The 72089-nt window shown below is 46.4% G+C and overlaps 1 protein-coding gene across 3 annotated transcripts; it reads right to left on the reverse strand.

Annotated features, from left to right (window-relative positions):
• Positions 1-8490: 8490 nt before the first annotated feature.
• Positions 8491-31389, reverse strand: TLR5 (toll like receptor 5). Of its 3 annotated transcripts, XM_081224377.1 has the most exons (4): positions 31352-31389; positions 30856-31003; positions 22532-22693; positions 8491-11306 (listed from the first exon to the last, which is right to left on the reverse strand). In XM_081224377.1, the coding sequence occupies exon 4, from the start codon at positions 11300-11302 to the stop codon at positions 8726-8728; it is 2577 nt and encodes an 858-aa protein (XP_081080503.1). In that variant the 5' UTR covers positions 11303-11306; positions 22532-22693; positions 30856-31003; positions 31352-31389; the 3' UTR covers positions 8491-8725. The 3 variants fall into 3 exon arrangements, 2 of the variants coding, with proteins under 2 accessions (XP_081080503.1, XP_081080504.1); XR_014015074.1 differs by lacking the exons at positions 8491-11306; positions 22532-22693 and adding an exon at positions 29523-29810; XM_081224378.1 differs by lacking the exons at positions 30856-31003; positions 31352-31389 and having other exon boundaries at positions 22532-22891.
• Between the last annotated feature and the right edge of the window lie 40700 nt (positions 31390-72089).

A 72089-nucleotide genomic window follows, 5' to 3' on the forward strand; every position in this document is an offset into this window, starting at 1 on the left:
GTCTTTTCTGTTGCCATACATGCCAACAGTGAGACTTGGAAAAATAGCCTCAAACAGAATTCCAACTGCTGAGCCTGGTGATGGAAGAGAAGACGAATGAAAAGAATCTAAGAAAGTTTTGGGCCTTTGCCAGGAAAGAGATGTTTTAGAATAAATTAGAGTGGCGTGTTGAATTCTGTGGTGACTGGGATGTATTATGTGAACAGGTCCTGCATCCGCTCTGTATGGAAATGTCCAAAGGTGCTACTTGAATGTGTTTCATTTGTGTTTTTAAATAAGAGGATTAGAAAAGGCTGTGGGCTAGACTCCTTTCCGAAGTCAAGAGTTACTTGTGTTGCAACTTACGGTTCCTATAAATACATGTGCACTTGTCATTTCACACGTCCTAGGTTTGGTTTGGAGAAAAGAGTCAAAGTGAAGGTCACCCAAAGCAAGGGTGATGCTGGATGTAGAGCTACCTGCCTCCGAGCTCCCCCCAGCTCCTTCCTCCGGGGTCCTGTCCTTACAGGAGGTTCTGATGGGGAGATTTCATCAGTGTTTGCACTGCCCACGCTCCTGCAGCTTGGGGGAGAACCATGGCTTTTGAGCAGGACAGGCAGGAAAGATCGCACTGAGACAAAGTGGCCTTGCTGCCCTCTTCTGAGTTTGTGATTGTAACTGTTACTGGCGGCAATGCTTTGTTGTTGGTTTTTGTTTGACTGAATTTCTTAGTATGAGGTTCCTGAGGAACTTCTTCACTCTGTTTTCCTTTCCCACCCCTCCATCTCTCCATCCCTCCATCTCTCCATCCCTCCATCTCTCCATCCCTCCATCTCTCCATCCCTCCATCTCTCCACCCCTCCATCTCTCCACCCCTCCATCTCTCCATCCCTCCATCTCTCCACCCCTCCATCTCTCCACCCCTCCATCTCTCCATCTCTCCATCTCTCCACCCCTCCATCTCTCCATCCCTCCATCTCTCCACCCCTCCATCTCTCCATCCCTCCATCCCTCCATCTCTCCATCCCTCCATCTCTCCACCCCTCCATCTCTCCATCCCTCCATCTCTCCACCCCTCCATCTCTCCACCCCTCCATCTCTCCACCCCTCCATCTCTCCATCCCTCCATCTCTCCACCCCTCCATCTCTCCATCCCTCCATCCTAGCCCAACTCCTGGCTGCTAGTCGAGGAGCTCTACCTATGTCCCATCATTTGAAACGAAGGTCAGTAGGTTTCTTAGAGTCTGTGATCTCCCACCCCTTCAGCACCCATGTGGATGTCTGGCTCTCCTGGCCCCTGCCCTGCATGTCCCAGGAGCATCTAATAGTAGCAGCTTTGACACCAGGGAGACTTTGCAATGTGCTTCATCCATTCACCAGGCATTTATTAAGCATATACTATGGGCCAGACAGCATACTGGGCTCAGGATACAAAGGTGACAAGACGAGGTCCCTGCCATCAGGGGTCACAGTCTAGGTAGACTCTGCATATCTATACACACATTGGTACAACACAATGTTATATATCAGTGACAGAAATCTGTGGGGTCACAAGGAATGAACAGGGGTGCTAGGAAATTCACCAGGCAGACACGGGGCGGGGGGTGGGTATGGAGAAAAGGAATCCCAGGGGGAGGAAGAAGCATGGACAAGTGTAGATGGGAAAGTCTCACGTGGTCTGGAAACCATATGTGATCTGTTATGGCCAGTGAGGGTGGGACACGGAAGAAAGGACCTTTTCTCACAGAGCTTATAGTCCAGAGGGGTGGGTGGCCAGACAGGCTCACAGCTCTCAGAGGAAGCAGGAAGTAGTAAGAGCTTGTTTTAAAAGAATGGATACAGCGCCAAAAGTTTGCACCAAAGGGAGACAGGATTTGGAGGCATCCAAGGAGGCTTGGTGGGCTGGATTTTGAAGAGCATGTAGGATGGACTGCAGTGATGGGAGAAATTCCAGAAGGAAAGGACAAAGTAGGGGTGTGTGTGTGTGTGTGCATAAGAACAAGGCTAATGGGTGCAAGCATTGTTCAAAGAATAAAGAACAATGACAGCAGGACAATCTCAGTCTTATGGGTCAGAGGGGCCCCAAGATGGGGTGACAACGGCTAGTGTGTGTGTGTGTGTGTGTGCTGGAGTTAGGATGGGGGGCAGGCACAGCGAGGGAAGTGAGTGACATGTGAAATACTGAGTCCCAAGCTGGCTTGGATTTGGAGGAAGCTGTTTGGCAAGCCGGGGGTAACTTTGGCACACCTTCCTTGGTTTAAATTTTCTTAATTCTTTTACAGAAAGACATTTCTATATTAAAATAAACATGAAAAAATACAACATATATATAGGTTTCTTTTAAGATAAAAAAATACAACTTCTAAGAAATCACGATTGCCTCCAGAAGCCCACCGGGTGTGGGTTCCCTCTCATGGCCATTAGGGTGACTAAGGATAAGATCGGAAATGTACAGGGAGCGGAGTCAAGATGGCGGACTAGGAGGACTCGGAATTCGCGTCTCTGCACAACTAGGGCACCTACCAGGCACCAGTGGGGGACCACGGACACTTAAGGGGATGGGAGGAACCCCCAGTGACCGGGTAGGATGTGGGGCATGAGGGGAGCAAAGGTGGAGAGAAGTAGTGGAGGCCAGATGGAACTGGTGACCCTGAGGGGCGGCTGGGGGAGGGGAAGGGATTCCACACCCGAAGGGGGAAATTGGGGACCATTGGGAAGGCAGAGGAGCAAAAGGGAGCGTGGCCAGGTTTCCCCTCACCACTTGGACCCCCAGGAACCTGCTGAGATTCTGGGCCTGATCCTCTGCCCACCGAGGCCCCCTCCAGCCGCGCGGGTCCTGAGGGAGTGGGAGGCAGGGAAGGGGGAGCAAAAGTAAAGTCCGGACCTCTGGGACCAGAATGTCTGGGGGAGGGAAGAAGTCCCTACACACAGAGGGACTCACCCACGGTTAGGGGTCCAGCGTAAATGGGGGAGACCCATGGGGAAACCGTGTGGGAGGCATGCAGGAACGGAAGGGAAAGGGGCAGTGCTTTCCCTGTCCACTTGGGCACTGGGGAGCCTGTTGGGCTCCCGGGCCAATCCTCTGCCCTCGGAGCCTCCCTTCTGCAGCACAGAACCCAAGCCCCACCCCTACACTCCCACCCAGGGCCCCACCTCTACACTCGGAGACCCCCTCTGAGACCCCCTCCAACACGCTGGGCCTAAACCCCCCCACACACACCCTCACCCAGGGCCCTACATCCAAACTCCGAAACTCCACACTCCAGAGGCCCTCCTTTCCACGTGCTGCCTCTCCCTTCCCGGGCAGGTCTTAAGCAGAGGCCCTGCCCCACGCTTGAACGTTGCCCCATCTAGGTCCAGCCCCCAAGGCCTTTTCTGGCTGTATAGGTCTTGAGCCTAGACCCCACCCCACACTCAAGCATCACCCCCCCCACCCGCCTAGGTCCCGCCCCACCCTAAACCCTGCCCCTGCCTAAGTTCCACCCCGCCTAAACTCTGCCCGCATAGCCAAGGCTTTTTTTTGTTTGTTTTTCCTCTTTTAGATTGGGCTTCTGTTTTAGCTTGTTGATTCATTGCTGTTGATTCTTTTAGATTTTTATTTTTCCTAATAAATCTTTTATTTTTCCATTTTATTTTATTCTTTTTACTCTGTTATTGTTCTCTCCTTTTGGCTTGTTCCCCCAACCCCACCCCCTCGTTTTATTTTTTCCTTTTTCTGTTGTGGTGTTATTTACCTTGTTTCAATTATAGTTTTATTTTTCCTAATATATTTTTTATCTTTCTAATTTTATTTTGTTTTTTATTCTTTGATATTGTACTGCTTCTATCTTTCTTTGTTTTTTTTTTTTAACTGTGCCATGAAGCTTGCGGGATCTTGGTGCCCAGGCCAGAGGTCAGGCGCCACCTCCTGTGGTAGGAGCTCCAAGTCCAAACCACTGGACTAACAGAGAACCTCAGACCCCAGGGAATATCAATTGGAGTGAGGCTGCCTGGAGGTCCTCATCTCAGCACCAAGACCCAGCGCTATCCAACTGCCTGCAAACTCCAGTGCTGGACGTCTCAGGTCAAACAACCAGTAAGACAGGAATACAGCACCACCCATAAAAACAAACAACCAAACAAACAACTAACTAAATAAAATGAAACAACAAAAAATATGTTACAGATGAAGAAGCAAGGTAAAAACCTACAAGACCAAATAAATGAAGATGAAATAGGCAACCTACCTGAAAAAGAATTCAGAGTAATGATAGTAACGATGATCCAAAATCTTGGAAACAGAATGGAGAAAATACAAGAAACATTTAACAAGGATCTAGAAAAACTAAGGAGCAAGCAAACAGTGATGAACAACACAATTACTGAAATTAAAAATGCTCTGGAAGGAATCAATAGCAGAAACCGAGGCAGAAGAATGGATAAGTGAGCTGGAAGGTAAAATGGTGGAAATAACTGCCAGGGAGCAGAAGAAAGAAAAAAGAAAGAAAAGAATTGAGGACAGTCTCACACACCACTGGGACAATGTTAAATGCACCAACATTCAAATTATAGGGGTCCCAGAAGAAGAAGAGAAAAAGAAAGGGTATGAGAAAATATCTGAAGAGATTATAGTCAAAAACTTACCTAACATGGGAAAGGAAATAGTCAAGCAAGTCCAAGAAGCACAGAGAGTACCATATAGGAAAAACCCAAAGAGAGACACGTCAGACACATATTAATCAAACTATCAAAAATTAAATACAAAGAAAAAATATTAAAAGCAGCAAGGGAAAAATAACAAATAACATACAAGGGAATCCCCATAAGGTTAACAGATGATCTTTCAGCAAAAACTCTGCAAGCCAGAAAGGAGGGGCAGGACATATTTAAGGTGATGAAAAGGAAAAACCTACAACCAAGATTACTCTACCTAGCAAGGAACTCCTTCAGATTCAATAGAAAAACTAAAACCTTTACAGACAAGCAAAAGCTAAGAGAATTCAGCACCACCAAACCAGCTTTACAACAAATGCTAAAGGAACTTCTCTAGGCAGGAGACACAAGAGAAGGAAAAGACCTACAATAACAAACCCAAAACAATTAAGAAAATGGTAATAGGAACATACATATTGATAATTACCTTAAATGTAAATGGATTAAATGCTTCAACCAAAAGACATAGACTAGCTGAATGAATACAAAAACAAGACCCGTATATATGCTGTCTACAAGACACCCACTTCAGACCTAGGGACACATACAGACTGAAAGTAAGGGTATGGAAAAAGATATTCCATGCAAATGGAAATCAAAAGAAAGCTGGAGTAGCAATTCTCATGTCAGACAAAATAGACATTAAAATAAAGACTAGTACAAGAGACAAAGAAGGACACTACATAATGATCAAGGGATCAATCCAAGAAAAGATATAACAAATGTAAACATTTATGGACACAACATAGGAGCACCTCAGTACATAAGGCAAATGCTAACAGCCATAAAAGCAGAAATCAACAGTAACACAATCATAGTAGGGGACTTTAACATCCCACTTTCACCAATGGACAGATCATCCAAAATGAAAATAAATAAGGAAACATAAGCTTTAAATGATACATTAAACAAGATGGACTTAATTGATATTTCTATGACATTCCATCCAAAAACAGCATAATACACTTTCTTCTCAAGTGCTCATGGAACATTCTCCAGGATAGATCATATCTTGGGCCACAAATCAAGCCTTGGTAAATTTAAGAAAATTGAAATCACATCAAGTATCTTTTCTGAACAAATGCTATGAGACTAGATATCAATTACAGGGAAAAATCTGTAAAAAATACAAACACATGGAGGCTAAACAATACACTATTTAATAACCAAGAGATCACTGAAGAAATCAAAGAGGAAATCAAAAAATACCTAGAGACAAATGACAATGAAAACATGATGATCCAAAACCTATGGGATGCAGCAAAAGCAGTTCTAAGAGGGAAGTTTATAGCAATTGAAGCCTACCTTAAGAAATAAGAAACATCTCAAATAAACAACCTAACTTTACACCTAAAGCAATTAGAGAAAGAAGAACAAAAAAAACCCCTAAGTTAGCAGAAGGAAAGAAATCATAAAGATCAGATCAGAAATAAATGAAAAAGAAATGAAGGAAACAATAGCAAAGATCAATAAAACTAAAAGCTGGTTCTTTGAGAAGATAAACAAAATTGATAAACCATTAGCCAGACTCATCAAGCAAAAAAGGGAGAAGACTCAAATCAATAGAATTAGAAATGAAAAAGGAGAAGTAACAACTGACACTGCAGAAATACAGAGGATCATTAAGAGATTACTACAAGCAACTCTATGCTAATAAAATGGACAACCTGGAAGAATTGGACAAATTCTTAGAAAAGTACAAACTTCTGAGACTGAACCAGGAAGAAATAGAAAATATAAACAGACCAAACACAAGCACTGAAATTGAAACTGTGATTAAAAACCTTCTAACAAACAAAAGCCCAGGACCAGATGGCTTCACAGGAGAATTCTATCAAATATTTGGGGAAGAGCTAACACCTATCCTTCTCAAACTCTTCCAAAATATAGCAGAGGGAGGAACTCTCCCAAACTCATTCTACAAGGCCACCATCACCCTGATACCAAAACCAGACAAAGATGTCACAAAGAAAGAAAACTACAGGCCAATATCACTGATGAACATAGATGCAAAAGTCCTCAACAAAATACTAGCAAACAGAATCCAACAGCACATTAAAAGGATCATACACCATGATCAAGTGGGGTTTACACCAGGAATGCAAGGATTCTTCAATGTACGCAAATCAATCAATGTGATACACCATATTAACAAATTGAAGATAAAAACCATGTGATCATCTCAATAGATGCAGAAAAAGGTTTCAACAAAATTCAACACCCATTTATGATAAAAACCCTGCAGAAAGTAGGCATAGAGGGAACTTACCTCAATCTAATAAAGGCCATATATGACAAACCCACAGCCAACGTCATCCTCAATGGTGAAAAACTGAAACCATTCCCACTAAGATCAGGAACGAGACAAGGTTGCTCACTCTCACCACTATTATTCAACATTGTTTTGGAAGTTTTAGCCACTGCAATCAGAGAAGAAAAAGAAATAAAAGGAATCCAAATCAGAAAAGAAGAAGTAAAGCTGTCACTGTGTGCAGATGACATGATACTATACATAGAGAATCCTAAAATGCCACCAGAAAACTACTAGAGCTAATCAATGAATTTAGTAAACTAGCAGGATACAAAATTAATGCACAGAAATCTCTTGCATTCCTATACACTAATGATGAAAATTCTGAAAGTGAAATTAAGGAAACATTCCCATTTACCACTGCAACAAAAAGAATAAAATACCTAGGAATAAACCTGCCTAAGGAGACAAAAGACCTGTTTTCTGTATGTAGAAAACTATAAGACACTGGTGAAAGAAATTAAAGATGATACAAACAGATGGAGAGATATACCATGTTCTTGAATTGGAAGAATCAACATTGTGAAAATGACTCTACTACCCAAAGCAATCTACAGATTCAATGCAATCCCTATCAAACTACCAGTGGCATTTTTCACAGAACTAGAACAAAAAAGTTCACAATTTGTATGGAAACACAAAAGACCCCGAATAGCCAAAGCAATCTTGAGAAAGAAAAACAGAGCTGGAGGAATCAGGCCCCCTGACTTCCGACTATACTACAAAGCTACAGTAATCAAGACAGTATGGTACTGACACAGAAACAGACATATAGATCAATGCAACAGGCTAGAAAGCCCAGAGACAAACCCCCACACATATGGTCACCTTATTTTTGATAAAAGAGGCAAGAATATACAATGGAGAAAAGACAGCCTCTTCAGTAAGTGGTGCTGGGAACACTGGACAGGCCCAGCGAGGGTGTGTAACGTGCTCGAGGTCACACAGCTCATGAGCAGCAGAATCCGAACTCAAACCAGGTTCTTGGTCCAAGTACAATTTCTTTCTGCAACAGACTGAGTGGTTGATAAATGAGATATGGGGGGAAATAAAGCTGAAAGAGGTTGTTGCTAAATCAAGGAGGTTCTTGAAAGCCAGCCCAAAAGAAAGGTTGCAAGCCAGAAAGAATGTTCACGGCCCACAAGGGTTAGACCAAAAAGGTGAGAAGAAGGGGAGCAATATGGCCCCAAGAGATCTAGTTATTCTCATCCCAGCTTCTTTGGAGCCACCTCTTATCCCTGAGACTGAGAGTGACCTGCACTGAGCAGTGGCATTGTTCCCATGGACATAGTAGGAAGCACACCTCTTTCTCTTTGTTTTCTACTTAATGTTGTTCTGCCAGGCACAGAGCCCTCAGAATCACAGAGCAGCCCCTTCTGGAACTGAACACTGGAGAAAGGGTGTCGGCCATCTGTAACTTCTCCCAAGGTGGGAAGGTGCCCTTCCCACGACTAGGATATATCCCGTAGTCAATGCAACAGGAGAGAACAGTGTTACCGGGTCTGAAAGGAAATCAATGGAGAGTGGGAACCGTTGCGGGCAGTTGCAATTTTCTAGGTCTATTACTTTGCATTTGGAGATCAGTGAAACAAAACATCGTGTTGCTATGAAAATCAAGAGATTTATGTGGTTTTCATCGTAGGAAAACAACAACTTCATAAAGGACCCCAAATGGTAACTTAGTGGAAATAAAAAGGGAAGAGTTGCTTGTGGCTTGAGATAAGTGGAAAAGTGCTCCTTTGACTAGGAAATGGTGGTTACACTTTGCAACTGAATGTCATTGACTTTCTTCCTTTCCTTTTCTTTCTTTAGAATGAGCTGAGAGAGTTTGTTGAGAAACCAGCCAACATCCTGGAGATCCTCAGGCCACCTCAAGTACTGCTGTTTCTGGACGAACCCTCTGATGGAGCGATGTTTCATCAGCTGGTACTGGGACAGGGACCCCACCACCACCATGATGAGGGCGCCACTGAGGTCAGCTAAGCACCTGCTCTGGGCGTAACTGAAGGCTTCGAGGCACCACCCATCTCTAAGGAAGTGTCTGCTCACGAGACAGACAACCTTTCTGCTGCTCCACAGGGCATCCTGGATGTTGACGATGTGGTTTTCCCCAGGCAAAAAGTCTCTCTCTTCAAAGCACAGGTTAAATCTGTTTCGGTTGCTGTACTGGGCATCCAGGTGTTTGAGCAAAGCATTCTGCACCCATTCAAAGTCTTTGCTACTGAAGCACACATAGGCATCATATTTGTACGTCTCTGATTCTCTTCCCTTGATGGGGTCCTTGAACACCAGTCTCTGGGCTTTCTTATAACAGATGAAACAAAACCCCCGGAACTTCGTAATGATGAGGATGGCCACGAGGAACAGAGTCAAAGTGACAGTGAAGAAGATGAAAAGGGAAAACTTTAGGGACTTTAAAACTTCCTCTTCATCACAATTTTCCGTGGAAAGAGAGTAGAGGGAAGCCCCAGCCATGGAGCTCGGGTACATGCAGTATATGTCTGCCGGAGAGCCAATTATTGTGACGTTGGTTTGATTGAGCCAACGGATAAAAGTGCTAAGTTCACACTCACAGATGAACTTGTTATGAGTTATGTCCACGGCACTCAGCGATGCAAGTAAATCAGGATCAGGAGAGAGAAGCTGGTTTCTGGATATATCCAGGACCTCTAAATTAGCAGGTAAGTCGCCAGGAAAAAGAGCAGTCAGCCTGTTGTCCTTGAGGCTGAGTCCCCTCAGTGCAGTCAGATGACGAAATACTCCTGGTGGAAGGAAATTCAGGTAGTTTTTATTCAAATACAGGACTCGGAGATGGGAAAGCCCCTTAAAAACATTCCAGCAGAACCCGGCTCCCCAGGCAAGCTGCAACATATTTTCTTCAAGGAAAAGCTCTTCTAAGCTGAGGTTCTCTGAAGGGGCATGGTCTTGGTTACAAAAGGAAAAGCGATTTTTATTTAAAATGAGAATCTGGAGATGAGGTACCTGGAGAAGGAAATACAGATTATCCAGATTTTCCAGCCTATTCTCTGATAAGGTGATGAAGTTAGCTGTAAGTGCGATGTTTGGCAAAGTAGCCAGTTTATTGCCACTCAAGAAGAGATTAGGTATGCTTGGAAGAAAAGAAATAGTTTTAAGCGCATTATCCCGGAGATCCAAGGTGTTTAATTTTTGCAGGAATCTGAATGTTTGGTCCTGAATGATCCCGATGTGATTCTTTTGCAGATCAATATAGGCTACCTTAGGTAGTCCATAGAAATTAGAATTATACAATTCCCCCAGAAGGTTATGTGATATATTGAGAACTTGGAGGTTGTCAAGTCCATAAAATGCTTTGTCTGCAATATTGTTTATCTTGTTGTAGGCTAGGTTCAGAACCTTCAATGCCTTGAGCGTCTCAAAGAGTTGGAAGCTCAGGGAGAAGATAAACCCATGTGAAAGGTCCAGCTGTATCACTGAGCTTCTGGCCAGGCCGGCAAAGGTGTGCTGGTCAGGGTCTCTCATGTTAGTGAAGCCAAACCCAGAACCCATCACATGATGGGTAAGAACCAAAGAGAAAATCTGGCTTCCATTGATGGCATTGCTGAAGTTTCTTGTGATGTCCACTGCCCAGCCATTGCTAGAAACATCTAGGGTTTCCAGGACCATGTTTCTGAAGGGGTTCAGACACTTTCCCCAGTCCACTGAGACCCTGCTGTACAGGTTATTAGCAGCAAGGCTTAGAAAGGAGAGTGTTTTTCCTTGGAGGGGTTTGAGCTCGTGCTCACAAACAGTGGTTATTTGGTTGAGGGAAAGATCAATGGACTTCAAGGAATTCAATTCCCGGAATGAAGGGTGAAGGTAAAGACTCTGGATCTGATTTTTGGAGAGGTCCAAGTGCATCAAAGACCCCAAATTTCTGAAATACCCATCTTTTAATACAGCACTGGAGAGACCACAGTAAAACAGTCGAAGTTCGGAGAGATGGGGCAGTTCCTGAAAAGCATCTGGGTGCAAGAAGTCTATCTGACTTTTGCCCAGGTCCAAGATTCTGAGATTGGGCAGGTTTTTGAAGGCTTCTTTGTCAATGGTCAAGGGGGTAAACTGAGTCCCAAGCTCCAGCAGCTGCAGCTGCTCCAGGAAGGGGAAGGATGCGGTTGTGACTGTCCTGATGTAGTTGAAGCTCAGCAGGAGGCTCTTGGTGGTGTTGGGGACCTGGGGGACTTGGGTGAGGTTGCAGAAATGATATAAGGCTCTCCACCCATCGAAGACGCAGGAAGAAATCCCAAGCGCGGGACTGGCCATGAGCACCATTCTTAAGAGAAGGTCAAGGTGGTCTCCCATGATCCTATGGAGAAGAAGGGAGAGTGAAAACACAGGAATCTAAACTCAAGGCATTGCACACGGGTGCTTAGGGCTTGGGGGATTCCTCTGTGATGTGGCTGTTTCTTAGACCCTTTGTTTCTCTGGATCCAAGGCTGTAGCTGTTGGCAGATACTGTCTGGTGTAGACAGAGCTTTTCTCACTCTCTTATCATTTATGTGGCATTTTTCTACATAGCAAGCACGGTTCTAAGTACTTTAGAAATATTTCATTTAACCTTTATGATAACTGCATTCATTCCTAAGTCTGTGCCTTCATTCATTCAAGATTTGCTGATGGAAGTTGGAGAAAACAGCAGGAGGAGATACGTTTTAACTTCACCTCAGCCAGGGACCCCATTCCTAGCCCAAGGCAGGCCCAGCTGAAGAGTGGAAAATAAATCCACTGATTTTCTTCCCCCTCTAACCTGTCAAGGATACTAGGTCATCTCCATCCATCCATCCTTACTCCCTACACAGTGCATCTCATAATGTAAAAACTGGGTACGTCGTTTTCCACAAAGAGATTTCAAGAGTTTAACAAATATGTATTAAGCACCTCCTGCACGCCTGGCACTTGTGTGACCCCATGAGTGTACAACTAAACAAAAAACAGTCCTCTTGCCTAAGGCCAATAGGTGAATTCACTGTCTGAGGTGAGCATTTGCTTCACACACACAACAGCAAATGGCACTGAATGCGTGTATCTGGTTATGTTCCCAGTGCTGTGCTGGAAGCTGTGAGGGGTACAGAGAAAGTGCACGAGGGCCCACCCCTCAGAGAGCTTCGCCTCTACCCATCTGCACGGCACCTCCCCCTTGGTGCCTGCGAAGTATTCAACTTGCTCTACGTGTAGTATCTGAAGGCCTCTGTTGCAAGGTAAGGAAAGACCTACATGGCTCAGAGGGCAGGAGAAGGAGGGGGAAAGAAAAGACAGAAATAGGAAGAGGGCCCTGGTTTATAAAACCATCACTGGGACAGTTTCAATATCGGGGTAGACAGCATGAAGCAGTCATGGTACTAGAGGGGGCACCGGCCCTGGACCACTTGCCAGCTCTGAAGACGTTTCGCTGTGTTGGGGTAATTTGTGGTGGGGTTTCCATAGCACCTTTGAGGCTGCGACACACAATTTACAGCAAATCAGAAGTAGACATTGACTTCTGAGTTGACCCAAAATATCAAAAGCAGTCATTTACACATTAAGAGTAGGGCAGTGTGGTATACTGATGTATACTGTCAGCTGAGATACAACTATTGCCATTTCATATTTGAAATTAAACAATTTCCTGTTGGTAGAAATTAAATATAACCTACTATTAAAAACAAACCAACAACCAGGCATTTTATAATCATTAGAAAAAACTCACTGAGAATGTTTATCACGGCTCTTAATTTCTCCACCATTTCCACCCAGAGGCTCAGGGTAACAACAGCAGGGTCACCTCTGTTCTCTGAAACGTCACCCACACTTCAGCAAGTCCTGTCAGTTTCACCTTCCAAGTCTACTCTGTTCAAGCCGCCATCTCTTGATGGGGCTAGACTTGAGACTTCTTACTGGTCTCTCTTATATCTGGGCTGACTCTCCATTTTCCAAACAGCAGCCAGGGTGTTCTTTTAGAAACATAACCCAGGTGATACCACGCCTCTCTGCACAGAGCCCTCCCTTCTCCTCCCACTACTCTGGGAATAAAATCCTGCAAAGACTTCCTTCATCCGGCTCTTGCCTGTCTCTTCAGCATCCCCCTCCTGAATAGCTTATTCAATTAATATCTGCTGAGCATCTATGTATCTGGCACTGTTTTAGGAAGAGGAGATACAGTGGTAAACACAATAGACCAAGCCTGCCCTTTTGCTCTCCAAAAATGCACATTTGCATCATAAACCAAAACTTTCACCTGATTTCAGAAGGTTCACTAACCTCCTGAAGGCTACCCCTTTCAACCTCATGATGAGAACCCTTAGTCTACATATAACAACCACCACGTTTTATGTTCTAGAACGGCGCTTGGAAAACTTTTTCTGTAAAGGGCCAGATGGTAAATATTTTAGGCTTTGCAGTCCAAATACTGTAGTTTGCCAACCTCTATTCTAGAAGAAAAGAGAATAGAGACTTTGATTTCATAAATGAGGATTTTAAGTGACTGCAAGATAAATGTGTTCTGATATTGAACTGATATTTGCAGGAAAGAACTAGCTTGGCCCCCAAGCTGCTGACAGTTTTGCAGCTGTTGTTTTATCCAAACATCAGAACGAATTCTCATCTTATGTAATCTGACAGGAAAATCCCTGCAGAGACATGGAAGCGAGAACACCAGCTCAGAATAACAGAGTTAGGATGTCTACTTTCAATTCTGTCTTTTTACAGACCATTCAGGGCTGGCCTCCAAATGCCTACACTGTACTGGGCGGCTTGACCTTGATTTTGTAGAAATAACAGGTGAGAAAGAAAGCCCCAAACAATACATATTCAAGATACTGAATTTTCAAGTCCATAATAGGGAAGCTAAAATTAAACCGTAAGGTAGATAAGGCCAGCTGAACAAACAGATTTTAAAGAAAATTATTTGGGCTTATGTCGTATTACAAAGATTTCGTGCAGACCTATTTTCTTATGAAATACAGCAAGGTGTGAAACAGTTACATCTTCATCTCTGAAGCAGACTTCTGTGGGTCAGGTGCCAGGACAGGTGAGCAGAGGGGCCAGGTGAGCTGAGCTGACAGGAGCCTGGAGGGGTTATTCATGTAGACAGAAGCTGGGAGGAGGGACCACCTACGCAGGGGTGTCCTGGAATGAGAGCCAGGAGCCAAAGCGCGTTGAAATCAATATGAATGAGCACTGATACAGGGCAAATCTAATTCAAAAATGAGAACCAGGCGATGAAGTTGTTTCAGAGCTGACCAGACCTCAGAAAGATAAGTGACCAAGAGTGAAGTGTAGGCGGTGAGATAGACCAGGTGGGCAGCAGCTGTGGACTTTGGGAACCCAAGAGAGAAGATCAAATGACCTAAAACCCCACACCCTGAATGGGTTGAAGCCAGAGGGAGCACGAGGGATGAGAGTGTGTGCAGTAAGGCCCCGAAGAAGAAGCCTGTGTTAGCCGGGGCCACTTGCTTCTTTCTCCCAAAATGCAGGTCGCGGACAGCAGCTTCTGACCCTGCAGAGGAGGGCGCCATCTAGTGGTGGCTGGAGTGAGTTCTCTGAGGCCGCAGGTAGAGGAACCCGACAGCGCGCGCTCCTGAACCATTATTGAAAAGATGGTGAGTGGCGACAGGTACTTACACTGTTAGTTCTGCCATCAGGAGACATAGGCATTCCTTCCTAAAAATCACTCAGTTATGCAGAATCACACAGTAAAACCACAGGGCTTCTGGGAAAAAAGAGGACGGCGTATAGCACTCAAAACCTTCATCAGCGGCCCCAGAAAACCTCATAAAAATGGTAGCACCATCTTATCCGTGTTAGGCGGATACAATAAATATTCCTTTACCTTGTGAAAGACCTGAGGGTTGCTGCCTGGGGAGCTACTGTGAGGTGCTGGATGGAGGGGGTTATTTGGTATCAGGGGAAGTTGTACAACAGTTGGGGATGGGTGTTGGCTCAAATCACAGGCCGAGCAAGGAGGTCACTGGCAGATTTTTGAGGTCTTTTCCTTCCTCGTATGTAGGTCGGTTCAGCTGGGTACAGTTTTCTTCATTTAAACTTAAGATATGGCACATAAGCAAATGCAAATTTCATGTTCACTAATATGTTAATGTCGTTCCCTAATATATCAATAACTTCCCTAATATATCAATATTGTTCCTGAGTATGTCAATCGTGTTGGATCAGATTCATTATTTCAGAACAAGCATTAGAGCGGAACTGACTGAACTCTCATTCAAGGCTAAGAGTTCCAATCAAGAGTAGAAAAAAAGGAGGTTCTATATATGAGTCTACCCCCTGTGCCTGTGTGATAGAGTTTGGAGAACCCATGGGACTGGTTTGGGAATCATCCCTGGGGACCAGTGTGGACTCAGGTCCCAAAGGGCTCAGAGACTCGAGTGGATAGTGTCACCTCCAGCAGCTTCAGCTGGTTCCTGTTTCAACAAGAGACTGAACGGGAGGAGGAAGTTCTCAATCCTGGCGACATATTAACCACTGGGGAGCCTCGAGTCCGCTGAAGCCCAGGCTTCCAATAGACCAGTTAAATGAGACTCTTAGGGGCAGGCCTCAGGGGTCTGTACTCTTAACAAGTATGCGAATTTTGTACACACCCACATTTTAGAATCACTGGTATAAGCCAATGGTTCTCGAACTTGGCCATACATTGGAATCACTGGAGGACTTTAAAAACAATACAGGTACCTGGGTCCCATCTGAGAGGTGATGTTGGTCTGGGGTGTGGCTAAGGCATCCCGAGTTGTTAAATCTCTCCAGGTGATTCCGATTTCTGAAGGTCGGCTCACACGGCTGCAATTCTGACTGTACCTTGGAACCACACAGGGTGCTTTAAAACTGCTGACTCCACAGATCAGACATAGAACTACCACAGGACCCTGCAATTCCACTTTTGGGCATATATATACCCCAAAGAGTTGAAAGCAGGAACTCAAACAGATATTTGCACACCACGTTCATAGCGGCATTCACAATAGCCAACAGGTAAAAACGATCCCAATGCCCACTGACAGATGATGAACGAGATAAAATGTGGTACACATACAATGGAACACTATAAAGTCTTAAAAAGGAAGGAAATCCTGGCACATGCTTCATCATACATGAACCTTAAAGACGTTATGCTAAGTGAAATAAGCCAGTCACAAAAACACATATACTGTGTGATTCCACTGAGATGAGGTCCTTAGAGTAGCCAAATTCGGAGAGACAGAAAGTGGAATAGAGGTTGCCAGGGGCTGGAGGAGGGAGGATGGGGAGCTACGGTTCTGTAGGTTCAGAATTTCTGTTTGGGTTGATGAGAAATTTCTGGAGATGGCTGACCGTGAGGGTAACACAGCAGACTGGACACTTAAAATAGTTAAAATGGTGAATTTTATGCCCTGTATATTTTACCACAATCAGAAAATAAAATTAAAGAGAAAAAACTAACCCCACTGCTACCTGAGCCTAACTCCCGGAAATTTAGTTCGGTAGGTCAGGTGGAGCCGGGGAAGTGCATTTTATGGCCCAGGTACTTTGAAGCGAGTGGTCCTCAGGCCATGCTTTCAGAGACGCCGGTCTATAGGATTCCCTCCAACTCAGAAGCGCTGTGATTCTCTTAGAGGAAGAGGGCTGGTAAGAAATTAAGAGGGGGCTTCCCTGGTGGTGCAGTGGTTGAGAGTCCGCCTGCCGATGCAGGGGACGCGGGTTCGTGCCCCGGTCCGGGAAGATACCACATGCCATGGAGCGGCTGGGCCCGTGAGCCATGGCCGCTGAGCCTGCGCATCCGGAGCCTGTGCTCCGCAACGGGAGAGGCCACAACAGTGAGAGGCCCGCGTACCGCAAAAAAAAAAAAAAGAAATTCAGAGAGCTGTGGAGAACTGGGTTTTGATTATTGAGGCTAACTTGTGTCCAGGGCTCTGAGGGGTAACAGGAAGAGCACAATCAATGCGGGTCTCAATACTCCTGCCAAGCACTGTTAATTAAGATAATGAGACCAGAGGGAGAAGGGTCGGCAGCCTCTCCTTTGAGTAGAATTCATTTAGCTTTAATCCCAGCCGTCAGCAGAGTGGGTTCCCTTTCTTGAGTTAGTTGCCTGCTCAGCAGAGCCGTGGGCCTCACCTTGGGTGAGTTACGGGCCGTGGTGTCTCCCTGGGCAACACCGTTAGCCTGCAAATCCCGCTGGCTGGGGCCAGGGCTTCTCCTGGGCTAAGTTAAATGCTTGATCCTTAACAAATAATACTCATAACGGGCTCTTCGAGAGGATCTGGGATTCTGAGCTTGGCCGCAAGGCTGGAGAGACAATGTCTCTCCTGGCAGGTCGTGGCTCACATCTGGCAGGTGGTCGGAGTGCTGGGCATGGAGGACCGCTGTCTGAGCAAAACAGTTCATTCATTTCCAAATGGGTGATGGGGAGGGTTTCTCCAAGGTTCACGTAGTAATAAAAATCCTGGACTGACACCTTATTTTTGATAAAGGAGGCAAGAATACACAATGGAGAAAAGACAGCCTCTTCAATAAGTGGTGCTGGGAAAACTGGACAGCTACATGTAAAAGAATGAAATTAGAACATTCCCTAACACCATACACAAAAATAAACTCAAATGGATTAAAGACCTAACTGTAAGGTCAGATACTATCAAACTCTTAGAGGAAAACATAGGCACATACATCACAGCAAGATCCTTTTTGACCCACCTCTTAGAGAAATGGAAATAAAAACAAAAATAAACAAATGGGACCTAATCAAACTTAAAAGCTTTTACACAGCAAAGGAAACCATAAACAAGACCAAAAGACAACCCTCAGAATGGGAGAAAATATTTGCAAATGAAGCAACTGACAAAGGATTAATCTCCAAAATTTACAAGCAGCTCATGCAGCTCAATAACAAAAAAACAAGCAACCCAATCCAAAAATGGGCAGAAGACCTAAATAGACATTTCTCCAAAGAAGATATACAGATTGCCAACAAACACAGGAAAGGAGGCTCAACATCGCTAATCATTAGAGAAATGCAAATCAAAACTGCAATGAGGTATCACCTCACACTGGTCAGAATGGCCATCATCAAAAAATCTACAAACAATAAATGCTGGAGAGGGTGTGGAGAAAAGGGAACCCTCTTGCAACCCTCAGTTAGTGGGAATGTAAATTGATACAGCCACTATGGAGAACAGTATGGAGGTTCCTTAAAATCTAAAAATAGAACTGCCGTGCAACCCAGCAATCCCACTACTGGGCATATACCCTGAGAAAACCATAATTCAAAAAGAGTCACGTACCACAATGTTCACTGCAGCTCTATTTACAATAGCCAGGACATGGAAGCAACCTAAGTGTCCATCGACAGAGAATGGATAAAGATGTGGCACACATATACAATGGAATATTACTCAGCCATAAAAAGAAACGAAATTGAGTTATTTGTAGTGAGGTGGGTGGACCTAGAGACTGTCATACAAAGGGAAGTAAGTCAAAAAGAGAAAAATAAATACTGTATGCTAACACATATATATGGAATCTAAATTTTAAAAAAAGGTTCTGAAGAACCTAGGGGCAGGACAGGAATAAAGACGCAGATGTAGAGAATGGACTTGAGGACACGGGGAGGGGGAAGGCTAAGCTGGGACGAAGTGAGAGGGTGGCATGGACATCTATTCACTACCAAATGTAAAACAGATAGCTAGTGGGAAGCAGCTGCATAGCACAGGGAGATAAGCTCGGTGCTTTGTGTCCACCTAGAGGGGTGGGATAGGGAGGGTGGGAGGGAGGGAGACGCAAGAGGGAAGAGATATGGGGACATATGTATATGTATAGCTGATTCACTTTGTCATAATGCAGAAACTAACACACCATTGTAAAGCAATTATACTCCAATAAAGATGGTAAAAAAAAAATCCTGGACTGAGTCCACATGTGAATGCGTTCAAGGTCAGCCTCGGAAAAAGGCTCAAGGCCAGTGGACACGGTGACCCTCCCAGGGCAAACGTGTTCTCCAGATGCAGAATACAGCATCCCATAGGGACAAGCCAGCAAACGAGCACTCTGAAGGCTGCAGTGTCGCCGGGGCCATGGTCCTTCCAGCCCAGCGTTCTACCTCTGACAACAGTTCCAATAAAACCCATGGGTGACTGCAGTGCCTTGAACCTCAGAGTTTGTTCCCCAGATACAAGTCCAGCTTCCTCCCCAAACCACCATGACTTTGAGGCTCTTCTGGGTGTCCTCTTTTTCATTCAACACCACCTCTTTTCGTGGTGACCAGCTGCTGTACTGAGAATTTGTGCTTGTCCTAGAGTAACTCTTCCCAGGCCGAGCCTCCCACTCTGTGCTGGTCACTGCTGGACGCTGGGATGTCCCTGCCTGCAAGGGTCTCAAGGTTTCTAGAAAGATTCTAGAGCAGGGATGCCCCACGTGATGTCCCCAGACAAGGAGCATCAGCACCACTTGGGGCCCCACCCCAGTCCTCCTGAATCAGAAGCTCTGGGGCTGGGGCCTGGCAGGCTGTTTTATCAAGCGCTCTGGGTGATTCTGATGCACACTCACATCTGAGAACCACTGGGCTCAATTCTGGAGGGAGGAAAGAAATATATCCTAATAACTACAATACCACAGGGCGGGCATCTTCGCCTACAAGCTCGTCCCCACAGAGCTCTGAGCTTCCTCCCATCCCTCATCCTCCCAGTCTTTGAGGGGTATCATTGTTTCCCCATTTATACACATGAGAAAACTAAGGCCCAGAGCAGTTAAGTAACTTACTTAAGACCACACAGCTCTGTCTACCCTCTAAGCCTAGCGTCTCTGGTGTGGCTGCACAAGTGGGTCAGTACAGGGGTACTGCTGTAGCCCACCTCTTGGTCAGCATCTGCTGATCTTGTGGTCACTTCCCCTGGGTCACAAAGGGTATGAGCCCTGGCTCCCAGGGGAAGGTGAGCCTCTCAGCCCCTCACCCCTTTCAGCTCCGCGTGAAGGCCCACCTTACCCCGAGATGGTCCCTTTGGAATGCTGAGCTCTCTCCCACTCTCTCAGCATGACCTTCCTCCTTCCGGGTCTCTTGGGCCTTTCCTTGCACTACACTGACTCTCTTACAGGCTCGTAACTCCCCTTGAACCTTCCGTGACCTTTAAATGCATCCGTCTCTTTACACCTCCCATGGTCTAGACTCCACAGACCTTCTTTTCAAACCCTCTTTCAACACCTCCCACTCGGATGCCTCCTTGCTCTGCTATCCCATGTCTCTACCAGCCACCTGCCCTCTGCGTGCCTACACCTGGTGGCTGCAGCTGTGTCAGGAAAAACCGCCTTGGCGCCCACACTAATGTGCAGAGTCCAATGGTGCTGTCACCCTCTCTCCTACCCCTAAGGAGTGATTTCAGACCTTCACAGGCTTTCCCTCACCCATCCCGCCTGGCCTTGGCCCTCTCAGAAGATGTTGACCTTGCTTCCTACTTCTAGGAGAGAAGGAAAGTCTGGCTCTTTACGTGGCACATGCCGCAGCCATCCAGTGACTCTCTGTGTCCACCAGCAAGGCCCCCAGGAGGGCTTATGGCCCGTCCTGGGGGCAGTGCCCTGCAGAGCCACTGGGAGGTGACTCCGGGGTGTGGTGGGACTGAGGCAGCTCAGGCTGGTCTGGCCAGAGAGGGCAGCTTCTTCGTGCACACCTGGGTGCAAAAGGTGCTCCATGGCCAGACGTGGCAGTCCGTTCATGCAAAAAAAAAAAAAAAAGAGAGAGAGTGTGCTCCCCACCCACCCTTCTCCTCAGACCCATCACACGCCCGAGGGGAGACAGTCCTCAGCAGCTTCCATGAGCATCGCAGATTCACACAGCAGGGCAAAGCCTGACGACTGACAATGGTTCTCCAAAGAGGAAGCAGACAATTAGCGCACTGGGTCTCCGTGCACTGGTGTGACCTCAGGAGAACGGTTTACTGATTTGCTGGTGCCCGGGGGTCTCGTTAGGGTTTGTTTGCATCTCTCCGTGTGCATGATGTTTCGATACAAAGCTTGTCTAGCAAGTCTAGCCCCGCGAGAAATTTCCCTCTCATGTGTCGGGGTGGAAGGGGATATAACAAGAAACTCAGTCAAATGCCTTGCTGAGTTCCCAGGGCTGCTGGAAGCTGGTAACCCTGTCAGGATGGAAATGAGCTGAGTCTGATACGACTTGCTGTTCCAGAACCTATGCTGACCTGCCGGGGTTCCCGCCCCCTTTCCTCAGAGCTGCAGACCCGGGGCCAGATCTCTTCTAGGAATTTGTCCACAACTGCTGTCAAGCTCCCTGGTTTGTAGTTATTTTGTAAATACCTGTTCAATGAATGAAATTGCCACATACTGCCTCTGGGTCCTCCTCCCTTTTCACGGCCCGCAGGGCCAGCTGCCAGGGTGCTGAGGGCTCATCTGCGCTCTGGATCCCTCGGTGGGCTGCTCTTGAGTCGGGGGGGAAAGCCTGGAGCTCTTCAGAGCAGCCGCAGCTCGCCGGCTCTCTCCCCTCCTACCTGGGGGTGGTCATCTGTGCTTATGATCCCATCAGCTTCTGAGAGGGAGCTTGCCCCTTCCTTCTTCTTCCTCATCTGGAAATACCTTGAACTATCCTCTTGGGCATCTGTAGCATTTCCTCCAAATTCAGAGAACTTGGGGCTATAGCCTTTCTGATCAAACACTGCACTATATTCATCTTTGGTGGTGGACCCTTATTTCCATCTTCAGTACATATGAAACTCTAACAAGGTGGGTGAAGTCAGACCAGCTTCCTTAACCCCCCACTGGAAGAAGCCTCAGGTACATCAATGCAGATGGTGGCTAATTCTGTGAAGCTCATCTCAGGACACCACCACCAGCATCGATTCCCCTCACTTCCAATTGTTTGTGCTGCTCAGCCCCACAGCCCCTTCCTCCTGTGTGGGCTGCTGCAGTGCCCACCCCTCCAGCTGATCACCCGCAGCCTGACCCCCACACCTGCATCTCTCGCTCAGCTAAATGAGGGGGTTGTAGAGCATGGCTCTGACCAGAAACCTTCACTAGCTCCCCCTGCCCACAATGGCCCAACTCTTCAGGGCATAAAACTCCACTGTGGACTATAATCTATTCCTGGAATGGCTGATTAGAGAGGTCCCTTAGCGCCTGAACCCTCCCATTGGACAGAGGGAAAACTCCATCCAATCTACCTTCTGGCTTATCTAGTCTTGCCTGGTCTCCAGGGATAACTCACCTTCTCCCAGAGTGAAACTGGATCCCAATTTCTCTGCCTATGCTGCTCCCGGGCTTGGAATGCTTGTTCCCATCTCATCTGCTTACCCAACTCCAGCTCACCCCTCACAGGCTACCCCAGAAGCCAACTCTTTCGTAAAACGGTTCTTATATTCCTACAGGCATTTTACCTCCCTCCCTTGTTCTGTGTACATTTTCAGAATGGCATTTTCATCACATCTTGTCTCCTCCAGATTGTCCATCTCCTGAGGGCAAGGACCCAGTTTTGCTCATGTGGTACCCCTGAGGCACACAGCACAACTGAAGTGCCCGGTGGTATGTTCCCCATTAACATTTTGAAGGAGAGTGATTTTCATCAGGAGTACTTACCTCCAGTCCTAACAGAAGGGGCTTCTAGTATGTTCTTATTCTAGAGGCACGGGGTCCCTGATCGTTTAAAGGCTTCAGTTTCTGAGACAACGGGGACCTCCTCGCAGCAATGACAGTCGTCAGTGTTTTTCTGGTGAATCGAGAGAAAGGGCTTTTGTTTTCCTAAGGGAGAACAGGAAAGCTAATTAGAAGGGAGAAACAGAAAATAGTATGTAGATGTTTTTCTATGCCACACAGTGATTTTCTCTGTAGGCGTATTTAAAACTTTAGGTGTGTCTCTGATTAAGTGGAATTTTAATTGAAAAAGATCAAGACCCTTTTGTGAATCGAGGCATATGGAACATCAGAGCTGAAGAGACCTGGAGAAATCTCATGCCCAGCCTCTGGGCCAATTAGTCATGGGGGCTTTCTTCCTTGTCCCTCCAGGGAGAGAACTCCATACTTTCATAATCCACTCCATCTTTATTGTCACAGAGGTGGTGAGGAAGCACCTCCCTTGGAACCAGATGTCCCTTTCATGACATTTCTGTGGTCATTTAGTTACTGGGGACCCACACACAGGATGAGGACAACCCACCGTCTCCTCCACAGAGAGCAGAGAGCTTGTGGTTTTCTAGGGAAAAAGCTAGGTTTGCCATCAGAGTTTGACATTTCTAAGCAGTATGATTAAGTAAACTATGGTTGAGCTAGGAGACACTGGATAATTATCAGGTCTCAGATTTAGGATGAGATGGGCCCTGAAAGTTAAGAATGACATATAGTGCTTTTCACCATTTTATTGAACTGTGGCTCAGAGGGTAAGTATGTGCCTGTCACATATCCATCACGTTGTGGGGCTAGGAGTTGAATCCAGCCGTGAACTTAGTTGTCATTTTGATCTTCAAAAGAAAGAAAAAATCAAAATTGTGGACACTGCAGAATAGATACAGAGCCTCCAAGGATGATTTGCATATGAGTCACCCAGACATCTTGCTGAAATGCAGATTCTGATTCAGCGGGTCTGGGGAAAGACCAGAGATTCTGCATTTCTAACAAGCCTCCAGGTAATACTGATGCCCATACATTCACCCCCAATTCTTCTTAGTCCTGAAGACTGACGCATTGGATGGTGCTCGAGGAGGGTTATTTGAGGCTTCTGAGGCAGGGGAGCTGGGCAGGTCACATCGTTTTACTTGGAGCTAAGGAAAAAGGAGAGCTTGGGTACCACTTCTCAGGCTCCAGGACAGGCGCCTCTCCTGGAGACCAGCAGGGGGCGCACAAAGGGCAGAGACCAAGGCAAGAGCCCTCCGAGGGCCTCCAGAAAGTCTGGGCTGAGGGGTGTGGAAGCCACCAGGGGCTCTGAACTGAGCCCCGCTGAGAAGTTCCTATTGCTTGCTTACGTTTAGAGAGCACGCAAGTGCTCCTGGCAGGCTGGCACAGGGAGAGGAGATCACGACCGAATTTCAAAACAGGACTGTGATGTCTTTTCCTCCTTGGCATGCACCTTAGAAGGAATTACCCACCCCCTCCACCAACCCCTTTGAGGCTCTGAATCTGTTGGGCAGTGTACCCAATTTTGATTTTTAGGAAAGGTCAAAATGACAACGAAGTTTGTAGCTGGATTCAAACCCTAGCCCCACAATTTAATAGATGTGTGACCTTGAGGAAGTGCTTAACCTCTCTGAGCGCCAGCTTAATCACTTATACGATCGCAACAATAATAGTTTCTACTTCGCTGGGGAAGCATCCACAGAGGCTTTTGAGGACCCTCCAGTTTCCGAATGAAGAGCCCAGTTATTGATGTGTAATCCTCTAATATTTCTTGCTTGCTTAAGTAGGCAGACATCATTTATCCAACTGCACCTCACCAGAAATGTATTCCTTTTGGAAACCACTGAAGGGGAACAGTGAGAGAAGGAAACAGAATTATTTCTCAATGCGCTGGGGAGATTTGGTGTTTCTTTTTTCTGCACTCTTGGGAAATTATGTAAACATTTCCCCTATTGGGCTTCCCTGGTGGCGCAGTGGTTGAGAGTCCGCCTGCTGATGTGGGGGACGTGGGTTCGTGCCCTGGTCTGGGAAGATCCCACATGCCGCGGAGCGGCTGAGCCCGTGAGCTATGGCCGCTGAGCCTGAGCATCCGGAGCCTGTGCTCCGCAACGGGAGAGGCCACAGCAGTGAGAGTCCCTCGTACCGCAAAAAAAAAAAAGTTTCCCCTATTGTCTTTAATATCTTCAGGTGGCAGTCCCCCCAAACCAAAACAAAAACAGCACCATCAAACAGAGGCATGACAGTCTGAAGGCAGGATGCTAAATACCCAAATGGTTTAGGTACAAAAATGGCTTCTCTTCTGTCTGCTCATTATAAACTCTTTAGCACACAGTTTTAAAGCATCTGATAGAAAGAAATAATTCCATCCGAGTAGTTATTAAAAACTAACAACTAGCGTGATGCATCTAAAGATCCTTGGGAAAAGATAGCTCACCAAGGAACTGAACATCTCTGTCTTCAGCTTCAGGCAGCACCAATAGCCTCGATTAGGAAATTAACATCTGAGACTCTGACAGCCCCCCCGAATGCAACTCAGCTAAACCCCGCGTGTTCAGGGGTAAAGTAAATTGCCAGGAAAGATGGGCACCTGCGAGGTCAGAGGCCTGAGCAGACGGAGAGCTGGGAAGTCTGATATTGCATCCCCTGAAAGTAATGACACAAACCATCCACGAAGAGCGGCAAAAATCATTTGGATTGTGATGTAAATTGGGAGCAGCTGCGGGGAGGCATGGGCAAGAGAAACTTTATTAAACTATGATCCGTTAGACACGGAGAATGGAAATGTGAAGAGAACTGTCCTGGGAAGGATCTGCAGTCTGTGCTAACAAGAGCATTGAGAGAAACCTCCCTAGGTTGGTAAAGTCAAGTCCGCTCTTCGGATGAGGGAGACACCCCCTGGTGAGAGGTGAGGGGAGGGAGAGGGAGGGAGTCAGGCCAGGAGGAGGGGGTCCTGCATCTCCAGGCCTGCCCAGTGCAGACGAGGTAAGATGATTTCACTGGCGGTGCCCCAGGGACTGTAAGCAGGGCAGGCAGGGCTGGGAAACACGCCCCTGCTGGAAACACACATTCCTGCTACGTGCCCAGCGTCCAGGGCCCCCAGGGAGGTGTGTGGAATGTGGAATTTGCCCTGGGCAGGCTGCCCGGGGTGGCTGTGCTCCATTCTGAATGGGGGAGGGGTCAGCAAGAAACTTGGCTCCTTGGTGCCATGGGTGGTCCCTTCCAAGATGCATGAGATATGGCAAAAGCTCTGGGCTGGGAGAGGGGAAACCTGGGTTCTAGCTCTCCTTTGGCCATCACCTGGGCATCCTTGACAAGTTTAACTTCCCTTGTCCTGTTTCTGTACGTGTATGATGGCAAGTTTGAACTGGAAGCATTTTCACAGCCTATAAACCCTAAAGTTATCTAATGAGACTTGCTGAGTATCATGACAGCAATCACAGACCAGGACACAATCACAACCCGCCCCCCCCACTTTCAGCAAACTTGCAAATCTGTTACAGATATTCTTGAAAATATCTATGGAAAATAATGGTATTGATGTACCAATAAAATGGTTAAATAAAATGGATCCACATATATCCTAGCCTCGAAGAGCAACTTTTTCCCGCCTAGGAATTTACTCTCAGAGGGAACTGCTTCTTTGGCTAGATAATCTTTTGAGAGTAGAAAACTTTTCCCCCTTTGTAGTTCCACCTGCCCACCTCCACCCTCTAGAAGTCTCCTGATGTCATTGCCCCAGGCCAGGTATGTAACAGGACTGATTCCAGTTTGCAGGATCTTCTGGCTTTCATTTCCCAAACAGGGACTTACGTCCAGGACACAGAGGCTCTTCCAAGGGGTCCTGAGAGGAGTGAAGTTGGTGGGGCAAAACAGTGAGGTTTGGAAGAAACAGGAAAGGAAGAGAGGTCTGGGGGTCCCAGGGGGACAGGACTTTGGCAAGTCCCCAGAGTTTGGCCGTGTGGTCCAGAAGCAGCAGAGACTGCCAGGGAGGCAGGGTCAGGAGCGTGCTCACCCTCAGCCTTGCCCTGAGGTCTCACTGCGTAAGATCCAGAAATTATGACACCGCCCTGGGGTAGTTTCTATCCTTGTCAGCCTGGTGAGACAAAGGGTGCAAATGGATATTAAGTTGCTCTCTAGAAAATAAAAGGAGAGGCAGTATTTCTTACACACCTCAGCATCTTATTGATTCATACTTGCAATCCTTTTGTGTGTTGAGAAAGAAAGTAAAGTTAGCCTTGGGGCCTTCCTAGAACCAGTTAAGTCTCGGACCATGATGAGGCGGAACCTCAGAACACAGAACTCAGGGCTGAAAGTGGTTTTCAATCTTGCCTTCATTATGGCCAAGTTCAAATGCTGGCTCAGTTGTCCTGTCTACAAAATGGAGTGGTTATGAGGTTTAAATGAGATGATACATGTAGCTCGTATTTCTGGGTCCCTTGCAGTGTCTTGCATGTGGTAGATTATTTGTTGACTATTAAATTATTTACTGACTAGTAAATCATTTATTGATTATTAAAGCTAGTCTAACCTACAATGAATAGACAGATAGATGGATTAGTAACTGGTTTGGTGACCTTGGATAAGTCATGCTGTCAGCAGTGCAAGGACTAAGAATCCTGCAGTAGTGTCGGGACCATGAACATTCATCTAGAGTAAAGCGTGAGCTGCTCATCTTGAATTAGTATGGTGGTTTAAGTGCATGGACCCTGAAGCCAGACACATCCAGTTGGAACCCTGGCTCTCCATTCACTGCTGTGTCATTGGGTGGGCTCCCTGGGCCTCATTCTTTTTTTTTTTTTTTTTTTTTTTTTGCGGTACGTGGGCCTCTCACTGTTGTGGCCTCTCCCGTTGTGGAGCACAGGCTCCGGACGCGCAGGCTCAGCGGTCATGGCTCACGGGCCCAGCCGCTCCGCGGCATGTGGGATCTTCCCGGACCGGGGCACGAACCCATGTCCCCTGCATCGGCAGGCGGACTCTCAACCACTGCGCCACCAGGGAAGCCCGGTGGTTATATCTCTTAACAAAACATACAAAACTATCTTCTCTTGACATGACCACTCCTCCCTCCCTGCTGAGAGAAAATTATCCTTTTGTGGTCAGATTCCTCAGACGTGAGGTCTGAAGACTCACCCAATGATCCTACTGCCCATAACCTAGACTCTTCTGACCCCATGAGACCTGGCTTTCCTGTGGGAGCACCCCTCTCAAAGATGGCCTCCTTCTCATCTATTCTTGCCTGAATCTCTCTGTTTTTCTTTTTGGCACACACAGCTTTGGCCACCCATGTCTTCTTGAACTATCTCCTTCCTTAGCTTCCTTGATTTTCTTCTCTCTTTCTATCATTCTCTTTTCCACCAGTTCCTCTCTCCCACACCCTGCCCCTAGAATGTAGGTTTTCCCCTAGACCTTGTTCTCGGCTTAGCTTCTTCTGGCAATGATCCCATTTGCTTTCACATGCTGGGCAATCCTCACGACACTCCCACCATCTCCCCCCTAAGCCTGACCTGAATTGTATTCAAAGTGCTGATTAAAGGACATCCCCACTTGGGTGTCCTGCAAAATCTTCAGATGCAATAATGCCCCAAAGTGACTTAACACTATTTTGGTCTTTGAAAATCCTCCAGAAAACAGAAACATGTTTGCACGGCGCTGCTCAGAAGGATGTGAGTGGACCTCTCCCTGGGCCAGGGACCCAACTCTCATGTGAATCAATTTCCCCCTGCCTCACAGGTTATGAGCCAAGCTTCTCCTTTACTCTATATTACTCATCACCAAATCTTACTTGTTTTCCTTTCAGATGTCCCTAGTGTTGTCCTTCCTTTTACATTTTCATCACCCAGGTTCAGACTTCCATCCAATGTATGTTTATGGGGCACCCTCTCCCAGGAAGGCTGTAAGCTGATAGGGCTCCATCAAGGATAAACCCAGTCCCAGAGATACCCTGGGGCTGGATCAAGAAGGAGCTCGAAGTCTGTTCTGAGGCTGAGGGGGCTGCTAAGTGTTTTGAGTACTGCCACTCCATTAAACGCCAATTTCTCCACCGAACTTATCCAATCTTTAAATGCCCAATAATAGCGCTTAACCCACAAGTAGCTGAGGTGCTTCCCAGTGCCCAAATCTGGCTGAATTTCAATCAAGAATCATTTACCAAAGGCTGCCTGCTATGTGCCGGACACCAACGCTGGCTCAGAGGACCGCGAGATGAGTGAGACACAGCCCTGCCTCTGTAGGTGGGGCAAAGACCCCTCAACCCAACTGGGCAGCACAGGGTGTACGCGCTTCAGTAGAGGTGCAGGCAAGGAGCAGCGGAGGGCAAAGGAGGAATGCCCCCAACTCTGCCTGAAGACAGGGGGAGGGGCCAGCCAGGGAAGTCTTCCTTGGAGAAGGTGCTATTTGAGGTACTTCCTAAAAAACAGAGGATTCCCGGGACTTCCCTGGTGGCCCAGTGGTTAAGACTCCGCGCTTCTAACGCAGAGGACGCGGGTTTGATCCCTGGTCGGGGAGCTAAGATCTCACATGCCACATGGCCAAAAAACCCCAAAAAACAAGAACAAAAAAAACCAAACCCAGAGGATTCCCCAACAGAGAGAATTCTGGGCACAGAAGAGCAAGTGTAGGGAGAGAGAGGCACGCAAAAGAGGCCTAATCAGAGTGCCCTGGGCAGTCAGTGTGGTGTGGGCAAGGGGTGGACTGACAGTGGCAGGAGGCGGGGCTGGGAAGGAAGGCAGGGAATTTGGACTGCATGAGGGAGGGGCAGCGAGTGCCTTTGCTTAGTCTGAGCTTCATATTATCCTTGGGCTTTCCGCCCTCTGCCTTGCCTGGTGTCTGACTGTTGTTTCTACAACAAATGCAGCTGAAGACCAAGTAGCTCCCGAAGCCCTCGCTGCCTTTTCCAGCCCACACGGGCTGTCTTCTTTGAACCAGCAGAGGACGCCACCTAATTTCACTTACTTGCTCTCTAATTGTTAACGCAGGTGCTGGTTTTCTCTCCTCCCCTGAGCCTGGAAGCTTCTGAGGGGCAGGAACAATGCCTCAAACCTGAGTTGGTCCCATACAGCTAAGCACACTGTGGGTCGTGGCCCCCAAATGGGGGAGGGCGCTGCAAAACCAGTGCTGGGAATTCATGAAGCTTGAGACCTGACTGAAGATTGGAATCTGCTTTCTGCATTCTTCTCCACGAAACAAAAAGGGAAGCAAACGCATGTGGATTCAGTAACTGTACATTCCAGTGTTTTCTTACTCTCCGAGTCTATGAGCATGAATAAACAGGCATATTTTGATTTCAACACTCAGCAACGCCAAACTTCCGGATGCAGAGAAATCAACAAAGGAAGCTCTGGGACATAACTTCCTCAGAAGTCTTGCCTCCCCAGAAAGAAACCCAAAAAGCTGGCAGGGACAGCTCTGCATTCAGACAACAGAATCTAAAGGCTTCTTGCTCTGCTCAGAGCTATAATACCCAAGGGGATGATCCTGAGATGTCATTTAGGATGGAAGTACCGGTCGGATTGATATGCATGGTGTGGGCATAAGGATTGTTAAAATACGCTGGGCAGTTAGCTTTGGCCTGGGTCCCTCCTCTGGGAACCCCCTGGAATGTCTCCACAATCCGGCAACTCAGGGATCAGCACTGAGCACCACAGACCTTCTCCCAGGGCCCCGTCCCAGGGTTTCCTTTCAGACTGGCTGTGCCCGGCACAACCGGAAGTTGCTGTCTTCTGTCCACAATAACAAGGGTGAAGTGAGTCAGAGGGTCCAGGAGATCTTGGACAGATTTGTCAATGCTCAGCCTGGCTGAGTAAATGCAGGGAAAAGTGATCGAACAACAGACATGTGGCAAAGGCCTGGATGCTCCCCAGGGCAGTTCTCCAGCATCAGCGTGTAATCACTATCGCCCTCTTCCAGGCACTGAGCAAGAGGACACATCCCAGATGCACCTGACAGCCAAACAGGGCATGGTATTGACTGGGTCACTGCTCAACAAGTGTCTATCTCAAGGACACTGGGGTTAGTTGCTTGTTTGTGGGTCCCGGTGCTGGATAGGTGTTCCAAACACGAAGTGACTACATAGCTAACCCACTGCAAGGGAAAGCCTCCGCCACCAATTCCCACCCAACACGGCCTCAGCAGACTTCCTGGGATAGCACCCCTCACCCCCAAGACAATCAACTAACCCCCCCTCCCTTACCCGTTAAAAAATGTCCTTCCAACTGTGGTTTTCCAGGAGCATTGCCCCTATGCTCTTATTTTCATAGGCAGATTTTTTTTTAAACATAAAAGTCAACAATATTTACCTTGGAGTCTCTACCTGGTGTTACGGGGGCGGAGAGGCGGGGGTTCAAGGCCTTTTGTTGAGCTGCTCAGTAACTTTCTGGGATTTCCATGGCTCTGCTGAGGGTGGCTGTCTCCCTCTTCCAGGGAAGATAGTGAAGCCGCCTGCCCCTTCCCAGGGTGGGAACGAAAGTGAAGATGAGAAAGTCTGAGAGCGCTGTTCCATGGTGGAGCTGCAAGTGACTTCTTCACAGCCAAGGTTTCCCGAGTCCCGCCGGCAAGGTATCTACGTGCTCCCCCTCTGCCCCCGCCCCCCGGGGCCCCGAGGAGCGAAGAGCGCGGTCCTGGGAATGGGTCCAGGGAATGGGCGCCCGGGGCGCAGGAGGAGAGCTGGAAACAGCCCAGGACGCCCCTGGAGGGGAACAGGCGCCCGATGGCCACCAGTGGCCCGGTCCCCGCCCCCCTGGGGACTCTGGGTCCCCACCCCGTCCCTCCTCTCCTGCGTGGCAGGGCGCTCACCTCCGGGGAAGTCTCCCGGCGCCGCGCGCCACGTCCCGTTCCTCCCAGTCGCAGAAGCGGCGCCCCAGGCAGGGCTCCAGAACACCCCGCCGGCCCCGCCCCTGGACAGGCCCCGCCCTCGTCCCAGCCCCGCCCCGCAGCCCAGGTAACATCTGCGTTCTCTCTGGCAAGTGGACCTCCTGCTCCTGCCCTGAGGCTCCGCGGATGCGCCCCGGAGACCCTGCGGCGGCGGGGACCGTCGCAAGTGTCCGCTTGACGAGGAAGAACACTGGGGACCCATGGATTTGGGAGTCGGGAGGGAGGACGCGGGTGCGGGGTGCGTGGGGCGCCCTGGATCCCAGGGGGAGGGGCCGCCTATAAGGGCTGCGGGCGTCCGGGTCCGGGAGAGGGGCACCGAGCTGCAACCTTTGTAGACTCCCGAAATGTCCCTCGAGATCATCCAGGCCAGCATTCCCTTCCCTTCCTCTTCCCATTGTACAGAGGAGGAAGCCCAGGCCCGAGGACCTGGAGTAGTGGTCCAAAGGCACAGCCAGAAGCTGGCGAAAGAGGAACTCGACCCCATGCCCTCTGACTCCCAGCGCGGTGCTCCTTCCACTAGGCCAAACCGCAAGCTAAAAGCGGAACATTCTGATACGTTCCAGTCAGCGAGGGCCAGCTGGGAGCTGGCACGATTTGAGGAAGAAAGACCCGGGTTTGTCTGGAGAACCCAGGAGAAGGCAGACCCTTTCTGTCCTGCTTTCTCTTTTCTTTATTTCCCAACTCCTCCACTGCTAGAGTTTGCAGGTAAAGGGACCTGTCAAAAGAAAAAACCAAAGGGTTAAAGAGAGGTGACCATCAGAAAGTGGCGGAGTGGCTCGCTGGGGTGAAACCCAGTTCGGGGACAGATACCGCACTGTCTTGAGTAGGACTGAGGTGGGGGGAGCATGAGGGTGGGCGCACAGACTGCTCGGGTGGGCGAGACCCTCAACCCCACTAACGGTGGAAGCTCGGGTGTAATCACAGGACGGCTGACTCTCCCACCCGCTGGCCTGTGGAACTGGGTGATAGGATGGACAGGCCGGGAAAGATCCGTGTAAAACATGGGACTTAATTACAGCACAAGGATTTCATCACAGAGTCTTTCCGGCTTCTGTCCTTGGCTGGCAGCCTGAAGTGTGAGCAACAAATTGCCTTAAGTAGGTCTGAAGGGCCGCATGCAGAGGGATAGAGCCGCCTTCCCGCTCAACCCTAACCCCACTGTCGGGGGGCTGCGGAGATGGAGGGGTGCTCACACTCTGGCTGCCAGGAGTGGAGGGGGGCGGTCTGCAAGGGCACCCAGGGAGTGCTGAGAGCTGGGAGCCCCAGCGGCCAAAACCTGACCGGAAACAGCGCCTTGCTGCGGCAGGCCCAGGCTTCCCTTTTTTGTCTTGTGGTATCAGGGGCACCACGTGGGAGAGCTTGGGTTCATGGCACGTTTACCCTGCTTTGTCCTGCTGGAACTGAAAGGCCAGCAGGGGCCTTGCAACCCGCAGTAGCAAGAGTGCTGGGAATAGGTAGGAGAGGGAGGAACATCCCAGGCTGGAAGGCCTCCCCAGGGACAACCAAAGCCCTCTCCCCAGGCCAGGCACCTGGCTTGGATACCATTTCCATTCACCTGGCTGCAGGGACTCATGTGAGGCCTGGAATGACTCTTAGATCCTGAGGTCATAGAGATGACAACTTACGCCTGAATCGCCAGGACAGCTTAGGGTGTTCTCACCTGTGGCCCTTGAAGTGAGCTTCCATCATCTTTCTCCAGTGTGGCAGGGAAGGGGCTGGTGATCAAAGCTTTTGCTGATTAGGGCCGAGGCCTGTTGCTTGGTTTTCGTGCATTAAAATCCAGAATGGTACACAACCTCAGGGTTACCACAAGGTGCTCACAGGCAAAGCTCTCTTAGAGGTTCATATCACTCCCCTGTTTAAACTTTCAGTTGCTTCCCTATTCACTGAGATTAACATCCAGATTGCAGACCAAGGCCCTGGCAACTTCTCCGGGCTTGTCTCCCTAACCCTCACCTCTCAGGCTCCAGCCTCACCAGCTGCCTTTCACTTGCTTAGGGTCCTTACACTGCTCCTTCTGCCTGGGATAACCCTTCCCCACAACTCTGCATGGCTCCCTGCCATCCATCCTTCAGTCTTCCCTAAAAATGGCACGTCTTTTTTTTTGTGTGTGTGGCCAGGCTGTGCAGTTCGTGGTATCTTAGTTCCCTGAACAGGGATTGAGCCCAGCCCAGCAGTGAAAGCGCCGAGCCCTAACCACTGAATGGCCACAGAATTCCCTCAAATGGCACCTCTTCAAGAAGTTCCCTATCCCCTCTAGCTAAATGATGCTCCTCCTGTAATTCTTTCTCCTAGTATCCTGTTCTTTTTCTTCACAACTCTCACCTCAATTTGTAATTGTGTACCTTGTGTTTATTTTGTTTACTGGTTCAAGGTCAGTCCCCCTTCATACTTAATAGACTGTAAGTCTCATGAAGGGAAGAGCCGAGTCTGATCTGTGTCACTTTGAATCCAGTATCTGAGAAGTGTCTCCCAATAAATATTTGTCGGTAAAAGAATGAATGATATTAGCACTCTTCATTTTAAAGGACAAAATTAGAACTCAATAAACTTGTAAACATAGGCATTAGTGACTATTTCTATTAAAAAGGTAATAACCAAAACAAGATTCAGGGAAATACAAATTCCAAGGTTGATTAGGTACTTTTTAAAACTAACGGTCCCTTCAACAACCATATATTAAGCTTCTACTATAGACCCTGTGCTTCTGGCCAGGAATACAAATCTGAATAAGATCTGGCTCTCTGCATCAAGGAGCTCACTGCCCAGTGGAGAGGGTGGGCATATAAACAAATGGTTACAGTATAATTTGATAAATGCTACAGTAACATGTGTACCTAACTCTGCCTGGAAGTCCCTGCATCCAGGAGCTGAGGTCATTGCTGCAACTAAAAAGATAATGACAATTTTGTCACCCAGACAGAGCAGAGAGAGGGCATTCCAGGCTGGGGGAACAGCTTGAAGAGGAACTGAGGGGAGAAGGGAGGTGGCTCCCTTGGGGAACTGTCACTGGTTTGGTGTAAATGGAGTGAGGGGGTGGAGGCCAGATCACAGGAGTCCATCACGTAGGCTCTGCTAAGGAGTTTGGATTTTTCTCTGGCTGCCTGTGGGGACTGGGGATCCACTGGATGGTGTTAAGCAATGGAGTGACACCACACCTTCATATTTGTCTACTAAACTTATAACCCTGACATCAGTGTGTACAGTGAATGGGGTAAGGGATGTGGAGGGGGGCGGGTCTATCGGCAATAAACCCAGCTAGGAGGCTACTGCTATTGTCCAAGCAGAGATAATAAGAGCATACATTGGAGCAGTGGCATTCATTCATTTCAACCAATAAATTTTTTATGCACTTATGAACCAAGCACCATGCTGGTGGTAGGATAGGATATGAATAGCCAATGTTTACTGGGTGCCTACTAGGTGCCCTACTCTGTTCTGAGCAATATACAGGCATTAACTGCTTTCATCCTCACCACAGCCCTATGAATCAGGACAATTATCATCCCCATTTTACAAATGGGGAAACTGAAGGAGGAGAAGTTGTATAATTTACTCTTGCTTACACAGCTAACAAATGACAGAACCAGGATCTGAACTCAGGTAGTTGGGCTTCAGAATCCACGCTCTTAACCGTTATCCTAACTGATAACATGGTAATGAAGAAGCTAGACAAGGTCCCTGGTCTTATAGAACTGACATTCTGGCCCTGGAGATGTAGAGAACACATTAGAACAAGGTTTAGATTACGGAATCGGCAAAACATGGTCCCTGCAAAAGAAAGTGATGTCAGGATAATTTCATAGGATCCTGACTTTGTGATTGGTTACAGTTGTACCAGTCACAGAGCTAGGAAATACAGGTTTGGGGTGGTAGTATGGTAGAAGGTGGACTTGGAGGGACAGGTTGAGTTCAATTTGGGGTAAATTGGTGTTGGGTTGTCTATGGGATCTGTAGGTGGAGCATCCAGCAGGCAGTTGAAGTCTTATATCTGAAGAACAGGACAAACTTTTATATGGAGACAGAGTTGGGAGGCATCAAGATAGAGGTAACAGCTGAAGTACATAGGTGAAAAACTGTCTAGAAGATAGGCAAAGTCAAGGCAAAAGAAGGAGAATAAGTTCATTAAAGAAAAGATTGATAAATTTAACTACATTAAAACAAGACCTCTGTTCATCAAAAGACATTATTAACAGAGTGAGTGAAAAAAACCAGAAATAAAACTGGAGGAGATGTTTGCAACACATGTAATTGCCAAAGAACAAGTATTCAGATCATATAAAGAAGTCCTACAAATCAGTCAGGAAAGACAAAAGAAAAACGGACAAAAGATACGGGCAGATACCTCACAAAAGAGGAAATCCAAGATAACCAGTAAATCAACAAATGAAAAAGTGCCAAATTGCATTAGTAGTATGCTAAATGCAAATGGAAACTATAATGTGTCACATATTACACATACATCATATGGACCCCAAGTAAAAAGTCTGATAATAACAGGTGTTGGTGATGATATGAAACAACAAAAATTCTCAAACATTGCTAGTGGGAATGAGAATTGGTACAACCATTTGGGAAAATTTGGTATTAACTTGGAAAGCTGAAGATTCACATGCACTAAGACCCAGAAATTCCATGCCTACAAAGTATATAACCTGGTATTCTCCATACCAGAATATATACATGAAAATGTTTAAGGCATCATTGCTGTAATATCCCTGCAGTAGACAGTTTCTATAATCGCTCCCAATGATTCCTGCCTCCTGGCATTCTTGCCTTTTTGTAATCCCCTCCTCTTGAGTGTGGGCTGTATCTAGTAACTTGCTTCTAACAAAGAGCATATGGCAAAGGTGATGGGAAGCCATTTTTGAGACTAGGTTATAAAATAATGCGATTTCTACCTTGATTATACCATCTCATTGGCCCTCTACTATGTTGCTACCATGTTGCCAGCTGCCCTATAAAGAAGTCCACATGGCAAGGAATTGAGGGAGACCTCTTGCCAACAGCCAGTGAGGATCTGAAACCATTAGTCCAACAGCCTGTGAGACATAACTCTTGTCAACCACCACTTGAGTGAATTTAGAAGTGAATCCACCCCCAGTCGAGCCTTAAGATGAGACCAGAGCCCCAGTCAGCCTCTTGACTGCAGGCTTGTGAGAGACCAGAGCCTCTTAGGCCATGTCTAATGTCCTGGCTTCCAGAAACTGTGACATAATACATGTTGTTGTTTTAAAACACTAAGTTTTGGGGCTGATCTGTTATACAGAAATAGATAACTAATACAATCACCAAACTGGAAATCACCCGAACATCCATCAAAAGTAGAATGGATAAACAAACTGCAGAACAATTCTGGTCATACAATGGAACATTAAACATCATTGAAAACAAGTGAACTATAACTATAGCCACCAATACGGACAAAACATAAAAACACATGTTGAGCAAAAGAATCAAGACCTAAGAGAAAAGATAAATGTTATTCCATTTATGTAAAATTCAAAACAGGCAAAGCTAAACTATCCTGTTTAGATATACATAAATAGGTGATAAATTATTTTAAAAGATCAAGAAAATGATGATTGTGGAAGTCAAGGTGGCCATAGGGAGGAAGCACCATTGGGAAGGAGCCCTAGTGTTCTTCTAGGGTGGGGACAATGTTCTGTTTCTTGACCTGGGTGCTGGTCACAAAGGGTTTGCTTTATGATTGTTCATTTCAGTGTGCTGCTATGCTTTATCCACTTTTATTTATGTGTGTTATCTTTCACATTAAACAACTGTAGAAGAGATAAAGGAAGAAACAAAGAAAATGGAAAGGAAAATAGGAGGAAAATCAAGAAAGAGAGGAACCAAGGAGGTTGTTGTATGAATTTCAAGCAGGCGGAAATGGTCAACTGTTCTAGAAATCAAAAACCAAAAAGAGTAATGTCTTCCCATTGGATATGACAAATTGGGAAGGTGTGTGGCAGAATTCTGAGATGGTCTCCAAGGTTTCCACACCCTGGTGCACCCACCCTATGTACTCCTCTCCCCTTGAGTGTGGGTGAGACCCGTGACTATGATGGGGTGTTTCCGTCTTTGATTAGGTTATGTAAGCCTCCATCTTAGCAGACTGTTGAGAGATTCACCTGTTGGTCTTGAAGAAGCAAACAGCCTGTTGTGAACAGCCTTATGGAGGGGACCATATGTTTAGGGCCTGAGGGCAGCCTCTAGCAGCTGAGAGTTGTCGCTGGCCACCAGTCAGCAAGAAAACAGGGGTTTCCATCCTATAGCCACAACCCCAAGCTCCAGAAAAGAACATAGCCCAGCTAACGCCTTAATTTCAGCCTTCTTAGATCCTGAGTAGAGAATCCAGCTACATCACTGGACTACTGACCCATGAGACTGGACTACACCATGCTTGGACTTCTGACCCACAGAAACTGTGAGATAATACATGTGTGTTATTTTAAGCCAGTGAGTTATGCGACAATAGAAAACAAACACAGCAGATCATTGAGGACCTCAGCATCAAGTTGGTCATTGAGAGAAGTCTGTGCAGGTCTTTAAAATAGGATGATGCCATGACTCCCATGCCCTTGTGGTCCCTTTGCTTGAATTCAACAAACTCTCCCTCACTCTGCTACCTGACAAATTTGGCTGGAATAGATCATTCCTTCTACTGTGTGCTACCATCATATGCCATCCCTGTTATCGGTGCCACCGTTCTCCCCTTGAGTCCAATTTACTCTGCCAGGCTGTGAGCTTCAAGAAAGCAGGTCTCTTTGTAGAGTCTCCTTATCTTCACCTTTATGTCCCTGGCTCCTTGATCTATTTATGACACATGGTGAATGCTCAATAAATGCTGGCCAAAGGGGTGAAGCAATGAATGGTGAAAACCCATGCTTGCTTCATTATGCTTGTCAGGAGCCAGGCTTTGGGAATATACAAAGTTGACTTTCTGTGGCAGCTTTGGGCTCTGGAGTTCTATGGGAGCACCACCATGTCAGGTAATTTGCAAGACCTGGAAAGGCCCTTATGGGTGACCATGGTTGTCCCCTCTCTAGGGCCAGTTGCCCATGTGCCGCTGAAAAGGAGCTCACAGAGAGGGCAGCTGGGATGGCCCTGTCTACCGATCGTCTCAGAGATCTGAGCTGTAAACTGTTTCTAAAAGCCCCTTGGCGAGGTCATTGAATAGCTCTTCAGGTCGGCCAATTATTTGGGGGCCTGAAACAGTTGCAGGGCTCAGGAATACGACAAAGGCTGTGTAATCCCAGTTTTATAACTGAACTTCCTAAGAGTCCAAAATGGCCAATGCTCTAGGTTAGGAAAGGAAATAGCTGCTAGTCACACTCTGCTAATGTGAGTTGACATTATCCACCTGGTCTAGTGCTGGATTTTAGCTTTCTGTCCTTTTGGAAATGTCCCTCACTGGATCTTAACTGCTTCCTTCTTCCCCTCCTTTTCCCCCCTTTCTTCACCTCTTTCCTCCTTTTGCCAAAACAAAGTTTTTTATTTTCAGGATGCTTATGCATGTACACCTCTCTCCTTTAGACTATAAGCAATCAAACTCCCTTTGATTCTAGGTAGAATCTGGCTACTTCTTCCTGGATCCTCCTGTTTCTACTCTCCCTACCCCTCCCTCCTCCCACATCCCAGTCAAGGTGGAATTCCGTTTACGTTGTTAGTTAGTGAATGCAGTTAGAGTGAGCAGTTCACCCTCCTGGGATCCACACTTGCATGTCTGAGATCACAGGTTCAAGCATAGCTGCAGGGCTGCTAAGATGGCTTTGCTGGGTTGTGCCTTCTGAAGATTTCCCAGTTGGTCGGCAAAAGGTGGTGGGTCAGAGGGAGGTGTGTGTTGGCAGGGGTGCAGGCACTTTTCTTCTAGTAATGTTTCATTCTGCTGCCTGGAAACACCAATCATAAGAAAGGGATTTATTCCCCTCCTTTCTATCCTCTTCTGTTTATGCCAAGAGCATGATTTATTTTCTTTCTCTCTATCTTTATTGTCTGTGACCTCCTTGCTGCATTTCTATCAAAGAACATGTCTCTGAGAATCTCGAGGAGGGCCTGGTGAGACCCTACACACTTCTACCAACTTCACACACTTCTACCAACTCCCAAGGAGCAGTCATAAGGTTAAAATGTGACTCCCTGCAGGGCAAAGGCAAAAGTATAATCAGAGTGTTATGTCCCCACTGTGGGTTGGAGGGAGCCTCTCCTTTTGGGTGAGTTGCCATCAGACTCAGGAGTCTTCCATTATCTGGATCTGGGGGGAAATCTGCCCACCGTGACCAGAAGCGTCAGGGTTGTGTCCTGTCTTCCTTCCTCATGGCTGTTGAGCATCTGGGGCGGGGGATGGGTGTTGGTGGAAATGAACTTCATGACCTCACTTCACCCAAACTTGATTCTCCATAATCCGGTTGCAAAATATTCTTAGGTGGTATTGCAATTTTGCTTCCTTAAAAAAACTTTGTGGGGACTTGCCTGGTGGCCGAGTGGTTAAGAATCCGCCTGCCAGTTCTGGGGACGTGGGTTCGAGCCATGGTCTGGGAAGATCCCACGTGCCGCGGAGCAACTAAGCCCATGCGCCACAAGTACCGAGGCTGCTCTCTAGAGCCCGTGAGCCACAACTACTGAGCCCGTGCTCCGCAACAAGAGAAGCCACCATGATGAGAAACCCACACACCACAACAAAGAGTAGCCCCCGCTCGCCGCAACTAGAGAAAGCCCGCATGCAGCAATGAAGACCCAACGCAGCCAACAAATAAATTAATTAATTTAAAAAAAACAAAACAAAACACTCTGTGGTAAAAAGTTTTGGTTTTAATCCATTTGACCTTGAAGAAACAGTTTGATCTTGTTGATAGCCATCTCCTCCAAGCTGCCTTCTCCCTTTGTTTCTGTGACACATCAGCGTCACCCCGATCTTTTTTATCACAGCTCCTCATGTTAGACGAGAAATGTCATCTCTCTTAGCTCTGCTCTCCACTCCTGGCCACTTCCATGACCTAGCCGTCCCTGTGTGCTTCCAGTCACCTAGCTGGGCCATGATGAGGCTGTCTTGCATGACTGCTTCCTCCCACACTTAATAGGCACAAATATACATCCAGATTTTCCTTTTGAGATTTCTCTTGCAACCAGTTCTTTACCTCTAGTCTCATCAGCACTGCCCTAGTCCAGGACCTCATCTCTTTGTTCATTCAGTCAACACGTATTTATTAAACCTCTACTCAATAGTGACACGGGCTGGAGAGCCTCCTAACCCACGATTCAAAGCCCAGCTACCCTATTTCCCAGCTCTATGACCTCGGATGCATTTTTCAATCTCTCTAAACCTCAGTTTCTAATCTGTAAAATGGAAAGAGTAATACCTCCCTTATCAGGCTATTGTCAGGATTAAAATAATACACATCCTGTACATCGTTTAGCAGAAGGCTGGTGGGTTATAGGTGTTCAGTACTTTAGTCATTCATATTGCTACATGCCAGCTGCTGTGGGAACCCCAGTTAGGAGGGAAGGAGTCTGACCATTTACAAGAATGAGATGGACATGCACACAGCTAGTCAATCAATGGCTAAAGTTGCAGCAAGAGACATCTGTAGGGAATATGTGGGGTCATGAGCCCACCTGGGAAGGATCAGGAAAAGTCTCAGATGGGAGAAACAGGTGGCCTGATTCTTTTTTTTTTTTTAATTTAATTTAATTTTATTTTTTATGTAGCAGGTTCTTATTAGTTATCTATTTTATACATATTAGTGTATATATGTCAATCCCAATCTCCCAATTCATCCCACCAGCACACCCTGCTTTCCCCCCTTGGTGTCCATACGTTTGTTCTCTACACCTGTGTCTCTATTTCTACCTTTCAAACTGGTTCATCTGTACCATTTTTCTAGATTCCACATGTATGGGTTAATATACAATATTTGTTTTGCTCTTTCTGACTTACTTCATTCTGTATGACAGTCTCTAGGTCCATCCACGTCTCTATAAATGACCCAATTTCGTTCCTTTTTATGGCTGAGTAATATTCGATTGTGTATATGTACCACATCTTCTTTATCCATTCATCTGTCGATGGACACTTAGGTCGCTTCCATGACCTGGCTATTGTGAATAGTGCTGCAGTGAACATTGGGGTGTATGTGTCTTTTTGAATTATGGTTTTCTCTTGGTATATGCCCAGTAGTAGGATTGCTGGGTCATATGGTAGTTCTATTTGTAGTTTTTTAAGGAACCTCCATACTGTTCTCCATAGTGGCTGTACCAATTTACATTACAGGTGGATTGATTCTTGAAAGACCACCAGCTGAGTCATGTTTGCCAGACTCCACCATGTCAAGCCCAGCATCTTCCACCAGCGGTGGCCCTGACCTCCTGACTGCTCTCAGCGATATATCTCCTGCTCCCCTTCAAGTCACCCTCCGTGAGCAGTCAGAGTGACTATTTGAAACATAATTCATGGGTCATTCCATTACTTAAAACCTTCCAATGGCTTCTCCTTGCACTTGGAGTCCAATTAAAACTCCTTTGCATGGCCGGCGAGGCCCAGTGTGACTGGTCGTGCCTCCTTCAAGCTCAGTTGCTGTCCCTCTGCCTCTCGCATTGCTGTCCTTTGTGTTCTTCTTCCAGCCTTTGTCCCTGCAGTACCCCCTGCCTGGAATGCCTTCCCCAGGGCCAGCCCCTTCTCAGCCTTCAGGCCTCAGCCCAACCTTGAGACCCTGAGTCCTTCCCTGCCCAGCTTGTCTAACACAGAAATCCTTCCTCATCGGCTCCCCCATAGGAGAGTAGCAGTATCTTGTTTATTTCCTTCACATCCTTCGTCACTGTCTGCAATTAGCTGTGTATTCATTGGTTTGCTTGTTTAGTGTATGAGTCCCCCAGTCACCTAAACTTCTAGTCTGTCGTGGCTCTCATCTGCAGCTTTTTCCGATCTTTCCCAGGTCCATGATTGGCCCATGGGTGGCGTTCAGTAAGCATTTGTTGGTACATCAATAAGCTGAGAGAATCTCTTCATGGCTGGAGAGCTGACAAGGCTGGATGGGCGTGACCCTCTGTATCTCGTGGCCTTGCTCCAGTCAACTCCAGATACAGTCAGACAAGCTTTCCTAAAACCTGCTGTCTTCACGTCCCTTTTCTTTGATAACACCCCACTGCTTGTTGCATCTAAAAGTATCATTCCTGGGACTTCCCTGGTGGCACAGTGGTTAAAACTCCACACTTACACCGCAGGGGGCCCGGGTTCAATCCCTGGTCAGGGAACTAAGATCCCACATGCCACACAGTGAGGCCAAAAGATAAAGTAAATAAAAGTATCATTCTTGATTTTATTTAAAACAAGTTTTTTCCATTGTAAAATTGACATCTGGATATTGTAGAAAGCATGGAAGATTCAGTAAAGGAAGGGAGGAAAAGAGATTACTCATAGTCCTTCCATCTAGTTATAACCGTTACTAACATTCGAATGAGTTTCCTTCCAAGCTATTTGCTATGAATATTTTAAATGCAATCATCATGTGACAAATACAAAATTGTATACGTTGATTTTTAAGAAATAATCTCTTTTTCCTGACTATAAATGTGTACACATTTATGGTGGAATATTACAGAAGATGAAAATATAAAGAAGAAAAGAATTACATTCTTCTATATTCTTATATTCTTTTCGTACACACGCACATACACACACTCACACATGCACACACAAACCATACTTGGCATTTCATTATATTTCAAAACACAAATTCAACTTTACCATACATTAAGGAAGACTATTTTAGAAAACACTCGTTGGAAGACAGAAAAGAGAATTCACATGCTATCCGCAGAAACTTACTTAAATTCCTCTCTTTCCCATTGGTCTCTTTCCTGGGCAGTGGAGAATAGCGGACAGTACAGTGAAAGCAACGAACACAGGTTCTGCTGCCAGAACTGCTTGGTTTGAGCCCCAAGTTCTGGTACTTACTAGATCTAGGACCTTGGATGAGTTACTTGATCTCTCTGTGGCTCAGTTTCCTCATCTGTAAAGGGAGGATAATAATAGCACCTACTTTACAGAGTTGTTAGTACATTAAAAAATGTACCCGGCAAATAATGAGTGTTAGCTATTATTAGTCTCCTATTTAGCCACCCCCAGATCTTTGTGTTTGGGAACAATTCAGTTAACACCTCATTCTGCATGCCACACTCAGCAAAACAAAAGTCTTGTGGTTGGAAAATTTAACCAGTTGTAATGTGCCTGTCTGTATGCATGTGTGTATATGAATGTACACATCACCATCCACCCTAAGGCTCACTAAAGTAAACTTCTAACATAAGCAAATATTTCCCTAGAGAGGATTTCTGCAGTTTGGGAAATAGGATTCATTTTTGTCTCGCTTTCTCATTCATGCTCTTCCAAGCTCTCTTTATATATATGCATTTGTATGTGTACGTATAAATGACACAGTCGAGATCACACTACATATATTTCTCTAAAGAGTAATTAACATAAGAACATTCACATACCTTAGATAGAAGATGATATGAATAGAGGTTAAGGACATAATATTTGCTTCTTGGTGTTGTACTACTTTTTTTTAAACATCTTTATTGGAGTATAATTGGTTTACAATGTGTACTACCTTTTAAACATCAAAAATAAAACCAAAAATTTTGTACCACTCAAGATGTAGAAAAATCACTATTAAAGTTTCTTATTATTAGGTGGCCATATTAAAAAAATTTTAAATGGAAGGCAAAAAGAGATTCTTCATTTAGTAATTCTCCTGGCACAGCCTTCTACCATGTTAATTATTTACTATTGTTCATAACTGCTGGAACAGAACAGCAACAGTTATTGTTTTGTTGCCTGTCAAGCCTGGCAGGAAATACCTTCTCAAGTATGGAGGGATGCATATGGCTCAAACCACACCTCCTGGTGCTAGAAAAGATACAGAAGGAGAAGGGAAAGGAAATGAGGGGATTCTGAATGGTCAAGCTTTGCTCTAGGTAGACACATAATCGGATTGGATTACTAAGATTGGGATTCAAATCCAGTAAGAAAGGACCCACAAATACTCTTATACGTGATTTAACCAGTCTTGTTCTAAATTTAGCTCTCGGTCAAGTGGAACATATGTTCATGTAATTTTTTTTCATAAAAGTTATGTTTTCCATGCCTCTGTATAAGAATATTTTTCTGTTGCTTCCATGTATTACAAACAATTTGGTTGGGAGCAAAATTCTTGAATCCTTACTTTCTTCATTCAAAACACTCTGGATATAACTTAAAAAATATTTAGCACTGTTGAGAAGTCTATAACATAAAATCCATTCCTTTGCTTATAATGCAAATAAAAAATTTCCCTTTTCTGTTTTTCTCTTTCTGACTTAGAGAGTGGCATGGACATATATACACTACCAAATGCACAATAGATAGCTAGCGGGAAGCAGCTGCATAGCACAGGGAGATCAGCTCGGTGCTTTGTGACCACCTAGAGGGGTGGGATAGGGAGGGTGGGAGGGAGGGAGATGCAAGAGGGAGGAGATATGGGAACATATATATATGTATAGCTGATTCACTTTGTTATACAGCAGAAACTAACACACCATTGTAAAGCAATTATACTCCAATAAAGATGTTAAAAAATTTTTTTCCCTTTTCTGGATGGTGATAGTGATTTCTAGAAATGGGTCAAGTAATTAATTGTGCCTGGAATCCAGACTATGCTTTTGTACTTTCAGGCAACTTGTCAATTCTGTAACATGTTTTTAAATTATGTCTTTGATTATGTCTTCTATTTGTTTTGATGTCTTTGTAGGAATATTTATTATTCCTATGTCGAATCCCCATTCTCTTTCATTTCTGCTGCTCGGAAAATAAGATTCATTTCTGTCTTATTTTCTCACTCACACCCCCTCAGGTCCTCTCTCTCTCTGTCTACATACCTGTTATCTTCTTTCTCATAGTTTTCATGGCTTTGTCTTTTCTTCTGCTTTCTGGGAGTGCTTCTCAAGGCTGTCTTCACATGACAGATTTAGCGGATCATAGTGAGTTCTGCTCTTTACTGACACATTGCAACTTTCCGTCAACTTCTTATTTTGAAAAATTACCAGACAAAAAAGTTGAAAGAATAACTCATAATGATCATCACATAGGTTCATTGTTAATATTTTGTTTGTTTGTAATATATGCATACTTAAAATGCTGACCCATCTGAAAATAAATTGCAGATATTATAACATGTATCCTTTAAGTACTTCAGCATGGAACTCTTAAAAATAAGGGCATTCTAGGGACTTTCCTGGTGGTCCAGTGGGTAAAACTCCATGATCCCAGTGCAGGGGGCCCAGGTTCGATCCCTGCTCGGGGAACTAAATCCCGCATGCTTGATGCAACTAAGAGTCCTCATGCCACAACTAAGACCTGGTGCAGCCAAAAATAAAATAAATAATAAATAAATAAATATTTTTACAAAATAAGGACATTCTAGCAACATGGATGGACCTAGAGATTATCATACTAAGTGAAGTAAGTTAGAAAGACGAATACCGCATGATATCACTTATACGTTGAATCTAAAATATGACACAAATGTACTTATCTGCAAAACAGAAACAGACTCACAGACGTAGAGAACAGACTTGTGGTTGTCAAGGGGGACGTGGGGGAGGGAAGGATTGGGAATATGGGATTAGCAGAGGCAAGCTATTATATATAGGATGGATAAACAACAAGGTCCTACTGTATAGCACACGGAACTGTATCCAATCTCCTGTGATAAAGCATGGTGGAATGGAATATGAAAAAGAATGTATATGTATGTATAACTGAATCACTTTGCTGTATAGCAGAAATGAACACAAACATGTAAATCAACTATACTTCAATAAATTGAATTTTTTTTAAAGTAAGGACATTCTCCTCTATAATCTCAATATTGTATCACATTTTAAAAACTTAGCAATAATTCCCTCATATCTAATATCCAGTCCATACTCAGATTTCCTCAATTGTCCCCCAAGTGTCCTTTTTCCAAGTCAGTACATAATCAAAATTAATACATTGCTTTTTGTTGTTTTACCTCTTTAGCCTCTTAATTTAGAACAGTTCCCCGTCCCCTTAGCACACTTTTTCCTGATCTTAACTTGTACACTCTCCCATATTCTGGATTGTCTGATTGTTTCCTTTTGGTGTATTGAGCATGTTTTCCATCTCTGTATTTGTTATAAAGTGGAAACGGTTTAAATGTGTGATTGATTCTGCCTAAATATTTTTGGCAAGAAAATTCATGGTGACACTTTACTCTATATATTGCCCGATGTTCCATTCTACATGATTCTAAGTTTGATCACGTTGTTAAGAACAGTCTATTGCAAAGACGTATTTCCCCTTTGAGATTAGCAAGTGGTACGTGGGGTGATACTTGGCAGAAATATGAATTTTAATTCCTCCACCGCATGTTTAATTTCCCTGTAATATTTTCTTATCTTCCTTTCTGTATAATAATATCTGCCGTCTTTTCATCTCAGATCGTTTTCTCTTTGCTCTGCTTTATGAAGACCATATCTTTTCCTATCCTTTAGAGAATGCCAAGTACTATTTCTCAATTTGCCTTTTGGTGTCTGCAGAAAAACACTTCCAGAGATCTGGGCATTCTCTCAGTCTTCAGGATGACGGATGCTTTCCCATGGTCCACGGTACATTTTCATAGGTCCTGTCTTGGGTTTTGGTTTACTTCTCAAAGCAGCAGGGACCCACCCAGACCTGGTGTATGTCCACAGAGGCATGTGTGGCTCATTGTAGCATCTACTTGTTCACTTATCTTTCTGTCAGATTTCCTTTCCGGCTTCATCTCTGGGCAACAGGTCAAGGGGCAGAGCTCTCGACCCAATTCCTATGTCTATGGGGCTGCCGTCACCTCCATTTCACTGGATGGAAATGCCTCCTCTCAGCCCCTCCTGCCTGTGGACGGTGCAAAATGGAAGTACAGTCTCCAGAGGTCACTGGTACGGGGGCTCTTCTTGACATGCGTCCCCCTTTCCCCCCTCACTTCTCACTGCCTGCATCATTGGCTTTGGAAGTAGAAGTCTATAAACAGATACATAAAGAGAGAGGGGCTAATGAGGGGCTGGGGGGAGTAGGAACACAGTTCTTTGCCTACTTCTAAAAGGAGCTGCTCTGTGGTCTGACTGCCCAGTGTCCTGGTTTGTGCAGATTTTGTGTTTTGGACTCAAGGTTAGGCAGTGGGGGAAGAGATGAGGGGCCCTCTCTCTATGTTGAGACCGACAGCCTCATATCTGCCTTTGATTAGGCTTCTCAATCCAGTTTTATAAACTTTATAGTTACTAACCGGGGATAGATTGACTGTTAGACCTAATTTTAGTGAGTACTCATGCCACATCTTCAATATTTTAATGGGAAGTTGGGAAAGTTATGTTGGTGGCTGACATCCAGGTGACCATGGAAACTCTCTGTCTGACTGTCACGACCCTTCGGAGTCCAGCTCTATTTCTTACCCAATTTATTTCCACTCCACCCAGGCCCTTTCCATACCAGATGGGATAACATCTCTGTTGTATTTGGGACACCAGGCTCATCCTTGCCTTCATCGAGTTGGTCCCTCTCACCTGGGACCGCTTTGCTCCACCATCTAACCCTTAAGGTACCCTTTACCTCCTCCAAGAATGTTTTCTTGAGGGGTCAGCCCCTCACGGGTCCATCTCTCTCTGAATTCATGGAGCATGCTGTGTCTGAATCGACTCTTTCAGCCCCAATTCTCTTTTCTGTCTACTTTGTCTTTTTTTTTTTTAAATTTATTTTTTGCTGCGTTGGGTCTTCATTGCTGCGCACGGGCTTTCTCTAGTTGCGGCGAGCGGGGGCTACTCCTCATTGCGGTGCACGGACTTCTCATTTCAGTGGCTTCTCTTGTTGCGAAGCATGGGTTCTAGGCGCACAGGCTTCAGTAGTTGTGGCACGCAGGCTCAGTAGTTGTGGCTCGCGGGCTTAGCTGCTCCACGGCACATAGGATCTTCCCAGGCCAGGACTCGAACCCATGTCCCCTACATTGACAGGCGGATACTTAACCACTGCACCACCAGGGAAGCCCTACTCTGTCTTTTTGCTTCATGGCTGTCAGCTTTGTCTGCTGAACTAGCCTGAAGCTCCCTGAGGGCGGGGACTAGGAGCTTCTCTTTATGCCCCTGCCCCCACCCCCAGCATCTCTGGAGGCACTGAAACCCACCCTCTTCAGCCACAGGACTGTGAGACCAGGCGAGTCTCAGTTTTTTACAGCTCTGATTTCATTATCTGTAAGGTGAAAAAATAGTGCCTCCTCCCAGGGCTGGTGTGAGTATTCAATGAATTCACGTGCGGACGTGTTTTTTGCTCAGTGCCTGGAATGTACTGGGCACTCAGAAATATTTGAATCTAAGTCTACATTACTACCTATTCATGTACAGCCTGTCCTAGAAATCGCTATATAAACTACTCACTTCTTTCCTTCTTTCTTTATCCTGTCCTCTCTTTTTCACCTTTGTGCTTCCCACATTCTTTTACTTTCTTCCTTTTTGTTTGTTATTTCATGCACTCTCTACTGCCACACTGAAATGGTATATTTTTCTGGCTTCCATGGCCTGTTTCCTTGATGTTCTGGACAGCTGGGGTATATAAAAATAATCCAGCCTCTAATAGTCACTGCTACTGATTGTCTTCTGTCAACAGCCCTCTCCTCTGTCCTCATTCATTCACTCACTCATTCATTCATTTGGTCATTCACTCATCCATCCAAACACACATTTATTTACTTGTGGCAACTTTGTAGATGAAAATGAAGAGCTTGGAGCACGTGTGCATGCGTGCGTGCATGCATATGAGTGTACATGTGCACGCATGTGCCTGTGTGCATAACTGCAGCCACCTACTGGTTACCATGACAGATTACAGGATAAAGATAGGAGAAAGAGGATGAGGAAGAGAAGGCAGAGCTCAGCCAGGCACTGCTATGTGCAAGTAACAGACACGATAACACACTACAAACATATGTTTTTGTTACGGTAAAATGTGTTCAGAATTCCTTTTCATCTCGTTAGGGAAATTCCCATTCAACTCTATAACCTTTGGGAAACTCCCCATAATTCACAGCACATTAATATCCCCTGTGTGTCTCAGTTCAGTTGGGTTCACTGAACGGGAACCAGGGCTCTGGGGAAGATGGGCCACAGCCAGGTGAGAGCTGGGAGCAAATGAGAAGTAAGCTTGCTGTTTCCCTGAAAAGTAATTATGCCAACGATCTGCTAACTGCAGTAAAAAACCATTGGGCTGTGATGTAAATTAGAGAGGGTTTGGTGAGGGAGAGAAGCTGGGAAGAGAAAAACTATTAAGCTGTGATGGTTTAAGCACAGAGGATGAGGCTATTAGGAGAGATTATAAAACACTGGAGAACTGTGAGGGATGGCTAGTCCATGCTGGATGAAGAGGACCATCAAGGGACACCTCTTGGAGCCCGAAGTTTCGAGTCAGCTAGGCCAATGGTTAGGCTGACCTGGCCGTGGAAAGGGGAGAGGTGGTGACACAGCCCAGCAGGTGCTGGTGCCAGGCGACTTCAGGACACAGGAACTGCAGAGGAGAGAGGAAATATTTCACTAGAGGCACCTCAGGGAGTATGTGAGCAGAGGTGACAATGTGGAGAAAATAGCCCTCCAGATGTAAACTCAGCACCGTGCTCCTTACTGCCTCTCAATCCAGGAGCTGGCTTATTCTTGCAGCCATCCCAGCTCATCAGCTCTGGATTCACTAGCCCACTCAGGTTCCCTGGGGCCTCTGCTTACCTGGATGGACACAAGGCCTGTCAAGGCTCAGCTGCCCCCTTCCCCAGACCTCTCCAAGGCAGACCATGGGAAGACAATCCCCAATGTGGGTGGGAGAAGCTCTATCCGCAAAAGAAAAATCCATCCTGAACAAAGATTCAGAGATGCCTTCATCATGTCCAGACCTGTGGGTGGTCCTCACTGTGCTCCACCTGAGCCTTGGGTTTTCTGTCTTGGGAGGCTTCCCATTGCCCAGGGACAGAAGTCTTTCTTGGCATGTTAGTTGCTGTGGCCAGAGGAGCTCCATTACCCTGGGCACTGGAGCCTGGTGGAAATCTAGAAAATTGTGCTGTTCAGGACTAGCTCAGTGCAGGGAAGCTGACAATCTTCCCGCTCACTCTCTTCCTCCCCTCCATGCCTTTCCTCTTCATCAGGTTGGCCCTTAGGACTACGCACTTTCACCTCCCATCCTTGAGATGTGGCCAAAACAGCTTAGCACATACATATCCTGAAACTCTTGCTACTCCTAACCAGTAAAAGGAAGCAAGGGATTTCTTAAACAAGATACAAAGCCCAAAAAGCTTAAAAGGAGGAATTGATAAAGGATTTGAGCACATGAAAACAAAAAACTTCAGTTTTCATGTACTCCTACTTCATTATGAATAAGTGAAAACACAACTCAAAGACTGAGATAATATATTAGCAACGTGCATGGCTGACAAAGTTTAGAATTCAAAATATATAAATAAATGCCTACAAACCTATAAGATAAAGACAGACAGCACCATGGAAAATGCACAAAGGATAGCAAGATGCAATTCCTAGGAGAGAAACCTTCAATGGCCAATAAATTCATGAAAATTTGCTCAACCTCAGTCATAATAAGAAATGCAGCTAAAAACGAGATGCCATTTTATACTGGCTGGAAGAAAAAAGGTTTCTTCTCCAATCCTGATGTTTCCTTTAAGAAGGAAGATCCCCCGTCTATATATCCATCACCTCTAGTCCTACCCTTTCCCCTCCCCATGGAGATGGAATGAGTTACCTGGTTGGAGGGGGTGTCCTTTGACCCACATTTTCCTCCTGAATGCAACTTATCTAAAAAAGATCTTCAATGCACGGAGTTTTGTTTCTTTCTCCTTCCCTCTTCACCTGGCCCAGAATGATCCAGCAGTCTGGGTAAGCATGATTACCCTGCCATGAGTGGGCTGTTCCAGGCTCAGCAAGTTCTTTTCTGCTCTCATGCTGACCCCAATTTATTGCTGTTTGATTCTCCATCTGCTGGGTCCTTTGTCTTATTTCTCAGTTGGCCAAGAGCTTGGGCAAGAAAGAGTAGTCTTACTGGTTGGGCTGCCCCAAAGCCTGTCCATCAATTGGCAGAAATGAAAAACAAAACAAAAACAAAAGCAAAATAACAATACCAAGTGCTCTCAAGAAAGCAGAGCAGCAGGGCCTCTTAGTGCTGCTGATGAGAGAATAAACGGGTGCATTTTTTTTTAGAGAAAAATTGAGCACTACTAAACTTGAAAATATTGATTCCCTAAGGCCCAGCAGTTCTTCTTTTAGGTAGAGACCCTCACCCACATGAACATGAGTATCCATTCAGCAACGCTGGTAGAAATGAAAAGTTGGGACTGACCTAGATGGTCATCAATTGGCAAAATGAAGAAACAGGTCACAGTATATTTATACAACAGAGAGCCACACAGCTACATTTATCAATAAGCATAAAAAATGTTGAATGAATAACAGGAAAGTTGCCAGTGGAGACATAGAGTGTGATACCATTTAAACAAAAGTTGGAAATTGTACAGAATAATGCTGTATACATATGTGTGGTGATGGCGGTGGGATGTAAGTGCAGTGGGTGTTGTACCAGGCACTGTATGTACATTATTACGTGTCATCGGCCCAATGATCCTGTGAAGTAGGTGTGATTAGGGGTGAGAAACTAGGGGACGAATGGCTATAAAGGGGAGCAAGTACAGAACTTGGGTTTGTGTCATCCCAGGGCTCACTGCCTTCTACTGACTTCAGAAGGGCAGTTGCAGGAGGTAAGAAGATGAGTCAAGGGAAGTCATATGGGCTTCACCCATGCTCCTGGGCAGGGGGCCCTGGGTCTTTGTCCTCAGCTCCAACTGGATGGGCTCCTTCTCCTGCCCAGGCATCTGATGCCTTCAGCTTTTACTCCAACTTCCAGCATCCTGATCCAGGGAGTCCCTAGGGAGCACGATCACATGAGACTAAAAGACTCAAGATTTGACAATGACTATTTTGGAAAAGGTGAAATGTAGAAAGTAGAGGTTCATAAAGTACAGAGAAATATTGAAAACTTTCCCAGCATTGGTTATGGTGTCGTAAACAAGCCGCAATCAAGTGTAATAAAAACTTCAAAAACTGGTTTAATGAATTAGGAGTTTTATTTTTCTCTTGATACAAGAAGTTCACAGGTAGGCAGGGAGTGATTCAAAGGCTCAAGGTAATCAGAGTCAAAGTCTCAGCCACTTCTTGGCATTTTCTCCATGGTTGCCCTGTGGTCACCTCCAGGCAGTAACAAGGAGAAAAGTCAAGGTCAAAAGGAGACTCACTCACTGAATCTACCTGCCCTTAGAAAGATGGGAGCCCTCTGTAAAGTCCCACCCGGTGATTTCTACTTACATCTCATTGGCCAGAACTGGTACTTGTCCACCCTATCTTCAAGGAAATGTAAGGGGTTTTTTTTTGTTTTTTATTTGTTGTTTTTTTTTTTTTGTGGTACGCGGGCCTCTCACTGTTGTGGCCTCTCCCGTTGCGGAGTACAGGCTCCGGACGCGCAGGCTCAGCGGCCATGGCTCACGGGCCCAGCCGCTCCGCGGCATATGGGATCTTCCCGGACCGGGGCACGAACCCGTGTCCCCTGCATCGGCAGGCGGACTCTCAACCACTGCCACTAGGGAAGCCCTGTTTTTTTTTTTTAAATTGAGTCCACCAACAAAATCGGAGTTGTGTTAGTAAAGGAGACAGGGAGTACCAATATTAGATAACTCAAAAGTACTGAAATCCCCCTGATAGGAAAGGAGAAAGAACTTTTACCCTTGAATATCTGGTACATAAAAAGGTCCATAAAAGTTGGATTTTTAATTTTAAAAATCCATTTGAATTTTACATTCAGTTCTATATCTGCTTGATTACAAAAAGTCAGTGTATAAATTACTTATTGGTTAAAGTACTTAATTGTTTACCCCAGAAAGTTTTAAGTAAATTCATACTCCAGGAAGATGTCTCCTATTGATCCCATTGTTTCTTGCACTCCCAACACACCCTCACACATCTCTGGAGTTGGAGGAAGGGGAACAACCCATTTAAAAGGCACTAGAGTGATAAGGTGGATGCGAGGTGGGACATGAGGTAAGGATTTCAATTTATTCCCTTCTTGGGAACAAATGTCGATGCATCTCTAGAACTTCTTGTGCAATCCTGGTTGCCTTCCAACCAGCACACGCTGCTCTGAGCTGTTTCTCTCCCCTGACCACACTCCATCGTCCTGTGGCCACCCTTTTAAGTCTTGTGAAGCTCTTTAGGCACCTTTTCTAGTTCACTTTTCACAACCACAGTGCCTTAAGTCAGGTTCTCCAGAAGCTGACTCTGAGACAAGGACTTGTGTGTAAGTGATTTATTAAGAAAGGGCTCCCTGGAGGGACTTCCCTGGTCATCCAGTGGTTAAGAACCTGCTTTCCAATGCAGGGGATGTGGGTTCGATCCCTGGTTGGGGAACAAAGATCTCACATGCCATGGGGCAACTAAGCCCATGTGCTGCAACTACTGAGCCCACACACCACAACTAGACAGCCTGTGAGCCGCAACTACTGAGCCCACACACTCTGGAGCCTGTGCACCACAACTAGAGAGAAACCTGAATGCCACAACGAAGAGCCTGCACTGCACAACCAAGAGACTGCATGCCTCAACTAAGACCTGGCACAGCCAAAAATAAATAAATAAATATTTTAAAAAAAAAGAAAGAAAGAAAGTGCTCCCTGGAGAAATGAGTAAGTGGTGGGGGAAGAATGGCCAGAAAGGAGAAAATGCCCAGCAGGAGCACTGCTATATATTAATTGTGTCTTCCAACCTCCCTCAAAATTCATATGGTGAGGCCCTAATCCCCAACGTGATGGTATTTGGTGGTGGGGCCTTTGGGAGGTAACTTGGATTAGATGAGGTCATGAGGGTGGAGCCATCATGATGGTATTAGTGCACTTATAGGAAGGGACCAGAGAGTTTGTTTCTCTCTCCCTCCATCATATGAGGGCACAGCAAGAAAGTGGCCATCTATAATCCCAGAAGCAGGTTCTCACCAGAAACCTACTATGCTGACACCTTGATCCTGGGCTTCCAGCCTCCAGAGCTGGGAGGAATAATTGTTCTTTGAGCCACCCAGTCTGTGCTATTTTGTTACGTCAGCCCAAGCTAAGACAAGCACCTTGAGGCAAAATCGCAACCAGATGGTGCCGAAGAGCTCTTGAGGGTAAATGATGTCTCAGAAACTGTCCTGATGGAAGGGTCCCAGGAGCGAGCTGTTAGAAGCACAGGCACACCTACGTCAGGGAACCAGAGGGAATCCAGACTGAGCACTCACAGTGCCTGCTACACACGGGTGGCCTGGCAGTCCTGTGCTCCCACCTGTGGGCTGCCCCGTCACCCACGGGCTCTGAGGGTGGCCAGGACCCCTTTGTACAGTTTACCCTTGTGGTCTGGGTTAAACTCAGATCCTTGCTCTCCAACGTCTGATCCCAAAGAGAATTTGGAAGTCACCCATTTATTCCATTTATTGTCACACAGACAATATTGCAAACTGTTGCCTGAAGGAAAATGAAAACAGAACTGTGAAATTTGATGCAACTCTGTGATCTGTTTGTAGCTGCAGATTTTCCATCTTTCTCAGGCCAACAGCATCATGGTGAGACCCCCATCTGCCTGTGGGACTATAAGGTGCAAAATACCAACTTGGACCTCAGCTTAGTGCGGAAACACCACTGAACTTTTAAATTCTTAGTCTTTTTCTGACAAATTTCACACTAATTTTGGTTAGTGCTGGCGCAGCTACATCCTGGGACACATGCAGCCTTAAAGATGTGCTTTGGGATATTTAAGTTGTTGATGATGACGATAGAAAGAAAGAAAGGGAGGGAGGGAGTGAAGAGGAAGGAAGGAAGAAAGAAAGAAATTAGTGTGTATTGTACATAAAATTAGTGTGAAACACTTCATATTTTACCCTTTAGAGTTGTCCTTAAGAAAATATAACTACTCTGAAAACAGAGCTGAATGTTCTTGATGAAAGGATCTTTTTCTGTAAGTTATTGACCTTCCTTAGTGTCTGCATGTAGAGGATGCAACCATCTAAATTGCAATAGGAAAGCCTTGTGTCTGCAGCATTGTCATCTATAGTAAACAGCATGTCATTGACACTTCAGAAAACTAAAACTTTCTCTCTCTCCTTGCTCTGAAAGAACCAAACATGAACACAATCTAAACGTTGAGGAAATACTAACTCATTAAACACTATTAAATGGAAAAACATCATGATCCAGTTTGTATAGAAGATCCCAATTTGTTTTGTTTTGTTTTGTTTTTATTTTGCGGTATGCGGGCCTCTCACTGTTGTGGCCTCTCCCATTGCGGAGCACAGGCTCCGGACGCGCAGGCTCAGCGGCCATGGCTCACGGGCCCAGCCGCTCCGCGGCACGTGGGCTCTTCCTGGACCGGGGCACGAACCCGTGTCCCCTGCATCGGCAGGCGGACTCTCAACCACTGCGCCACTAGGGAAGCCCGAACATCCCAATCTTATAAGAATAACAGAACACTGTACACCTGGGTCTGAAGATATATGCACATTAAGAAACTCTGAAAAGTGGCTTCCCTGGTGGCACAGTGGTTGAGAGTCCGCCTGTCGATGCAGGGGACACGGGTTCGTGCCCCGGTCCGGCAAGATCCCACATGCCGCGGAGCGGCTGGGCCCGTGAGCCATGGCCGCTGGGCCTGTGCGTCTGGAGCCTGTGCTCTACAACGGGAGAGGCCACAACAGTGAGATGCCCCACGTACCGCAAAAAAAAAAAAGTCTGAAAAGGAATGCACAAGTGTACCCCACAATGTACCCCTCCTTTCATTGTTGGTGCCATCTCCATTCTTGGGGACTTACAGAGGACAGGAAGACCAGAAACACACAAATGCAAAGCCAAACACGGCCTAGGGAAGTGCTGAGCAGAGAACAGTGGTGCTGGTTGGCAGTGGTTCATGGTACTGCTTTTGGTGCCTGACAGGCCTGGGTTCAAATTCAGATTCTGTCACTTACCAGATGAGACCTTGGGCAAGTGATTTTAATGCTCTAAGTCTCATTTTCTTCATCTTTAAAGTAGGGTTCATATTCCCACCTTACACTGTTATCTGACCATAAAAGTGGTAATATCAGAAAGTGCTTAACGAAATGACTGGCATATAGCAAGGGCAAAGAAAATGGGAGTGGATTTTTTTTTAATATCAACTTTGTTGAGGTATAATGTGCACACAATAAAATGCACTGAGCCCCACAGATTATGTAGCTGTAGCTTATCCTACCGTCACCATAAATTAAACTTGCCCTTTGTATAGTTTCATATAAATGAACTCATAAGTACGTGCTTCCTTCGCTTAGCCTAATATTTTTTAAAATTTTTATTTATTTATTTATTATCATTTGGTGGGGGGGCGCGTCGGGTCTTAGTTGCAGCATGTGGGATCTTCGTTGCGGTGCGTGGGCTTCTCTCTAGTTATGACGTGTGGGTTTTCTCTCTCTAGTTGCAGCGCGCGGGCTCCAGGGCTCGTGGGCTCTGTCGTTTGAGAAACACAGGCTCTCTAGTTGAGGTGCGCGAGCTCAGTAGTTGTGGCGCGCAGGCTTATTGCCCTGCAGCGTGTAGGGATCTTAGTTCCCCGACCAGGGATTGAACCTGCATCCCCTGCACTGGAAGGCAGATTCTTTACCACTGGGCCACCAGGGAAGTCCCTGGCCTAATATTTTTGAGATTCAGTTGTGTTGTTACATGTATCATTAGTTTAATTCCTAACAGCCCCAAACTGACAACACTCCAAATGTCCATCAGCAGGTGAATGATATGCAGTGAAGAATTATCCAAAGAAAGTTCTGGCTTTTGCCTTTGGCTACTGGGAGGTGATTTTTAGGCCCCTGGAATATCCTGCTTCATAGGACTGTCTGGGGATTTGGTCACCCATCAACCTAACAAAGTGATTTATGATGGATGGGTCTTTGGAACACACTATAACAGTTCTGACCTCTGGGAGAGTCTGCAGACTAAAGGTCAGCCGTGTGGCAATATGTGATCAGGCTCCAAAAAAAACTCTGGACACCAAAACATGGATGACCTTACTGAATTGGCAATACTCTGTGCAGTTTGCCACACATCGGTGCCGGGACGTGTGTGTGTGTGTAATACATCCTTGAAGACGTGGAAACCTCTTGTTTGAAACCCTCCCAGATTTGGGCCTATGTGGTGGAACATTTCATTGGTTCTAATTTGTAACCCTTTACTATAATAAAAATGTAATTCTAATATGGCACTTTCCTGAGTTCTGTGGGTTGTTCTAGCAAGTTAGTGAAACTGTGTGTGGTCATGGAGACTCCCAAATTTGTAGCCAGCTTATCTGAAGTGAGGGTAGCCCTAGGGACCCTCAAACTTGTGGTTGGTGCCTGAACTGAGGGCATCTTATGGGGATGCTTCCCTCAGACTTTGCAGTTTGGCAAACTCATTGCAAATGGATAAAAAACTGTGGTAGGTACCATGGAAGAGTACTCAGTGGTTAAAAAAAAAGAACAAGCTATTGATACATGGGACAGAGAGATAATCTCAAAAGCATTGCACTGAGGGAGTGTGAATTTTAATGCAACAATTCAGCAACTGACTCAGACAACACATGACCAGGCACCAGTCCCCCGGGCTCATTGCACAAGAAATGCCGTGCTTTCACAGGAAGGCTAAATGCCATGGCCTGTGGGTGCGGAGAGCTTCAGTGGGAAGTGAAACGTGGGCAGGGCTGGAGGATAGAGAGGTGTGGAAGCCGAGAGGGCACTTCCGTCCTACCCAGATGAAAGGTACCCTTGAGGACAAGCCTGGCAGGAACACAGACACTGAGGACTTGGAGGAGATGTGACAGGAAAGGTGGCAGGCTAGGGGCCAGTGGGAATTGGGATTCACCTTGTAAGGTGTGGCATTTCTGCAGAGCCCCAGGGATGGGCTGCAGCATGGGTATGGGGTACGGCGGTGAGCCTGGGCTTGTGCGGTGGCCGAGCAGGTATGAGGACTGGCTCTGCCTGTCACATGATGTGGCCTCAGGCACATCTCATTGGCTCTGACCCGCCCGTGCCCACTCCTCAGAGGGACTGACACCCCTGCCCTGCCTCGGAGTGGTTTTGGGGGGTGAGATCACCTACTTGAAAGCACCTTGGAGCTGCCATGAGCTATTTGAGGGAAAGAGATCGTGTCCTTGTTTTTGCAACTCTCCCCCAACCCCTTCCCACAGATATTGGGCCACCACTGCAAGTGATACTTATCACAAGGTAAGCACATGGGTGTGACAACATAGGTAATTTTAAAAGACTCAGCATTCACTCCAAGCCAGTTGGGGGCTACACATTTTAGATGCATGATCTGTAAACCTCTCCAAAATATTCTTAGCTGGAAATTAGTATCCTCATCTTATGGGTGAGGAAACAGAGGCTCAGAGAGAGGAGGAAGTGGCCTGAGACAGATTTCAAAGCCCAGATTGTCTGCTCATCAGCCCTGCTCCCCCTGCCCACCCTGAACCCACAGCACAGCCCTTGGACTCCAAAGGCCAGGCCCAGGACATTTAGGGATGTGTTGGCTGCAGACATCCCTGCAGTGCACATTGCAGGTCTGAGTTGTCCCACAGTGCTCCAGAGAGCTCTCGTGTATACAGACGTCCCTCTGCCTTCAGAATCTGGTTTTCCAAAATTATGATAATGGCAACTGCTAACACTCAGGGCATGCGGCTCAGCTTTATCTGTTCAGTGCCTCGATCCCCACTGTCACTGCCTGTTTTACAAAAGGTGGGAGGGGTGACGTCCCTTGCCCAAGGTCATACAGCTAGCAAGTAGCAGAGCTGGGACTTGAACACAACTTGACCCCCAAACCTCCAATGTTGTCAACCACTCTCTTTTGCGGATTTAAGGAAGAAGAAACTGGGAAGGAAGAGAGAAGGCTGGTGCTCAATTCTGAGGATATCCTGAATGCTCTCAAGGAAGGCCAAGAATAAAGGAAGAGAACCATAGACTAATAGAGCCGGGCACCGACCAAGCCAGAATGTACAACGCAACCAAGATTCCGGTTCCCCCCGCAAAAGTGTTCTATTTTCAAAATGACCACACATTAAAAATGGCTCCTGCAGACAAGGAACAGAAAGGCCAACCCTTGCTGCTCCCTCGGAATTGCAATTCCTCAGAGCCCTTGCCCAGCACGACCACCAGAACCAGGCCTTGCTGTGGACTCTCACCCAGGCAGGTGGATTTTTCATAAAGACTTTGTTTTTGATCTAGAGGAGAATAAAATTATTCTCAGGGGCTCTGACAGCTTAGTGGACCAAGAAAGACTCTCCAGCCCCCTTGTCTCAGGTGCATGGCGGGGTCGCTGGGAACCTGCAAGCCAGGGGAGGGGATCGGAGAAGAGGGTGAGCGGCTGGAGAGAAGGGAGAGGCTTTATAAACAACTCCGTCCTCCCTCCGCCTTGAAATCACAGCACCGTGACAGGTTGTGAAATTAAATAAAGAGCAGGCAGGGCCCTGGAGAAGCTAAAGCATCAGTGAGGAGACAGGGTGCAGGAGGGTGATAAGCTAGAGAGGCAGGTTAACGATAACACAGGTAAACAGGTGGCCCGTGAGAGGAGTCAAAAAGCCCTGGGTTGTGCACGCACCTGTGTGTGTGTACTTGTGTGTGAGAAAGATACATACACACACACAGGGAGGGAGGGGGAGAGAGAGAGAGAAAGAGAGAAAGAGAGAGAGAGAGAAGCCCATGAAATCCATTTGTATCTCAGCCTTCCCTCCCTTTTAACCTAATTAAAAGTGTCCTCCTCCCCAACATGGAGGTCTGTGTGGACCCCCACATTGTCCCTGCCAGTCCATCTCTCCCCTCATCCCCAAAGGTCACTATAAACTACTTTGCAGTGAAGGTATCTTTAAAATTTAACACCCTGTACCTCACTGACCAGGAGTGGAGGGATGATTAGGCAACCTGGTCCCAAAGAAGGGGTACCAGAAATGACTAAACTAGGTCTTCCAGAAAGAGGGACATCTCCCTTCCACAGACCCCAGTCGCCTCTCACTGATCTGCATCAGGAAGTTGGGAAGATGTGCGTCAAATCTGCTCCCTGAGTTGTACCCCCGAGGCAGGGAGCCCACTTCCCAAAGGCCTGGAGTACAGAACATTGTTCTAGGGATGGGTGCCCTTTCTCTCAATGAGGTTAAGCATTTCCTTCCCCAGCTTTACTCAGTGGCTGTTTCTTATATTCCCACTTCCTTGAAAGTCCACTTCTTTGCTGAAGCATCTCAGGCCTTCATGGTCCCTCTCCCCTGGCCCCTCTTACCCCCGGGAGCCTCTCTGGTCTGAGGCTGACCCTAGGGACTACTATGCTATAGACTGCATTATGTCCCCCGAAATTCACATGCTGAAGCCCTAACCTCCAATTTGATGGAATTTGGTAGTAAGAGCTTTAGGAGATAACTGGGATTAGGTAAGGTCATGAGGGTGGGGTCCTCATAATAAGGTTAGTGGCTCTATAAGAAAAGGAAGAGAGAGAGTTTGTTGTTCCTCTACCATGTTAGGACACAATGAGAAGGTGGCCATCTGAAAGCCAAGAAGAGAGCCCTCACCAAGAACTGAATGGGCCGGCACCTTGATCTTGGACTTCCCAGCCTCGAGAACTGTGAGAAATAGTGTCTGATGTTTAAACTACTTAGTCTCTCATATTTTGTTATAGCAGAACAAGCAGACTAATGCATACTACAAATAATTCTCAAGCCCTTTCAAGTTTATATAGCATATATTGACCCTGGTACTAGAAAAAGTTGAAGTCTGAGAGGCTGTCCAGTTTGCAGGGACTTGTGGTCAGTTTGATAATACAAGACTGACCATGAGGCAGACAGACATATATAATAAGGTCTCTCAGCAGGAGCAGCTCAGTGTCGATCAGCATAGTCTGAGCACATCTGGCTCAAGGACAACCATTACCAAATATACATAATCTCACCCATACAAACACACCTTTTCCCCTCAAATCCTTGGTAGCTAAGCTGTGTGACCACATGGGACGAAGTCAAGAGAAGTCTTCAGCCTGAGTAGGTTTCTCCAAGAGCTCTCAATGTGACCTTGACAAATGGCATCCTGTGAGTTAAGCTCACAAACTAAACCAATGGCTCCTGCCCCACTGGCCACCATAGCTGCATGGGAAAGACATGCCTGGCCATGGACCTTTCTATCAATTTGGTTCAGATTGAGCCCAGCCTCTTTCTTTGGATGGTTTTGTCTTCTTGCTCACGGCCTTTTTTGGTTTGTTCAAATATTTGCCGTATATTTTTTCCTACTCTGACTGGGGGCAGAGTCTTGTTAGCTTAAGGATAACCCTTGAACGACATTGTCCTCCACAGTCCCTTCTAGAGATGGGAATGTCCTCCAAAGCCCTGGGGTTGAGGTTTTCGCCATCTCATCTAGGATTCTCTGACAGAGAGAGGCATCATGTTAAGTTCAGCTTTTCCTTCATATGAGGGGATAGTTGTTGAAGACTTATGGAAAGCTATTCCAGAACACATGCTACCCACTCCCAGAAATCTGCCTGAGCTACCCAGATTCAGTCAGAGTCCATTTACACAACGCTGAGAGTTCTCCACACATAGAGAACTTTCACATACCCAGGTAAATAGCTCTGCAAGGAGAACATGCAAATTATGGCTTAAAGCCTGCCTCTATTTTTGCACAGTGCCTACCAACGTGGCTTTACCTTTTAGCTAGGGAAAAGTAGCTACTACTTTTTTTATGCAGGATCTATGCCCTGCATGAATTTGTTTCCTGAGACTGTTAGAAAAATAAAGACCATGAGCCACTTGGTTTCCCCTTCATAAACCCAGCAGGCATGATAGCGTTAGATGTGGAGTGTTTAAACATCAGGTTACTTAGAGCATCGCTTTGATCAGGAATGAATAGGTTAAAGCAAGCCAGAGAAAGGGTGCAGTCAATCAGGTAGTTTGGAAGATGCTAAGCTTGTGCTGGAGATTTTATCATCAAGACTTTGCAATCAAGATTTTACAACAATCAGAGAATCCACACGGTTGAGAAGGAAGTATAAGAAGTCAATCAGAACATCAAAGGATGCAATGTGGAAGGCATAAAGTAGCACACACCAGCGGACAAGAGGAAAAATTAGTCACAGAAATTGATCGTTAGGAAGGTACAATTGTAGGATAATATGAGCTGAGGATGCCTAGAGGGGCCACGGGATGTCTGTGGGCCCTAAGGTGCAGGTGGATTCCTGCAGTTCTCAGCAAGCCCAGCCTGGCCCCCTGTGTCTGAGAGGTGAAAGTGAATGAAGTAAGGTAGAAAGAAGGTTGGTTTTAAATCATTGCCTAGTGGTTCTGCTAAATTTGATCAACTCTTCCTCAGTCTTAAAATGAAAAAAATGAAAGGTGGTGGTGGGATAGAAAAGAGAGCATAGAGAAAAGAAGAGTGTGGAGCAGGAGAAGGAGAGAAGAATGAGACAAGGATAGAAGAATGCAAAGGAGGATAAAGTGGAGGATAAATGAAAATTATGGTCTCAGAGCCAATATTAAAATGACTGCAGTGTGTGTCTGTGTGTGTAGGCATGTGTATGCATGTATGTGTGTTTACTTCTATTTCTGGGAAGATGTAATAGACATACATTTTCCTTTTTCTCCTGCTAAGAACAACTAGAAACTCTGGACAATTTATATAAAATGAACATGAGAAGACTCTGAAATGTAGAGAGAAAATAGTAGATGAGTTAGGGACTGTGGGATCTGAAGAATGACACAGTAGTGGGATTCCTGTGAGTATTTTTGGCTCACATATCCCAGACCAGGAGCTGAAGAAGCCAGCAACAGGTGCAGACAAAACAAAGAAACAAACAAAAACGAGAAAAGCCTGCTCTCTCTAGCTAAGGAATGAGGAAAAAGGCAGACTAGCAAAACACAAAACTTTTAGACAATAACCATTTTACTCCAAACACTTCAGAAAAAAAAAAACTTCCAACAAAGGCCTAGTGGGGATCATAGACTTCTACCCTCATGAGACTATAATCAGGTACCCCAACACCCCTGCCAAAGTGGTGTCAGAAAAACTCAAGTAGAGAGCCAGGAGATCACCTCTGACAGCTGGTTACAAGGACTCTCTGACCCCTGACTGAAGTGTTAGTAGAAATCACATGAAAATCTGGAACTCTAACCCTCACCCAGCAATAATGAGGGGGCCTTCCCTCTGGTGTCAGTGGGGGCTGAGTGAAGAACCTTGACCTCTACCCCACCTGGCAGTAAGAAGACAGTGCCTTTCATCTCCCTTTCCAGATTGGTGGTGCAGAGAGCCAGTTAAAACAGGAGGTTTAAATAAGATTCAGAGTTTCATAACATAATACAGAAATGTCCAGCTTTCAATCAAAAATCACTTGTCATATCAAGAACAAGGAAGATGTCACACTGAATGAAAAAAGACAATAGATGTCAAAACCAAGATGATAGAGATGTTACAATTATCTGGCAAAGATTTTAAGCAGCAATAATAAAAATGCTTCAGTGAACGATTAGGAACACACTTGAAATGAATGAAAAAATAGAAAATTTCAGCAAAGAAATAGAAGATATAAAGAAATAAATTGAAATCTTGGAACTGAAAAATACCATAATCAAAATGAAAAGCTCAGTGGATGGTCGAGTAGAATGGAGGAGACAGAGGAAAGACAGAGGAAGATAAAATATTAGAAATTACATATCTGAACAGAGAGAAATGGACTGTAAAAAAAAATTGACTAGAGCTTCAGAAATCTAATATTCATGTCATTGGAGTCCCAGAAGGAGAGGAGAAAGAGGAGGAACTGAAAATGTACTTGAAAAAGTAATGACTGAAAACTTCCAAAATCTGGCAAGTGACATAAATTTACAGATTCAAGAAACTGAATGAATTCCAAACAGCATAAAACAAAAGAAAGTCATGCCTAGAAACATAATTATACTTCAGAAAACTAGAGACAAAGAAAAATGTTGAAAGCAGCTAGTGAAAGCAGCCACTTTACCTCGAGGGGGTAAAGCAATTCAAATGACAGCAGATTTCTCATCAGAAACCATGGTAATCTGAAGGAAATGGGATGATATTTTTCAAGTGCTCAAAGAAAAGAACTGTCAACCCAGAATCCTATACCTTACAAAAATATCCTTCAGGAATGAAGGAGAAATCAAGACATCTTCAGATGAAGAAAAAATAAGAATTTGTCACTGGCAGACCTACCTTATAGGAATGGCTAAAGGAAGAAAGAGAAACCTTGGAACATCAGACCTTGGAACAAAGAGAACCAAGGAACATTCCTTGGAAAGGAATTATTGGTACAATAGGCTTTCCTTCTCTTCTTGAGTTTTAAAAATTATGTTTGACAATTGAAGCAAGATAACATTGTCTGACATGGTTCAAAATGTATGTAGAGGGGCTTCCCTGCTGGCACAGTGGTTGGGAGTCCGCCTGCCGATGCAGGGGATGCGGGTTCGTGCCCCGGTCCGGGAGGATCCCACGTGCCGCGGAGCGGCTGGGCCCGTGGGCCATGGCCGCTGAGCCTGCGCGTCTGGAGCCTGTGCTCCGCGACGGGAGAGGCCGTGGCGGTGAGAGGCCCGCGTACCACAGAACAAAACAAAACAAAACAAAAAAAACAAAAAAACAAACAAAATGTATGTAGAGAAAATCTGTGACACAATTATATTATAAATGGGAGAAGATGAAGGGACATAGAGGGAAGTAAAATTTCTACACATCACTCGAGTCGATAAAATGAAAACATCCTTAGATTGATAAGGTACAGATATATAATACAAGACCTAGAGTAACCACTGAAAAAGCTATATAATAGATACATTCAAAAACACTATGGATAATTCAAAATGGAAGACTAAAAATATTCAATTAACCCACAGAATGCAGGAAAGGAAAAGAGAAATGAAAAACAGAAAAAACAGAAAACAAAAAAATAAAATGGCAGACTTAAGCCCTAACGCATCTACATTAAGTATAAATAGCCTAAATATACCAATTAAAAGACAAAGATTGGTGCAGTGAATTAAAAAATATTACCTATTACCCAGCTCTATGCTGTTCACAAGAAACTCACATCAGATATAACAATATAGCAGGTTGAAAGTAAAAGGATGGAAAAAATATATCATGCAAATATTAATCAAAAGGAAGCAGGAGTGGCTATATTAATCTCAGATAAAGTAGGCTTGAGAGCAAAGAAAATTACTAGAGACAGAGGGATATTAAATAATAATAATAGGGTCAAGTCACATTTAAGAGATAGAGCAATCCTAAATGTGAATCCATCAAACATCAGAGCTGCAAATATGTGAGGCAAAAACTGAAAGAATTGGAAGGAGAAATACACAAATCCCCAATACTAGTTGAAGACCAGCAGCTGTCTCTCAACAATTGATAGAACTAGACGGAAATCAGCAAGGATATAGAAGAACTCAACAATACTATCAATCTATAAGATTTAGCGGGCATTGTAGAATACTCCCCTTCAACAGCACAAAACACATTCTTTTCAAGATAGGCCATAAAACAAACCCCTGCAAATTTAAAAGAATTAAAACCATAGAGTATGTTCCTGACCACAATGGAATTAAAGCAGAAATCAGGAACAGAAGGATAAGAGACAAGGCTTCAAATATTTGAAAACTTAACAACACACTTGTAAATCATTGATGGGTCAAGGAAGAAGTCTCGAGGGAAATTTTAAAAATATATTGAACTGAATGAAAATGAAAATACAACATATCAATTGTAGGATACAGCTAGAGCAGGCTAAGGGGATATTTATAGCATTTAAGTATTTATATTAAAAAGGAGGAAAGTCTCAAATCAACGATCCAAGTTCCATCTCCAGCCGATGACCTGAAAAATAGTAGAAAAGCGACATGTGAGTTCCCTCCTGGTCCTTTCCCATGGTAAGTCCCTTGTGCTTCTCTCCTCTTGAAAAACAAAGTGTGGCTGAATCTGGGATGTCCCTGAAGAGCGAGGGTAAAGACCACATCTGTCCTGTTCTAGCTTCCGTGTCTAGAACAATGTCCAGCACAACATGTGTGCTTAATAAATATTTGTTAAGAAGATGGATGGGTGATTGGGTGGAAAGGGTATAGCTGTCAATCCTGAGAGCAGGCAGTATTGGGGTAGCGGAGGAAGGAAAAAGACAAGACAGGGAGAAAAAGAAGGAGAAGGGGGAGGAACGGGCAAAAACAGGAAGAGGAAGAGAAAGAAGAGGAAGACGAAGGAGGAGGAGGAAGAAAAGGAGACGAGAAGGAAGGAGAGGTCAGGGAAGAAGAGAGATGCAGTGGGTTTGGGCGCCGTGATCGTGGGCTGAGCAGAACAGCAGCCGCGGATGTTCCTGCGCGTCCCCGGGTGTTCCTGCGCGTCCCCGGGTGCAGGAAGCTCCTCCCGTTGCATGTGTGTGGCGCTGGTTTGCAGACACTCTGCCTTGTGGGTAGGACAGCTCCTCCATGCCTTGGCGCCCCCGTGGCCCTTGTGGCTCCCTTACACACTTGGTCTTCAGGGTCTCTGGGCGCCCCCTTTCTCATCCTCGTACCCACACAGCTCCAGCACAGCGCAGACGTCAGGGCTGTTGGAGGCATTGTCCCGCTGTTTTAAACCACGGAGACCTTGCCTATTGCGGAAAAACTGCAGATGGGCAGGCGGAGGTAGAGGGTTGCTTCCCGAGAATCTCTGCGGGATAGGGGTGCTCTCTACACACCTCCCTTGTCACCTCCTTCCCTGAGGGGAGTAGATAACTGGTGGAACACGTAGTGGAGGAGGGAAAAAACAGGAAAGATGCTGGTTTGGGTGGACCTGCTGGTTTGGGGGACTGAGAGCCACTAATAGCCTAGCGGGGCGGGGGATGCGCAAGAGCTGCACGGGCTGGGGGACTGGGGGGCGCCTACGTGCAGTAGAGTCAGAAACCCCCAGGCCACATGTTGATTGTGTGCATCCATGAGTGGCCTTTGAGTGCTGGACATGTGTCCCCAGCAGACAGGGCCATGACCCTCTTTCCCCATGTGGCAAATTAGGCAATGGACCCTGAGGCACCCATGGGGCTTCAGCAGGAAGACGGGGATAGGATGAGACGACATCATCTCTCTCTGCCTGGGGTGACTCAAGGGCACGCCTCCTGGCAGCTGCGCATGGACTAAAGGATTTGCAAGGTTCCTGCTTACCGTGGGATTCTGACTTATTTCCACAGCTCTCCCGGGCAGTAAGAAAAGTAAGAAAGTAAGTAATTTCTTTTGCAACATGACAGTACAGGATGGCAAGCGTGCCGGCTGCAAAGACGCCAGGTTTTGTCCCATCTCTGGCACACGGTGCCCTGGCCTCCCTTTGCTACATTGCACCTCTTTTTTTTTTTTTTTTTTTTTTTTTTTTGCGGTACGCGGGCCTCTCACTGCTGTGGCCTCTCCCGTTGCGGAGCACAGGCTCCGGACGCGCAGGCTCAGCGGCCATGGCTCACGGGCCCAGCCGCTCCGTGGCATGTGGGATCTTCCCAGACCGGGGCACGAACCCGTGTCCCCTGCATCAGCAGGCGGACTCTCAACCACTGCGCCACCAGGGAAGCCCTACATTGCACCTCTTGCTCAGGTGCCTCTCCCCTCCCCTTCCATGGGGGACCCTTATTCCCACCCGAATAGTAGAGTTGTGAGAGGCTGGTCACGATACCGGGGAAGCCCTTTATGAGGCCAGTGCTGGCAGGCACAATTTATGTCGTAATTACAGAAAATACACAGAACGGACCCACAGCATCAGATACAGTGAGAGTCTTCAGTCCTTCCTTTGTGGCTTCTGCACTTTGGTGCCCCTACCGCCAGCCCCTGGACCCCTCCCTGTTCTCCAGCGCCCCTTCCCAGTCCCTTGTTGGATGCTGCTCCTCAGAGGCAGCCTGGCCGCCGGCTCATCTCCCTCCTTGTGAATCCTCCAGGTCATCTTGCCCTTCTCCTGGCTGGAAGTCCCATGCCCATGACTCCAAATCTCCACCTCCAGACCCACCTTGCTGCTGCATTGCTGACCCGTTGCCCATCCTGACTCTCCACCTCCAAGGCCTGCAGCTCCTGAAACATGGCAGAGTCCCCTCATCTTCTTCCACCTCAGACCTGTGTCTCCCCATCACCGTGACCGACCTCACCACCCACTTGCTTAAGCCAGACACCAGGAAATACACTTGGTCCCTCCCTCCTCCTTCCCCAGCAAGTCTGTGCATCCAGCCGAACAGCCTGTCAGTTCTCCAGTCTTTTCCTGCCACCCTGCGGCTGGACGGGCCTCCCCAGACCTCAGAGCTGCTTGTTAAAACCCTCCCGTGGCTCCCCGCTGCCCCAGGGATGACGCCACCCTCCTCAACGTGGTCACGATGCCTCTGCAGTTTGTAGCAGGTTCAGGGCCCCAATTCCAGACTCCTTGAGCCCACTTTTAGTGCCCCCTCATAGCACGCAGTGTCTGATTGCATTTACCCGGTGCTTCTCCTTCAGACTGGAGTGTTCTGAGGGCTGGCCACGTTGAGGAGGGTGGCATGGGCACAGCAAAGGCCAGAGGGACAGTTTAGGACATGGGAAAATGCTCAGTTTAAAGGAGATTGATTTTATTAGGCTTTTTTAAAAAAAATTATTATTTAGGCCTATGGAATGATTTACCTACATACCCCAGAGATGCTGGGAGAATTTAATGAGATAATTGACCTGAAACTACTGTGAAAACCCGACAGCTCTACAAGTCTTATCCCTTATTATCAGAGGCTTACGGTCCTGGGTCTTATGGAGATGGACAAAATGACAGAGCTAGAAGGGATCCAAGGGGTCACCCTGACCCCTTGCTACCTCTCAGCGAGGCTTGGGCAGGGGGAGCCCAGGCTCTTTCGGCCTTCTTTAAGAAAAAGAAAGCAAAACTACAAATATGATGTTAATACAAACAAATGAATATTTATTCAGAATGAGAAATCACAGCAAATTACACATTTCAAAACGCTTACAACACAGACATCACAAAAATCGAGGCAAAGATAACAAAATATTTTATAAATCATCATTATTGATTGTTGCTGTCACTCATCTATAGTACTTTTATCCTACACGTTTTGGCTGTATGTTCTTTGATCTTCTCCTCGTAGGACAATAATTGGTATTGTCATTTTCTATAGACAATAAAAAGCTAATTCTGTCTTTCCTGCAATCGTGGTCGATGTCAATTTGTTTTTATTGTAGGTAGTTTAAAAATGCGTTTCTTCTGGCTTCCCTGCTGGGTATTGGTGATGCCGCATCTAACTGTCCTCCACGTGGGCTGCCCCGGTGAGCCAGCTCCTGGGGGTGGCAGACCCGTCGAGAGCCCTGGCCTATGTCCTCGCCCCCAGGCGTCCCCCCAGCAGCTGCTTCAGCTTGGCCACATCCTTGCCCACCTCAACACCCGGTGATCTTGGCCTCTGCTGGTCCAGTCCTGGGTTGGGGCAGGGCGGCCATGAGGCCTGGTTCACGGCAGTCTCTGAATAGGAGGCTGAGCAGTGCCTTATTCTTCCTGGGACCAAAGTGCGTGTAGTTTGGGTGAGGTGCCCCAGAAATAGGTGGGTGTCGGCCATTAGAGGTGGAGCTGGATGGCAGTCCTGGGACCCTGCTGGGATGGCACGTGAGCTCAGCTGGGCCAGGGCACCCACCGCATCCGGGTCCACCATGGCCTCCTAGACGCCTGGATGAGAATGTGTTGGGACCAGCAAGGTCCCTATGAGTTCGGGGCTGAGGTGTGGGCTCAGTTGCCCTCTGAATCCCACTGATCCCGGGTTAGCATTTCCCAGAGGGGTCCTGGGGATGCTCTGTGACACCAGGGTCCTGGGAGACCATTTTACCATTTCCATAATAAAAACTCTGTGATGGGGGGTTCCCTGGTGGCGCAGTGGTTAAGAGTCCGCCTGCTGATGCAGGGGACACGGGTTCGTGCCCCGGTCCGGGAAGATCCCACATGCCGCGGAGCGGCTGGGCCCGTGAGCCATGGCCGCTGAGCCTGCGCGTCCAGAGCCTGTGCTCCGCAACGGGAGAGGCCACAACAGTGAGAGGCCCGCGTACCGCAAAACAAAACAAAACAAAACAAAACTCTGTGATACCCTTCAGTGAGGATACCTAACGATTTGCTTAAGAGGACTTTCCCCAAATTTGACCTTAGAACACCTCTTCCACCTAACATCTGTTAGCATCCTCAACTTAGGGAAATGCTGCCGTATAGAAAATTTTTCAGAGAAAAGTGAGGGTAGTTAATGTTCAAGACACTCCAAATGAACCTCCACAGCTGGTTTTCCCAGAAGGAAACAGATGGGCCTGAGTATATCCTTCTCAGCGAAGTTACATATTCATTAAAGGGCTAGAACAAGCCCTACATCTCCAGATAAATGTCCGTGGGAGGGGGGAAAAATCACCACCATGCTAGAGACACAGTGTGACACCTGAGGGTTATTTGAGGGTGAAGTGCAATTACACCTCAATGCCTGAGCACGCAATCAAAGGGGCTTTTCTTTACCCTGTTTTTGTTAGGACACCAGGTTTCAGTAAGTTCAGGGTCAAGAGAGACTGGTCTCATGGCCTGAAATTCCACAGTGAAGTCCTACCGGTGCTGGCAGCCCTCCCAGGAGTAATTATGACAAGGGACCCCCGGGGAGCCCAGCCTCGGTGAGCCCTGGGTGGGAAGAGCAGGGACCATGGATGCTGGAGGAGTGTGGCCTGATCTGAAGCATGGACGTTTGGGGTAGGGGTCGGGTTAAGGATGGGAACGGCAGGGACACACTGCTGCCCGATGGGTGGTGCAGGGCTGATGGTTTTGATTGCTTCCCAGGCAGCAGCAGAAAGAAGAAGAGAGTATTGGGAGCAGCCACCGTTTTTGAGTGTTTGCTTTGTGCCAGGCGTTGTCCTAAGCAATCTATGTCATCATGGTATTTAATCCTTTCAACAAACTGCAAGGTAGGTGCTTTTAGTGGCCCCACTTTACAGGTGACAGATGTGAGGCTTGGGTGTCAAAATCTTGCCTGACTTTGCTTCTGTAAGTGATAGAGCTGAAATGTAAACCCAGGTCTGTTGGGTTTCAATGCCCAGGAGTTTAAGCAGCAGACAGCACTGCCCAGCGCCCACTCCGGGCACCCAGAAAACCCAGAGCTGATACTGCAAAACCAACGCTAGGGGCCTGTGTGGGGCTGCGGAGGCTGGAGTGCCCCTGAGGCTGGAAAGACCCATCTGGGACAGTGTTTGGACAAACTAGAGAAGGTGGGTCTGGGATCGAAGGATTTGTGAATTCACTGTTGATAGTAGACAAGCATCTGGTTCAGTTACAAAATAGATGACTTGTCAGCCCTTGGATACGAAAGTGGTGGTGCATAAAAATCACTGTGATGTCCTAAGTTAACAAAAAACAAGTTATACCAGATGGACATCATTCCTCTTTAGGGCTTTGCCCTTCTGCTGGTCTGGGGCGTGGTGGAGGGGAACTTGTAGACGGCTGTGCATCGAGTGTCTGCTCCCATTTCCCCTGACATTGGTGAGGACACTTTTGGAAAGTGAGCTGGATGATGCCAGG

This window comes from Mesoplodon bidens, assembly GCF_964165515.1.
Source record: "Mesoplodon bidens genome assembly, chromosome: 2".
Classification (NCBI taxonomy): Eukaryota; Metazoa; Chordata; class Mammalia; order Artiodactyla; family Ziphiidae; genus Mesoplodon; species Mesoplodon bidens.

Coding starts and splice junctions, on each gene's coding strand:
- TLR5 (XM_081224377.1), bottom strand. CDS start 11,302: ATGGGAGACCACCTTGACCTTCTCTTAAGAATGGTGCTCATGGCCAGT.